The following is a 72089-nucleotide window of genomic DNA, read 5'->3' as shown; positions in this document are numbered from 1 at the left end:
TCCGCGGTACAATGGAAGCCCTATTTGATTCGGGATAATCCAAATCCATAAAGATAAGCGTTGAAATGGTGATCAGAAGGTAGAAGGCATCAGCTGGTTTGTGGGTCAACCGTTTTCAAAGATGTGTAAAGTGTTGATTTGAGATAACGTATACATAATTTTTGCGGATTATTTCAATAATTAAACGCATATGGCTGAATGCTAGCACCTGATGTTCATTCATGCAAACTCTTCCAAGAACAGGTCAGTATGTGAATTGAATTTTGGGGAGCTCTGTTAGTTAAAGGCACACGGCACTATTGGTTATTACTCAAAATGATTGTTGGCATAGACACTTACTTGGTAGAAACAGGAGAGCTTTTGATAGTATAATAACATTATGAGAAGCATCTCCCTCTGAAGTGACGTATATTTGTTTTAGACACAATATTGTGCAACAAGAGTGTTTTTTCTGTTGTCATTCTCTTGCAACATCGACGACCTATACAGTAAAAATATTTGAATGTCAAAATGTTTGTTATTTTATGCACTATTTTAGATACGCAAGGTGAGGATACATGTATTTACAGTAAACAGTGGTGTCAAGTGCCTTTAAAAAAATAAAATAATAATACCTGCGTTTATTAAAACAGAGTTCGAACTTGACTTGGCACTCCAAACATCTCACTTCTGGTGGAAAGTAGAAAGTATTCGTATAAATTCAGTTACTTATGGCCACGTTATGGGTTTGCCATTCTTGGCTGTCTGGACGTTTTGCTGGAACATTCAGACAGGTCGCCTAACTGGAAACGAGTGTCTTAAACATTCAGTCTGGTTTCAAATTTCCTGTGGTTACTAGCATGTTCCCAATGTTCTAAAAAGCTTAGGCCCAGAGGCGAAAAACTGGAAGCTTTATGTATTTCTGTTTGTTTGCTTTTACATGATTCAGTGTACGGGGTGGGGGTGGACGTTAATGTATAACTATTCGTTTAGGTTAAATTGGTTATGACATCACTAAAGTATCAGGTTTATATAATTGTATCACCAAAATCAACAACCTACCATTAAAACGGAAATAATATATAAATCAAATCTCACTAACATATTATTGCAACGCCGTCCCCATCTCAAAAAATAAGCATCGCGTTGCAGCAGTTGCGACGTGCCCCTTACATTTCATTGATTATGCTAAATTACCAGACCCTAATTAAATTTAGGCAATTTAGCCGAGCTTGTATTCAAAGCACAAGTGTAAATAACCCCCGGATAGATATCACGACCCGTGTAAATAATTAGCTGCAAGTCTGGGCTGATTACTGTCGCTGTAATAGGTATCGGCTGCAGCCATGTGCAGTTTGCTGCACAGTGTTTAAGTTGATGTTCCGGCTCGTCACTCTGAAACATCAGCCATCCCATGTGGCCGTAAATGCACCAGGCATCAAGCAACTGTAAGACAATACACATAACATAAGGTAAACAAAACAGACAAACAATATTAACAACCTATGGCAGTTGTCTTCGAGCAGGGCAGCAATGTTTGTTGAACGAACAAATTAGCAAGTCAGACATGGATCAGCGTGCTATAAGAGCCGAAATGCATCTAGCTACCGGGCAATTGGCATACTCTAGCATTGCAAGGGTCGTGGGTTCGAATCCCATTCGAGCAATATGCCTATGAATTTTGTTTCAAAGGACTCGGGAAAGTACTGAGTATAAAGTGCTAACTATTACACATCTGTGTTTTGGTAACAACAAAAATGGCGTTTTGTGTTGAACACAACGACGGGGACGGCGACGGCGACGGAATCGGCATCGGCGACGGCAACGGCAACGGCAACGGCAACGGCATCGGCATCGGCAACGGGAACGGCAATAGTCTCAAAATAATAAGCGAGATTCTGAAACTAGAACCGACTAGATTTCGCTGAAGTTGGACATTGACTTTTTGAAAATGACTTTGAGAAAAAAACATAACGTTCTTGTTTATCTTTAATCGCCATATTTCATAGGTCTAACATGTCATATTGTAAGCCTAACTTTCGCAAGGATGACTTTGTTTCGCGTGAAAAACACAATAAATTCCCCAGACCATGGGTGTTTACTTCGTCTGTACCATGTAATCATGAATAAATAAATAAATAAACGGCTATCACCTTTTATAAAATCAATACAATTTGCTTGCGCACCATAAACACGGTCATGGCTTCACAACTTTGCCTTAAAGGGTTTTGGTACCTTTTTTGTTTAACACGTTTTTTGGCCATGCCATGAATCCCTACTCACTCTAAATAAAGATGTCTGTAACCAAATTTACCCGTTAAAGTTTCAGCTTCATAAGTCGTCAAGTTTTTGAGGGGAAACAAGTGAACATCACGAAGAATTTATGTTCAGGAGAGTCGCTTATAAAATACCCTGTACATGCTTATATAATGATCGTCTCCTAAGACGAAAGTTATTTACGTGACATTGTTTTACTCATATCTAAACAAAACCCTGCAGCATCTCAGCAAGTAATGTCTTAAGAAAAACTTTCTGCTATCATTATCTTCAAACTGTCTAAGATTAATGTAAATCTGTGTTATCGTGTTTAATCGTCGTACACAAAGTGCCCAAACCCTTTAATATTACCATTTTTTGTTCGTGCAAGGTCAACCACACGAATCCAATTAAATCACGGTAACACGCCACATTAACTCTCACCAACTACGATGATACGAAGAGTCTCCAAGCAAATTAGTGTCCTTAAAGATAATGTTGACTTTGAACTATAAAATGACGGTACATCAACAGAGTCCAACCCTCGCAGCGTCTTAGTCTGTTATGGACGTCTCCTTTTGGGAGTGTCGTTGCATGCTGGAGGCTTATAGGTTTGCAAGTGTGAGCATTAATTTCCAAGAAATAAGTATGTGCCTTCTCTCTTAGTGGCGTATTAGTACTCCCATGATTGGCACAGGTGTTTGTTTTAAGTCATGGCCATGATAAGAGGGAGATTATAAACAGGAATGTCTCAACGTCAATAAAACAGTTTGTATTTTTATTTACTTTGTGTATAATACCAGTTTGTTATAAATTGAGCATCGCAATTTGTTTATCCAATACTTATTATTGAGGTGAGCTTGTACAAAACTACGAATAGTGGGGAATGGGAACACTCTTACTGAAACTGACGCCTCAAACATTTGCAAACTAAATGGACTTGGTACTTTTTGATGGACAATGTCAACACACTAAACTTACACGGTTGAAATATAATGATGATAGAACGTTTCCCTGAAAATATAACTTGCTGAGGCACTGCAGTTTTTAAGAGGTGAGTAAAACAATGTCATTACATTAATGTCGTCTTAGTGATCATGAGACGAATATTATTTTAGCACGTAAAAGGTATTTCCGTGACATTGATTTACTATTTTTTTCCAAAACTGTAGCAATTCAGCTAGTACGCTTTCTACTATCATTATCCTCACTCGGTGTGAGTTTAAAGGCAGTGGACACTATTGGTAATTACTCAAAATAATTATAAGCATAAAACCTTTTTTGGTGACTAGTAATGGGGAGAGGTTGATGGTATAAAACATTGTGAGAAACGGCTCCCTCTGAAGTGCCATAGTTTTTGAGAAAAAAATAATTTTCCACGAATTTGATTTCGAGACCTCAGATTTAGAACTTGAGGTCTCGAAATCAATCATTTTAACGCACACAACTTCGTGTGACAAGAATGTTTTCTTCTTTTATTATTATCTCGCAACTTTGATGACCGATTGAGCTCAAATTTTCACAGGTTAGTTATTTTATGCATATGTTGTGATACACCAACTGTGAAGGCTAGTCTTTGACAATTACCACTAGTGTCCACTACCTTTAATGTAAATCTTTGGACATTGCAAATCTCGGATAAATAACATTCCAGGTGTTCGAAGTTCATTTATAATGTGAAGACTCCATGTAACTTGTTGGATTTAAATAAATATACCAAAACAACAAACAAAGACTGAGTGTAGATGTACAAAGCAAAGTACTACTATACATACACGGAACAAAACTAGAAAGGTTCCAGAGAAAATGCAAGTAATTTGATTACCGATACTATCGGCTAGCACCTTGATCAGTACACAAGCGAGTCTAAGCACGATTCATGCCTGACACGTGCATACAAAAAGGAGGGTTATAAACAGATATGCCCCCAAAAAATAAATAAAATAAAAAAAATAAAAAAATGGTCTACGTTTGGTCATGAAATGAATGACATTACAACTTCAGTTGCCTGCAAGTATTATGCACTCAGCTTTTGATATCGCGGACGAATTTTGAGAATAAGTTAATAAAAAAAATATATATATAAATTTGTATCCCCAAAAATTTGAATTTAGGAAATGATTTTGTTGAAATGTTTCTCCGATTGTGTTTTTTTCCTCGTGAGGATCATTAATTCTGTGTGTACAACCGCTCCATGTTGTTGGCGTTTTCTCAAACACTTAACACAATATTTTAAAATAAAACACGTCCATGTCAGTTTTAAAATCTAACGGTTCCAACAATCAAAAGGTTTGTTATATCCTTTAAGGGTAGCTTTTCAGTTGTCTAGCAAATCCTGAACGATTTCCTAGGTGAACAAAACTCATCAAGAGATCACCCGATGAAATGAAACAGAAGCCGAGTTAATTTGTTTTGCAAAAATAACAAGAACCCCTTAGCTACAGAGGAATCCGTGGTCGTAATCAGCCCTCGCGAGTTGCTGCCAGCGCGATGCTGGTAACAGTTTGTACTTTTGTTTGTTTATTTATTTATTTATTATTCGGTTTTCTTTTGGTGGTAGCTTCATTTTGTGAATAAATTGTACCCGTTTGATCTAATGCGACTGAGAGGTCTTGAAAGGTACCGCCTCTTGAGGTCGGACAAAACTCAATTTTCGTTTGGATTAAGTTGGGATGTGAGTGGAGTTTTGTAATCAAACATTAACGTCAGAGATGACGTCAAGGCTTATCCTTGGAATTATATAAAACTAATGAGTACGGTGGGGAATAAATCAAATTGCACCCGAGGGAAGTGTCTGTTCAAAGAATTGAAGTGGTTCATTTAACCAAACAGATCAAATAGGATCAACAGTGTTGGCAACAATCGGTTTGAGGATTAAAGACACCGGACACATTTGGTAATTGTCAAAGACCAGTCTTCTCACTTGGTGTATCTCAACTATGCATAAAATATAACACACCTGTTAAAATTTGAGCTCAATTGGTCGTCAAACTTGCGAGATAGATTAGTAATGAAGACAAAACACCATCGCCATACGAAGTTGTGTGTTTTTAGATGTTTGATTTCGAGACCTAAAATTCTAATTCTCAGATCTCGAAATCAAATTCGTGGAAAATGACTTCTTTCCCGAAAACACCGTAACGTTACTTCAGAGGGAGCCGTTTCTCATAACGTATTATTCTATCAACAGCTCTCCACTACTCGTTATCAAGCAAGGTTTTATGTTAATAATTTTTGAGAAATTAATTTTAAAACCACGTTCTCATAACAATTGGTGAATCAATTGTGTTGATTTAATTTTTTTTATCGTAAAGCGCATTGGTCTATTTTGGAAATGTGCTATATAAATCTTGTTTGTTGTAATATCTGCATGCTAAGATAATGTGTTGTTACCGGGTTCGCTTGCAGTCAATATAATGCCACACCAACTGTTATTGTCTGTTTTATTGCTTTGCACTTGGTCGCACTTCACTCCCAAGTTAGACTCCTAATCAAGTCCAATGCTTCGCGTCTATAATTGATGTATATGTACTCTAATCTGCTCTTCGGAGATGAAGACGTACAACATAAGTCAAACGCGTGATCATAGTCTACTACTTAACGGAAGGAGCGGTCGTGTGTTGAAATCGGTTGGGCAAAATAGCCGATACTTTGGCGTCATCAAATTTAGGGCACTGAGCAGTCATGTGGTAATATAAACTTATCTTATAAAAAGAAACGAATATGGAATACAGTCTGGCGAGATAAATGTGCAGGGTTGCCATCATTCGAGTCCTAAATAATGTATTACGGTGTTTTTTTTTTTTTTTTTTTATTTATGTCATATGACACTCAATGAAAAGATCTGAATTTGACTTTCGAATTACAACAAGGCGCCGGCCTTCTTTACTCTCCTCAGACATGATCTGTCAGTCCTCTCGCTACGGTAACCCCAAGGACAATGTTTGTGTTTTCTAACTGCTGTAAACTCATACAAAGTTAATAATATGGGAACTTCCCATTGGAATCTGCCATGGCTCATACTAATAGCCTACTCGAGCGTGTACCCTGGATATGGGTGGCGGTGGGTTAAGGAACGGGGGGCTAAGCGAGGCCCCGACCCGTCATTCATCCACGGTGGAACATCACGATTCGTCCTGGTTGATTAGTCCGTGAGTCTGCTAATCCGAACACATCACCACGAGGATATCTCTTTTATGAATTAACTAAAGCTGGATGGTCAGGAACAGATGACCGCAACGCCAGTAGGGGCTCTTGCTCTATGACCGGAACAACCTTGGACTTGAATGATTGACGATAGGGGCTAGAGACCCCTCTTTCATCCGGTCATCATTCTTATCATCCTAGCCAAAAAGATGCTTCCCCCATAACCTCCTCCTTGCCCCGCCCCACCCATTCTTGTTTATTATAGTAAGATTGTGAAATCATACATTTATATTTCTGCATGACAAATACAATAATTGTATTCCACTGGCATGCTCGGAAACCTTCCAATCACAGTAATACCAATAAACATTTAATACTATAGAGTCGGGGTGGGGGGAGGGGGTTATGACTAAGGTTGTCGTTGGATCTTGAAATGTGGGGGGGGTATGGTCAAGGTTGTCGTTGGATCTTGAAATGTGCCGATGACTTCTTGCCTGGTTGCTTCGAGTGCTGTGGTTAGAACTTACGGCTTTTAGGGTGACTGACGGAGAGCAGTCTTTCCCCGAGTCAAGGCCGGGTGATAATAGTACGTACATTATGTTGATCACTGGGGGCAGTCGTAGTTTCATGCAGCCCAAACCGAATCTTGAAATCTTACCGAGCAAAGAAGACGTAATAGTATTTTGAGGGATTGAATTTGTATTTCGCGGTAAAAACATTATTTCGAGGGAACGAATTAATTTCAACATTATGTTTAATCTTTACGGTAATTGTTTGCCCTGTCCCTTTAGTTTATTACATAGCACGAGTTAAACAATCATCACATCTCATGTGATACACAGATTACTGAATAAAAGGACAATCCAAAAGCTGCTTGTGTACAAATTCCTAGAAGTAATTTACTGTGCACGTGTTAAAAAGTAATTCATTACACTACACATTGTGTATGGTTTATTGGCATCAAGAGAATTGTAAAGTACATTGGTTGCTATTTATGTGAATTTTCGCGATCGCATGCTTTCTAAAGAACATGAAATATTTCACATCACATGCTCTTAACCAATCACAAGAACGGGTCTATTGTACGGGGTGTTATTTTAAACGTAGAACATCGTACGCAATTGCCACTGTGCAGTGTGTGATTTGACTCCCAAAAGTGCAAAGCATGGACTTCACGTTGTCTCAATCTACGTCAGAGCAAGGCTTAAGATCCAAAGGCCCGATGATCTAAAGTTTAAAGTTGCACGAATCATGATGAAGTAATGACAGATGAATGTTTTACGAAGAGCATGCAGGCGTAAACATTACTTTCCATGTCACTTACTTTTCTCTAAGGATGTAAACAATAAATTGTGAAGCTTTTTGTTTTTTAAATTATGCAAATAATAAATATCTTATATAAAATCCATTATCTACGTGGCATAATTTTATAAACATGGAATCATGCGTACTATTACTTGGTATACCGTTTATAAAAGTTACAATGAAACTGCAGTGTATGCACAAAATGAAGTTGTCGGTAAACCTATTTACCTTGAAAATAAGCTGGGATTAGCTTCGAGTCTTTGATCTTTAGGGGGTTAAGTTATATAAATATGCCGGCGTATTTCCACTGTACCAGGATTCCTCCAACGGCAAGCTGGAGGACTGAACCAGGGCTATAGAGCTGCTAAGCACACGAGTTTGCTTAGCATAAAGTGTCGTGGCCCAGCGGTTAAGAGCACAGAGTTAAAACTCCGGTTTTTCTGATCAGCAGAGTGTGGGTTCGAATCCCAAGTCGTGACACTTGTTTCCTAAAGCAAGCTTAACCATTCCTTTGGATGGGACGTAAATCCATTGGTCCCGTATGTTGTGTAACGAATGTAAAAGAACCCAGTGCACTTATCGAAAAGAGAAGGGATTCACCCCGGTGCTCATGGCTTTGGCTGCTGTATGTGTCGTAGCACCTTATAAGGTGCTACATAATTGGGTCTCAGAATTCATCGCTGCAATAACCTATGTTTATGTAAGTTTGTATATACTTAGCGCCTTGGGTACCTTGTTTGGTAAAAACGTGCGCTATTATAAGACCTCGATATTATTATACCGATGTTTTTATTTCTTCATTGATAAAAACAGGATTTCCAACCAAACTTCCACGTGATTTTCAGGATAAGCAAACAACAGCTGAATACCACTCACAAGCAAAATGCAACAAATGGAGATTTGGTTGGTAGTCCTGTTTTTATCAAAGGAATAACTTTCATGCTAACCAATTTGTTTGTGCTTAGCTGCAGCTCTATGAAATTGGGCCCACAGGTCCTCTAGTCTCTCATGTATCCAACCAACGAATTGTTTCACTTCAGTGTTGTAGCTTGAAGCATTTTTGCTGGCAATTATGTAGTTACAGGCATTCTAAAAAAAAAAAAAAAAAACTTTGAAACATAATTTTTCCTTAAGTTTGTTTGGAACATTGCTGAGCAAACTACATTCTTCTGTATAAGGGTAAACCACAACAACAACATCAATGTCGTCTCAAGCGTCAGGTATGCCTTAAACGATCAGCCATTAAATGCAAAACCGGTCATTGATGGCGGTAAAAAGCACTCCTGGCTGTCACAAAATACTGGCAAACACTCTGTCATCCGGAGGGGGTGGGGGGGGGGGCAAAAACAAACCCGAACATTTAGAGGGTATGATTATTTCTGCATCGGCAAACAACATTCCATAATGGCATCGTTTTGTGTTTTTCTTATCCACACGTTATTAAATCCATTTAAAAACTGTGATTAATAGTTGCCAATTTTATACACAGGGAGAACGGAAACAAATTTAGGGCACACATGTTTTGGAAAGTACGGGGAATTTAACGACATGGTCGACAGAGGGCGGTGTATCTAGTTCTAGATAAAATACAAAAACTTCATTAGGGAAGTCTGACCTTGATATTCTGTCCCCTTGACATGGATAATATAATGGTCTGGATGAGGGTGTTATCTCCGTCTTTAAGTGTGTTTTTTGTATTGTACAATCAATTGCTTGGTATTATCGTAAGGTATTTCTAGTATTGTTCCGCCCGCCTTCCCCTTTATTTCTTTTAATCACTACCTTTCTGGTATTTACTTTGTATTGCTTTGGAATGTCCAGTATGCCCGGGTACCAAGTAGTGCACGTTGGCTGTGTAATATATTCTTGCATCGAACACCTTAGGCTCATTTCTGTTCCTGATTCCGTTGTGTTCGAGTTTATTTTTATAGTTCTACTCAAACATGTTATTTTCCGTAGCCACATCCGTGAGTAACCTGATTTGTTTACAACTGTGTTATTTCTAGTATTTACTTCCCTTATGTATAAATATCTTCATTTAAACCTTCGCAGACAAAACTTCCCTTATGTAAATGTTTCCCTCTTAGGTATATTCGGCGAGTTGTCGTTTTCTTGTTTTCTTTATACTTATCACCATTGCGCCAATTCCCTCGGTCCCCCTTTTATGACTCATAACCTCTGGGGTTAGTTTATCGTTTTATTCATTTTCTGGCTATTTCATTCAGTTTGCTTGGAATTATTTATTAGTGTATAAATCCCCCGTTGTTTCCTGTATATTATTTATTGTTGGTTTATGTAATGTTTATATCAGAATATCTCAGAATGCCCCCCCCCCCCGTTGTTTCCCGTATATTTACTGTTGGTTCATGTAATGTTTATACCAGAATACCAGTGAACGCCCCAGAATACCGCAGAACAATATTACCATGTGCACGGACGTAGTATCTGAGTTTCTCCCGGCAACGATGTAAGTTTATTAAATAGAATATTAGTTATTTCACTGTTGTAATTTAAACGCCGGATTTGTCTTTGTAGTGTCCTATATTCAAGTTTCACTCTATATCAGTCCTCAGTCATTGCTTGTTTTATTGCTGTTTCGTTTGGACTGACACGGTTCACTTTTGTCTCTCTACTTTTAAGCGTTTAATAATGCGCTTTTTCGTGTTATTTAATAAGTTATTTATGTATTTGTTATTTATAGTTTCACCTGTGTAAATTGTACACTGAGTCCAATTAAATGGGAAAGCTCATAAAGGTATCCACCGTCTCCTTAAATTTGTATCGTGCATGTGATAGAGGGCGCTAATAAAAAACAAGAGTGTGTACATCGTTTGCCGTAGCGGGAGGGACGCGATTCCCATAATACACCGGACGTGAGCAATTACTGTGCATTTTTTTTTCTCCGTAAAACTGAGTGTTAAACATTGATTATAGCTGCCAATCACAGGTCATAAGAAGGTTTAAGTACGGATAGGAATTCTGATATCTGGGGGATTTGTCTAGCAAATACAAATGTTGCAGCAATGCAGTTTGCTTTAGATGCCTTCTACAACTGTGGCTAAAATCTGAGATCTCTACCTAATTTTACCGTGCCGGTGTTTTCCTTCAGACGGCAAACTGTGTAGATAGCGCCCTCTTTTGAATAATCTTCCTGTAGCCAAACTTAATTTTCCATAATATGGAGGTTAAAACCTTAAATAAAGGTTTGTTAGCCCTTACCTTATGGATTTGTACAGCGCCCTCTTTATCATAGTTTGCTCGAAAATGAATCTGAAGAGAAATGTACACGCAGTAAACGACCTCTCTTTTTTTTAGAAGGCATTTCATTTAAGAGCAAACAAGACAAGAACAAACAAAAAACAATTTACACTAATTTCTTTTTATTTAACAAGTTTTATCCTCATGAGGGCTCTAGCTACATAGTATAAATTACACAGAACAATATTAAGACCAGCACAAGCTAAAAATCATTATTATCAACATGACTACATAGGATTCAGAGAAAAAAATACAAAACAAAGAAGAAGAAGAAAAAAATCCACCACAAAGGCGCATTCGGAAAAGAGTATTACAAAGAGTGTCAAAGACAAAACTCAAACGAAAATCTGCCTCAAGGACTATTATGTGGGCTCGGACAAAAGCAAATGGACACTAGTATAAGATGCCCAACGTTCATAAAAATTTTACAAAAAAAACAATCTCAAACGGCACACCCAACAACACATTGATTGATATCCAAAATTATTATGAAGAGAACATTTCATGCAATACATCCCAAAACTAACGTTTAAAACTACACGTGTCGTTACCATAATTTACTTGGATTGAGGCTATTCAAAAGATGTTCCAAATAACTGAATGGAACCGTTTATTGTTTTTGTTCCCCCAGTTATCAAATAATGTCAAATAATTTATATCAAAATATCACTTCAAAATCGAGAAGCATACCCACTGTCCAGTGTGGCAGGATATTCTAGCCCAATAGAGAGTATGCCTCCCCCCATACTGCGACATAAGGTAAACTGTATACAACCTACCTGTGATAGCGCCCTCTATTGAAACATCCACCTTCAGGCACACATTATTTCCAGTGTGAGGGACATAATCTCAGGCAGACGGATTTCCCTGGGACACCGGCTCCCATTGGTATCACGGCGTTATTTATGGTATCTTCGTATTTTCTCAGGTTGTTGATGAAAACAAAGTGTTTTTGCCCCCAGGAGTGTTATCCAATGTCTCCTCCCGATGTACCAAATCCAAGCTAAGTTCAAAATATGAGAGCTATTATTTTGATTGATTCCAATGGGACTGGTGGGACTCGTATGACGAAAACAGATGTGCACAGGTACAGGAGACCTTCGTCAACAGACGGGCAGATTTGTCAAAAAATTAAAGTCGATATTAATCATGGAAATGCCGAAGATAATATGAATACCTTCTATTTCGCTTACGGTGAAGCCGTGGACTGTTGCAATGAATTTGGTTTAATATGTCTGTTTGTGTATGATTGGATGTCAAAAAGGTGCAACGCCGTGCCATCTAAACCGGAACTCTTTTGCTAATACTCATGTTGGTGCCTAGGTTTTTTGTTAGGCTCTCTTAATGTTTTACCATTTTCTTGCTCTTTTTTTTTTGGGGGGGGGGTTATCATTTTAAATTGTTCTTTATTTGAAAGAAAACTCAATATTGTGTAGTGTTGTTTCGTGTGTCTAATTCCTCTTTCTTGTCACACTCTTGTTATGGGATTTGTGAGACTACATCTTTTTGGCGACAGTTGTTCCTATGTGCATCACACTGTTGTTTAGCGTATGTTTCTAAAATGTATTCAATTTTGCTACATAATTTGAACCAAAATCCCTCCACCGATAAAAGTCCTTCCAAATGACAAATGAATCATTCCGATAGCGGAGTGCTGTTCCCTTACAGTTTACCTGTCATGATGACTAACGGGTTGGATAACTTTATCACATAATCCCTCTCCCCGATCTCCCTGAGATATATATCAATCGAAAACATCTTATCAAGTTTTCTTTTCCGAGAAGCCATGACTTGAGATGAGTCGACCCACAGCTGACAAATTGTTGCATAGATGGGTAGGCCTTCTCTCAACCCAGGGCTACCGCAGTGATTCACTCAATACAAAAAAAGAGAAGACACAAAAATAGTCTTGCCTGACAAGCGAAGATTATTGAACCCGATCCCCGATAAACTGGTTATTATTTTGGAAGTTTCCTGCGGCCCTCGAATTTGAAACCCAATCCCCGACTTTCAAATTTCAATCAAAGTTTCCGCCACACCTGAGATTACACAGTACAACAACAAGACCGGTGAGAAACAGAGAGGGGGAATGACCGGTTACCTGGTCAGCCCGCACCTGTAACCTCCAGGCACGGCAAAAGGTCTTTCTCTACTCTAGGTCCGGTAGAAAGGATATTAGTATCCCCCAAACCAGCCATGTTTTCCTCGCCTTTTAAGATTCCCAGTAGATAGAGCAGTAATGATATCGCCGGCGGTTCATCGATTCATCTTGTGGGTGATTTTGTCCTCTCTCTCCCGTTGGTTAAACACAGTAGAGCAGTCGACTCAATAATGACAGAGTACTCACCGCAAGGGAAAAAGAGTCAAAACCCGTTTGGCGTTAATCGAAAACCTCGTTTACTGATGGCGACATTCCACCTTTAAGTGTCCGTGAAATGAAGTTCCTTTATCTTGATGTGCTGAGTCGATACAGCTCCTAGTCTTCTTTTTCACAGTTTCTGCTGTTCCCTTCCACAGCTTCCAATTTTTAGCTTTAGGTAGAAACACCATTAATTTGATGATCTTTCTAAAAGGTAAAGGGGGCTTAAAAAGAAGAGGCGGGGGGAGGATTCTACCCTCTCCCAAAAAGCCCATGGGACGTTGGCTAAACCGGTATAAATTGCAATCGTCCAAGCTGTATAGTCTAGGGATTTCTGGGTTGAACTGACTAAAGATACTGCTTTTAAAGGAAAAGTACACGTTTGGTAACTGTCAAAGACCAGTCTTCTCACTTGGTGTCTCCTAACAAAAGCATAAAAATATATGAGAAAATGATGAAAGAAAAAAACACCCTTGTCACACGAATTGTGTGCTTTCAGATGCTTGATTTCGAGACCTCAAATTCTAAACTTGAGGTCTTGAAATTAAATTCGTGGAAAATTACTTCTTTCTCAAAAACTACGTCACTTCAGAGGGAGCCATTTCCCACAACGTTTTTTACTATCAACCTCTCCCCAATACTCATCAGCAAGTAAGGTTTTATGCTTAATAGTAATTATTTTGAGTAATAACCAATAGTGTCCACTGCCATTAAAACAACATGCATTTTTGTTTTTCTGTGGTAGTCGCAATGTCTCGTTAGGAGTCTCCGTTTCTACACGATGGTCCCTTGATAGTTGGCGGATGGCCAGTCTCGTATAACCTACACAATTCGCCAGTTTAGACCCACAAATTGAATAAATATATAAAAGACTAAGGTTACAACTCTTAACAAAACAACGGTTTATCTTCTTTTTAAATATTTATCAATTTATTATTATTTTATCAAACTATTTTCACTCAAACCAAACATTTTACTCTTATGCCGAGTGGCTTGACATTCCACTCACGACAGACGGCACGTAGTCAGTGTCACATCATCCAACAACGCCCTCTGTTGACAAATCCAAACGCATCAAACTTCTCCCCTGTGAAGACTGGGGTAATTAGTTTATGAATGCACAATCATGCACGTCAGATTTAACTGCGAACCTTCAGAGCCATGGTTGAACAATGTAAGGCTAAAGGTGATGGTGTACGTCAGCTCAACAGCAGATCTCTGACGTAATAGACCATTCCTATAAAATAGTATGTAAATTGCACATAGCGTGTGCGCAATAACATTTTGGTTGGCAAAATGGGGGAACATCGCGTTGTTTCGTACCATAGTTTAAAGTTATTATATTCTATATCTATGTTTTGTACACGGCTAATACGCCTCTCTTAATATTTATGCATGAGGTACGTCACAATGCTAACTCAAAACGAGACGATGTGCGCAGCCACTGCATATGATGGGGGAAGTGCGCCCATAGCCTCATTTTGGGTAGGAATTATGACGTCATGCATAAGTATTAAGAGAGGCGTATAGCTTCGTGACGCAGACACTATTGCGCGTCTGCTTAGTGCACATCTTTCCAATTATGGTCTGTCTGCATGCGTGAATGTAACTGGCATATTTCATGGGGAGGTTATTCGCAAGCCTCGAAGTGTGACGTCAGATGTTTGATTATTGTATGCATGCTGGGAAAGACCAATTGAAAATAATGGTCTTTGACAATTACCACAGGTGAACTTTTAATGGTAAACTGTTGAAATCGACTGCATGCTTAAAGACAGTGGACACTATTGGTAATTACTCAAAATAATTATTAGCATAAAACCTTTCTTGGTGACGACTAACGGGGAGAGGTTGATGGTATAACACATTGTGAGAAACGCCCCCCTCTGAAGTGCCATAGTTTTCGAGAAAGAAGTAATTTTCGATGAATTTGATTTCGAGACCTCAAATTTAGAACTTGAGGGTCTTGAAATCAACCATCTAAACGCACACAACTTCGTGTGACAAGTGTGTTTTTTTCTTTCATTATTATCTCGCAACTTCGACGACCGATTGAGCTCAAATTTTCACATGTTAGTTATTTTATGCATATGTTGAGATACATCAGCTGTGAAGGCTATCTTTGACAATTACCAATAGTGTCCACTGCCTTTAATACCACGCCGAGTCATTCAGTTTCAAATAAATGTAGTGAACCGGATGCTAACATATTTTTTTTGACGTAAAGGCTAATCTCTTAAAATTCTAACTTGTGTTAATTGTTCAAACACAAAATACTCGATATTGGTGCCTAAGCACTGCTTATATTCCCATGAGAAATTAAATTAATGTGACGACTGTCAAAAGTTGCCATTATAAGTCACACCAACGACGATGGATCCCAGCATCTCGACATAATTTGTTGTCTCTCAAACACACCGTCATGGCGCTCCAAATCACTGGTGATCCCCTGCGGCGGGCTCCATGGCTAATTTACTGAATTTTGTTTTACTTTGCGTGTGCATGGCGAGCTTTTCCTATACACTTCACTCAGCCAATATCAAAAAAGAAAGACAGATTGGGGATCGTGATTATAAGCATGCTTCCGTGTACATTCACTATAGTAGCGAGTCCAACGTACGGAAGAAGAAATATCGGTCAATCATTCACGATATCGCCTCGAAAAGGCTCTCAAAATTAATATTGACGGGCATGGAGTGAAGCACAGCTTCAAACGAGAAAGTGTGATGAAGATTTCTCCTTTATCATATCTTTTGAGTCTGATGATAGCTTGCATTGCGCCAAAACATTTTCTTTAATTTTTTTTTTCGAAATACGAGTTATTGATTTTAACTGCAAATCAATCGCAGTTGCTTAATGTAAAGTGTGATGTGACAATAGAACTCAACATGGTAATACTGACAATTGATTTTGTGATGAATTTGTATTGCCTTGTGAAATCGGGCCCTGGACCTTAATTGTATAAAAGTCCCGTGATGTCATTGTGAAGAAACAAGTGCAGTATTGATGTTAATGCTAAATAAGAAAATATGAAATAATATGATAGTAAACAACCAAAACATTAAAGCCATAGGACACTTTCGGTAAACAGTATTGTCCAAAGGCCCACACTTCGTGTATCACAACTTATATATAAAATAACAAATCTGTGAAATTTTAGGCTCAATCGGTCATCGTTTAAAACAAATCCGTAATTCTCGATAGCGAGAATTCATTGTTTTAATGTTTTCTCAAAAAGTAAAGCATGTCATGGAATAATAAGAGAAGTCTTTCACCATTACCTTCTGTAAACCCTGTAAATTATTTGTAAATCTGTGAACTTTTTTTTCTTTTTCTGTTCCGAAAGTGTATAATGGCTTTAAGCGTGTTTTATGGAGTTGAAATAAATATGATATTATTTATTAATATTATTTCCATTTCAACTTTCCGCGTAGGGCTAGGTTCAATCAGAATCCTATGGCAGCACCACGTGTACCTGGTATGCAGCATTGGGCCATAGAGTTTGCTTTGAAAATAGTATATAGCGATCCATGACGGACACCTTGGTTGGGACGCAAAAGTTGCATTATAAAATTTTCGGTCCACTGATCGAGGACTTTTTAAGAGACAGTTGATGTCCTCAGTGGACAGAATATAGTAAGACGAGTAGCCAAATAAACTTGTCAGTTTGTAATACCCTGACCCGATGAGTGATTTGACATTTTGAATTGAAATGTAATTCTCCAGAAAACGTGATAACGGGCACGGCTCAATGGCTCCTCAAGTTGGTTACAATTAATGCCTAACGTAATGTTGTCACGTACACCCTTTTTTAGGCTCCATGGACAACGATTTGCGGAAAACTTATAGAGTGTTTTAGACATTGGTCATGGAATGGGTGTGCGTTTGTTTCATATTATTACATCATATAAACATTTGGATGACAACATAACAATTGAAGTCCTCTATGTGCGTGATTGTATGTGTTCAACACAAAATGCACCTGCAGCCATATGCTACACAAGAATGCAATCCTTTTAACTATATGAACAGTTAAAGGCAGTGAACACTATTGGTAATTATTCAAAATAATTATTATCATGAAACCTTTCTTGATAACGAGTAATGGGGAGAGGTTGGTAGTGTAACCACCGGTGGTATAACACATTGTGAGAAACAGCTCCCTCTGAAGTGACGTAGTTTTCGAGAAAGAAGTAATTTTCCACAAATTTGATTTCGAGACCTTAGATTCAGAATTTTGAGATCTCGAAATCAAGCATCTGAAAGCACACAAGTTCGTGTGACCATGGTGCGACAAGTTGTTTTTTCCTTCATTCATATCTCGCAACTTCGACGACCGATTGAGCTCAAATTTTTACAGGTTTGTTACTTTATGCATATGGTGAGATACACCAAGTGAGAAGACTGGTTGTTGACAATTGCGCTGCCTACGGACTTTTTAAAAGTAACTACTATAATGGTACATGCTTTATACAAGATAATGGTCATCACACAAAATGCCACCACTGATAATTAATTGTTCAGTGTTGATCGTCTTAGTCTTGGTGTCGGGTGTACCGGTCTTGACTACAACACTGTCACTTATTCTAAGCAAAAGAAACATTTAGCAAAACTTGCCCTTGGCCAAATTTAATGAGCAGGATACCAGTCGCAATTGTACACGTAACAGGTAGTTTGGCTGGTAACCTTTTTGTTCTGGTGAGCAGAGGTTTGATGTGCTTTTTGTGCTAAGGCAGCTCTTTGATATTGAGCCCCAGATCTTCGGGGATGGGGGGGGGGGGGGTGCCTGTCACATCTAGACGTGGGCGGACATGGGATGCGGCATTATGATACATCGATTTTGCTTCCACATAACTCGTACGTGATCTATTCGATCTGATAAACCCGATCTGATGAGATTATCAGCTTCACATCAAAATCTAGCCGAGGGTAACAGTCACGGACTTTTTTTTAAGGGGGGGGGGGGGCTTGGATTGTCATTCCGGAACTGATTGTTGTCAAGTGCAAGATGGTGTTCGTTTGTATGCGCTCCTCGTTGAATGCATGTCATTTGAAATCTACACCGTTCTTAATTTCTCGACGGCTGGACAGAAAGACATACAGACTTTCGAACCTGTCCGAAAACACATGTTTGAGATCAAATTGCCAGTGATGAACACCCTTCTAACGTAACGCCCCAAATGGAATTTTTTGCGCTTTAAAGTAAAGAGGCTGAATAATTTAACATAATGTTTGGTGCCTCGTCATGTGCTTGACTTGAATGTCAAGTACCGCATAATTCCGTGATGAGGGTATAATATCATCGATGTATCATGCATGACTTATGATTGATTGTACAGTAAAGACTTGGCCCAGCTTCCGATCGAGTTGAAATGTGTACACTTCCTATAAACCATGCAAATAGCAGAGGGCAAGATGCTGACATTTGCCATTCAGTGAGACCATTATTGTTTGTTCGTGTGCCTGTTGAGTTCTAACATTGCACTACACAACCTTTGAGCTGTAATACAGATCCATCTATTGGGTTGTCTCAAGACGATTTGTAGTCTCAAGGTGTAAATTTCCATGTATAACAGTCTCCGAGTTATTATCAGGAAACACATTTGTTTGTTTCAGTCCGAGAGTTCAAGTGATTGTAACGATTCCACAAGTTTAAAATCGGTGCAAATCATTCAGATACAAACATACCGTGAGCCCCCCCCCCTCAAAAACAAAAAACAAAAAAAAAACACTTTTGAAATGGCTGCCAAATAAAACTTATTTGATTCTGGGTGAAAAGGTTCAAAAGTATGGGTAACTTATTGGACACAACTTTCATATGACACCAAAAACGTCCGAAAACAATGCATGATTGGGTGAGCACTGCTTACTGAAGAATTAGTAGCCGATATCTTGGATTGAATTTTGCAAACTCCAAATGACTGACCTGTCACAAATTTGAAGGCTAATTTACTGCGCCACCTAATTTCCATACCCTTTACAAAAGTGAGCATTGTCCACCAATCATGAATTATTTTCGGACTTGTTGGTGTCATATGAAAGTTGAGTCAACAGGCTTTCCATACATGTAAACTTTTTCCCCAAGAATCATGTTCTTTTAAATTCGGCAGCAATTTCAAAAGTTTATTATTTTTTTTTTTTAGTTACACGATATAACATATTCCGGTTGAGCCTTGACACAGATCCAGTGAGGCCGCTGGATCTGTGTTAAATTGACCCAGAAAATCAGTAAACCTGACGCAAAATCACAGTTAAAATTCCATTACTTTAAGCAATCGAAACATTGACAAACATTCCGGAGAGATAATATGTAATTTAATTTTTTTTTATTAAACCACACTTGTACATGAAACTTGACTCACGTTCAAACATATTTACACTAAAAGTTGACTGAAAAGAAAATATTAACTTCCCCAAAAGCTGAAAAAAAAAATGTTCAAGATTCACACATGGATGAAAACGATCACAATATTCACTCTTAATAAGAAAATAACATTGTGTTATGTATTTTTTTTTTATAAATAGTAAATATTATTTTCTACGTATAGTTTTAACACACTTACAATAAAATACATGTTGAAGATGCTGTTACAATCTATTTACAATAATGTTGTCCCTGTATTGGAAAAACGGATTTTTGTTTTAGGCACAATACATTTTTCTATCCATGATGTCTCTTTGTTCGAAATATCATAAATATCATCTTTTTTGACACACATGTACATATCAAAATATTGTAGACATCTAGATGCAAATGTACATATCATTTGTAAAACTCTTTTGTAGTTATTTTTTTTTACATATTATATTTAAATATCATGCACTAAGTAGAGCAGATATAGCAACATACCGAATACTATACTACATGCTATTAAACCAAAGTTATCGCAATACAATGCGATATTGTGTTTTTCTTTTTCACATAATAATATCTACATAGTTTAATTCTTGTTTCTGCTGTTGTTCCTTTGTTTTATTTTGCCGGTTTTCTTTGTTTTTGCCGTAGGTGATATTTTAATTGTGTTTGGCTGTTGTGTTGTTGTTGTTGTTGTTGTTGCTGCTGGTTGTTGCCGATATTGTTGTTTTGACAAAAGCTGCTGCGATATATCAAATCTATTTAGCCTTTAGTAACTTATGATTCCTTTTAGTTGTATAAGTTGAAATTATTTCTCTGCTGTTGCTGCTCTGATTGGTCCTATTGTTTCAGGATAGAGGACAGGTTTATTGCAATGTTATGGTTGTGTTGCAGCCGATGTTGTTGTTTCTACAACGGTGTTTTAACAACAAATTTGTTTTGACACTGAACACTTTTAGAGATAGTCTGATGACGTTAATGAGACCGATATTTCTTCATTAACAAAACCGACATGCTATGTGATTTCAAAAACATCAAAAACGTAGAAAAAACTACGTCAACAACATTTTAAAAGAACGCCGATGAATCTAAAGCCTTAGCCGAGTTGATTAAATAACCGCAGAATCATTTTGAAACAGCGGCGATTCGTTCAACCTTGGGACCTTTAAGGGCATATTGTGTATTTCGAACATAAACACGGGTAAAATTGTAATTTACCTCGAGTACTCACATAGCCGAGGAGAGTTAAACAGCAAAATTCCCAAAATCTAATTAAGTTCAAGTATTTTGATTTCAACCCGAGATGTGGGTACAGGACGCAGTATATACACGGTGATTGTAAATACTAGCTTTGCAGTATTGTAGAGAGTCAGTTTCCTGCATCGGGTAACACGAAGGCCGACAGTTATAGATTCCTTACGGTTAGACTCTAAAACTTGCTAAAAATAAACGAAAACTTATATCGGTTGGTGTCACATTCCAAGCTCTTCCCATCTAAACATTTTTGGTTTCCTTAACTCTGTTCTGATTCTGTGTGCATGTTCTCTAATATCAGAACAAATTAGAAGGTTTACCCTTACAGTGAACGTTACTTGAAACCGCATACGCACCATCCCTTTTTATTAAATTCACACTGATTTTCATATGTATGCCCTGAGGCATCAAAACAGTATTTGTATTCCCTGTAAATTCAACTATTTAAACTCCTCTCCATTGACCAAGTGCCCCTTAGCTCTCACATTCTTTCCTGACATTCTCTGTTTCAGCGACACGTTTCGAATGATACTTATATCAATTGAAATGAGAGATGCCGTGTATAACTCGACTGTATGCGTTCTAACGAAATAAATCGATACTTGGAGAAGAAAAAGGTCTATCACCGAGCATCATATTACCGTTTTGCTAAACTTCATGATATTGTTTGTCTTTAAAATTGAAATTCTCCCTCTCTCAAACCGATTTTTTGTTAAACTTAAGTTAATCACTGAGGGGTTTCCATATGAATCACAAAATGAAACAGTCTTTCCTATTGATGAAATTATCGGTCTGATTTCACCGATTGAATGCGGTAAAGATGTCATTGTGTTGTGCTCTCGCTCTTTCTCGTATGTTCTCACTCTTTCTCGTATGTTCTCACTCTATATCAACCAACTAACCGGGAATCCCCCCTCCCCTCCGAAAAAAACCAAAAACAACAACAAAAACGACACCACATCGCACTATCGCACCACAACCACATTTTAAGAACGCTTTTGATGTGCCACTAAACGCACTACCCAAATACTGCAACAATATGAGGCGAACGTTGACGTCACAATCATCACTCGCTTCGTTAGTGTTTTAAAAAAACATACTAGAGTTTAGGGACGATGTATTTACCCAGAATGTGTTTATTTCAATTACTGCGCCCTACTTAGCGAAGAGTTTTAACCAAGTCTTAACAACAAGAAGTCCCAGCTTGATTTTATAAATTGTGGAAAAGCCTGTGATTTTCAACTTATTCCATCAAAACATGATCAAGCTGATACCAGCTGTATGACATGCTGTGCAGAGGGTTGAGATTTTAGCATCAATGTTAAACTATTATGAACATCACCAGCACTGTCTTCAGGATAAATCAAATCAAACGATCATCAATCGCACACGACCACTCGTTCTCCCCAAACAAATAAACAGGCCCCACTTTCACGTTAATCATACATAACACGGATAGCTTTAAAGGGGAAGTTAAGGAACATGTGTTTGACAGTATAATGTTTTTAAATTTGTTATTACGCAAAACCTTCGATCAAAAAAAAACCAAAAAAAAAAACTCTCGTATTAATGCAGGAGCTTCACGTGAGATTTCTAAGCTAACAAAGTATTTATAGAAAACACAATAATAACTACATCTGGAACTCTCTACCACTTAATCTTCGATCTTGTGTTTGTACCGCAAAATTCAAGTCTCTTCTCAAAACTTATCTTATGTCACAGGTTTTCAATGACTAATTTTGTTGTGTCTGTTTTTCTTTGTGTTGTGTTTTGTTTTTGTTTTGTTTTTGGTTTTACTGCGCCTTGAACACCCAGCAGGGTGGATATGTGCGCATAACAAGTCTTATTATTATTATTATCAAGCAGTCCAAGTTTGTTGGAAAATTACGGTTCTTTTAACAAGACTGTGTGAATACTTTGTTTAGTTGATTTTGTTTTCAGTTGGAAAGACAAACTCAATTGAGAAAGAAATGTTTTCAATTGTAACCAGTACTGGTTTTTTTTTTCAAACTGTTTTAAAAAGAACTCTCACATGCAATATCTTACGCGTGAAATGTGATCGCAAACAAAGTAAAACACAAAGTAATAACTACACAGAAAGCAATCCCAGTTTTGATGGCAAATTACAAGACTGTGGGAAGACTTTGTTTAAAATGATTATACTTTTGTCAGTTGTAATAATTATGACAAATTTAATTTGGAAAAAAACAGATTATAACCTTTACTGAAACACTTGACCATCAGTACTGCCTTTTCAGCCCGAAACTACTCTTTAAAAATATTAGATTAAAAAACCAAATACAAGTTCTTTGAGAGGTGTTGTCAATCAAAATGTCATACCTTCCCCCTTTATCATTACACACACTGACACTCGCAGGGAATCATTCTTGGTAAACGTATCATGCACTTCACGCTGTGACAACTTTGTCTCCAAAACCCGAGTCGACTATCTCGTCTCCTCCGGACATAATTTGACGCAAACATGTTTTCTTGTTTGATCAGACCAGAGTAGTGGCATTTTCCACTCCCCTTCAACTGCATAATCTGGGCTCAAATTCCACTCGAGTTGACAAATGGATTGGGTTTTTGTCAGATCCTATAACGGAAGAGTTGTGTGGTTGTTTTTTTCCCCGTGCTTGTGGGTGCTTCCCTTAATCATCCCCGAAATTGAAAATTCCTAAACTTGGGAAGAAAAAAAACAAGCTGAAGCAATCAGCGACATATCACGTATGTCGCACACGGGCAGAGGTTTTGTATCAACTTTTGTTAAAAGAAAAAAAAAGGTTCCCAATGTAAACCGATATCGATCAATGTCACAATGCAATTCCAACTATGTTTTAGTGTTGATTGTCTGATTTGTAAAAAGGGGAAAAAATACACCGTTCCGACTTACATCTTTAAAACTTTAATTTGCGAGTCCGCTGCGCGGGTGACCCGATTTCCGTTAAACTGTTGGTTGATTGGTGATATACAGTAACCCCCTATCATCATGTTTCTAACAAACCCACGATGACAAATGCCAACTGTGGAAATCACAAACAGAAAACTGAGCGGCTTTCTTTTCCCCGCGATTTCTTCTTTTTCAGACGAGTATGAAACGCAACGTAAGTCTCGATGTCAACACTATACGTGTATGTTTACTCAGATGTACGCATCAATGCTTAGATACTAACGTCATGTGAGGCCTTTATATCAGCTCACGTGTTAATGCAAAACCTTCGGCTAACCGTTTCTTTTCCCGACTTTGTCCAAAGTGTCAATAAACATGTTCTGACTAAAACTTCAAGTGATTTCGGTCACCCGTTTGCGTACGAAATTCATTATAACATTACTTTCACAAAACAACACATCCCCTTATGTTCAAACTTTTTAATGAATTTTTACTTAAAGGCAGTGGACACTATTGGTAATTACTCAAAATAATTATTGTCATGAAACCTTTCTTGATTACGAGTAATGGGGAAAGGTTGAGTGTATAAAACATTGTGAGAAACAGCTCCCTCTGAAGTGACGTAGTTTTCGAGAAAGAAGTAATTTTCCACGAGTTTGATTTCGAGACCTCAGATTTAGAATTTGAGGTCTCGAAATCAAGCATCTGAAAGCACACAAACTTCGTGTGACCATGGTGGGACAAGGTTTTTTTTTTCTTTCATTAATATCTCGCAACTTCGACAACCGATTGAGCTCAACTTTTCACAGGTTTGCTACTTTATGCATATGTTTAGATTCACCAAGTAAGAATACTGGTCTTTGACAATTACCAATAGTGTCCAGGTCTTTAAGTTACCGCACAAGAACTCCCTTACGTAATATTGTATGCAAGGAGGATGCATACATTATAATTATCCAACAGATACCAAGAAGCAGTTCAGAACAGAAGAACATAGCTAAATGAATAAGTATTAATTTCTTCTATACTACAGCTGATAATATATTTGTAACAAAAAGTATGATTGTATGGAATAAATTGTGCCGAGGGATGTTATCAGTGCACACAAAGCACCGATTGTAGTTAGCTTTTAATCAACACATTATTATAACTGGCCAATTTGACGGAGCAGAATTGACCCGCATTCCGCCTATCCATTTTCAGGGTCAGGTTGCAGGTTGACCCGGGAAACGGTTTTCTTTAAAGGCACTGCACATATTTGGTAAATTGTGAAAGACCAGTATTCTCACTTGGTGTATCTCAGAATATACATAACATAACAAACTTGTGAACACTTGGGCTCAAATTGTCATTAAAGTTGCAGGAAAATGATGATGGAAAAAAAACCTTGTTGTACAAAATAATTTGCTTTCATAATAAAAGGCTTCTTGCCAGAAGTATTTAACTATTTTAGTGAGTAATAACCTCTTTCTCAAAACCACAATACTTCAGACGGAGTCGTTTCTCATACTGTGTTACACTATCAGCAGCTCTCCGTTGCTCGTTACCAAGTAAGGTTTGATGCTATAAATATATTTTGAGTAATAATTACCAGACGTTAACAGTGCCTTTAACTAATTGCCTCGTATTTACTCTAATTTATATGCACAATAGCGAATGCCATGCCCGATATCATTGTCTCTGTGTACACTGCAAACGTTAATTTTCTTCCATACTTGCTTAATGTGAAGGCCCACATATTAATATATATATCGTGAAATAAGTGAGGAATTGTAATCTATAATTTGACTGGGATGAAGTATGGACATTGTAAAGCAATATCTTGGCGAGAAAGTTGGCCTTTCAAACACACACTAATTTCCTGTTGCGTGGTAATACATCACCAATACAATTCTGACCGCATACTGACCGGTTTTGACAGTTTAACGCTACAATAGTTCCTGTTAGTAGCCTATATCGCACACATCCTTGTCATTTGATTGGTGGAAGGCCCGTCACGTGTTCCAACACACAATCATTTAATGCAGGAGTTATGTACACAAGTTTATATAGGACACATGTTAAGCTTTGCAGCTAAGCTTCGCGCTTACTATAATAATAATTTACCTTAGCCATGAACGCCACAGGCGCTTCAGCTAACTAGAAAGGCACTGGCCACTATTGGTAATTACTCATAATAATTATTGAAATAAACCTTACTTGGTAACGAGTAATGGAGAACTGGTGATAGTATACAGCATTGTGGGAAACGGCTCCCTCTAAAGTAACGTAGTTTTCGAGAAAGAAGTAACTTCCCACGATTTTGATTTCGAGACCTCAGAATTAGATTTTGAGGTCCCGAAATCAAAAATCTGAAAGCACACTACTTCGAGTGGTGTTTTTCTTTCATTGTTATCTCGCAACTTTGACGACCATTGGGAGACTTTTGGACGCTAGGTGGCAGCAGACTTACCAGGTAAACTCCCATTGTTTACGTAGTTCTGAGCGTGCGCACATGACCGAGAACAATGGATGTTACCTGGTAAGTCTGCTGCCACCAAGCGTCCCATAAGTCTCCCATTGAGTTCAGATTTTCACAGGTTTCTAATTTTGTGCACATGTTGAGATACATCAAGAGAGAAGACTAGTCTTCGACAATTATCAAAGGTAAACGGTGTCTTTAAGGCACTGTTCACCTTTGGTAATTGTCACTAGATCAGTATTCTCACTTGGTGTGTATCGCAACATACTGCATGCGATAACAAAAATATCTGTAAATTATGGTCATCGAAGTTGCAAGAGATTTTTGAGAGAAAACAAAATGCACAAATTAATGTGCTTTCAGATGTCTATACAAAGAAACATTATTATGGGCCTGGAGTCTAATTAAGTCGGACATGTATCCTATCAACCGCTATACATTGCTCGTTACCAGGTACGTTTCTGTTCTTAAAAACACTTTTTAGTAAATACTCAAAAGTGTTCAGTGCCTTAAAACAACTCCTTATACATCGTTCGAAACTTTTTATTTATAGTTGAAATTGTTATGATATAATGTCAAAAAAACATGACACGACAAGGATCTACCTATTCCGTATATAAAACAACTATATTATGCATTTTGGTTTATTGGGTTGGAATTTCCAGCCGTGACACTTGTGTCCCTAAGCAAGACACTTAACCATTGCTTCGTCCTTCGGATGGGACGTAAAGCCGTTGGTCCAATGTGTTGCGTAACGCATGTATAACACAAAAAACACTGCACTTATCGAACAGAGAAGGGGTTTGCCCCGGTGTTCCTGGCTGTTGCTGCTGTATGCGCCGTAGCACCTTGTAAACCCTTACAATATGCTAACTAAATGGGTCTCAAAATTCACCACTGCAATAACCTATCTTTCTGAGAGTTCATAATATTCTCATCGCCTTGAAATAATGAAATAATCGCCCTGTGAAATGGAACAGTCCATGCTGCTATTTTGTGCGCAGACAGGGTCACATCAAAATTGAGTATTTTGTATTTTTCTATTAACTTTTTTTTTTTTTTTTTTTTTTTTTAGCTGTGGTTTACTTCTTTACTTCTTACCCAAAGATATTATCGCTAGAAGCAAAACTACTAAAAACTACAACATTATTATGAGTAACCATACACCATATCATATTTCTAAGTTCAGAAATGAGCTTCCCCGGTAGAGGTAACAATAAATAATTGAATTTAAAATTTATGGGAACTCCAAAATAAACATTTATGTACATCTTGGATTTGAATACATAAGGCAAGTCATCGTAATTGAAAAATACTCTTTCTTGAAGTTCCAACTTTTTTTTTGTATAATTCAAATATTAACCTCGCATGCTTAATTACAATATACAATATATTTACAACTGTTGGTATAGTGAGTTTGCTTTTGTGCACTCTGTTATGAAAAAAAACTCCATCTCATCGTGGAAGGTGCACGGAAACAAAGATCTGAGAAACTGCAGTTCATAAATTATTTACATTTTGTTTTAAATAAAGGAATTCAGCTGCATTTTTAAATGTTGAACAACTGGTCGCATCGTTAGCTTTTGAGAACTCACTGTTTTTTTTTAACTGTGATGTCAACCTAGCCCCTGCATGTTCACGACTGTGAGCAATTGTCTTAGTTGCATTATTTGTGTTTCTTTTTATCTGTAGTCAAAATTTAATGCATTGTCAGTTACATTGAGTATAACTGTAAATAACCTTATTTTTTCGAGTAGTTCATGTCAGAACCGTTTTTTTTTTCTTCAATTCATTGGTTGAATTAGTGAGCATGTGAAAACTAAATACTTAAATAAAAATAGTAAAGAAATACAAACAGAAACCAAATCACACATGAAATACAAATATTTCTTACCAATTCATTTGGTCCTAACAATTAAGATAATGCATGGTTTATTTTAAAAGCAAAACCATCGTTCCAAGAAACTTATTTTCATGCGCTGTTATATAAACTAAAAACTCCCTTGTATTGGGAAAACCACGACCGCCATCGTCTTTGAAAATATTGCATTACTGAGTTGTCTCGAAATGATAGCGGGGCAACTGAAGCTGCAAGGTAGCATTAACCTATTAGGTTAAATTAAAATATGCCATTTTTCTTATCCATCATAGGGCTCTCACTTTTTTACGTTTTCCAAACACTTGAATTGTTGAAAACTGAACCAGCAACTTGTTTTGTTCAGCCATGAATATGATTTGAAGTCACACGGATTCTAAGTTGGAACGTGTAACCAATGCACATTATTTTCAGCATCAAGGGGCGGATACCTCGTTGGAACTTTAAGTAAGACATGGGTCTCTTTTCTCTTGGGGCTTGATGACGGTTAATCGCATTGACGGCGGTTGTTTCCCACCGACGTAATGCGTCGCTCGGTTTCGTTTTGCAGCTCCTTGACAATTCACTCCGTGCAGTTGATAGTTACTCCAGATTCAATGTCCGTAACGCGCGTATGCGGATCACTGAATGACTTGGACTGTTGCCGTGAATTCGACGAGGAGAACTTCACCGAGTAGCGGTTGTACGTGGCCTCGGGACTCTGCTTGGCGAAGCATGGAAACATATCCTTCCAGAATCGCAATGAAACATTAAAGAAAAGGAACACATACGGGTTGACGGCCGAGTTGGACACGGCAAAGATACTGAATAGGGGGTATACGTTACTCGTTACCACATCATAGGTCTTGAGCATCTCGACAATGAAGTACGGGGAGCCGCATAGGACGAAGGCGGCGATGATGACTATTGTCATCTTCAGAGTCTTCTTCTTGGCCTTGGTCAGGGTGCCCGTGGGCACACGACGCAACTCGATCTGCCCTTCGCGTCTCTTGCCCGAACACTCCCGGGCCTTGTCCCAGATTGTCTTGCACAGCCGTACGTAAGCCACGGTGATGACGACAAACGGGATCAGGAACGTTATAAAGGCGACGTACGTCAGGTACGCCGTGCGAGGAAATTGCTCCTGCAAGTTTGTGCCACAGTATTCCCGACCGTCTCTCTTCTTGACGAGCCACACGAGGAATTGCGGTAAGGCCAGCACCGCGGCGATCGTCCAGCCACCGGCGACAAGCTTCCATGCGGGGACGAACGCACTGAGAGGGCTGCGTACAGCCTGGTGTCTGTCGATGGCCATCACGGCAATCATATTCCCACTGCTTATAAGCGCAGCTCCCTGAAAGAACATGACGATTTTACAGAGGACATTCCCGGCGTTCCACACCGCCGTCGTTTCGATGATGGCCGTGGCCAATATAGCAAAGAGACAGACCGACAAATCCGCACTAGCTATACCCAGAACAATAGTATTGACCCTTGATTTACGGTGCCTATTGAACCGCATCCATTGGAACACAAGTAGGTTTCCGAGAACACCTAAGGCGAACAGGAACCAAAGCGCGCCGATCTGGAACTCCATCGGGAGCCAGTTGTTCTTTCCCGGGCCTGACTCGCCCACCGTCTCGTTCTCGTAGAAAGTGAGCATCTCGGTTATCTCGACTGTATATATAGTGGTGAACATCTGCGTTGCTGAATCTATTGACTCCGTATTCATCGTGGTCTGCGCCTGCTCAGGTCGTAACTAGGCACCTGCGAGAGAGAGAGAGAGAGAGAGGGAGAGAAGAGAAGGAAATTAGAAAAGACGTATACACAAAAAAAGGTTAAACATTTTATACACGGTTAAATGATCGGAGGCCTAGCTTAGCATGTTTGTGTTGCATTTCAATCGGTAGATGTTTGTGTTCCGCGTACCTGTCCGTCTAGCTCACGTCACCATGGCAACACATTGTCCGACCTCTTAAAAGCATTTATTTTCTAAATCAACGGTACATTATTACCGGGGCACCCTCGTGGGAAGTCTACATTATTCAAAACACTCACCCCCCCCCCCCCCAAAAAAAAAAAAAAATGCCAGCGAGCGAGAGAAATCGAAGTGGACGGTTTCTGAGAGACTTTTACTCCAGTCGTCACTTTTTTTTCTTGTTAACTTCTGATATCTGACCCGATCTACACTGCTCTTATTATCGACTGATCCCGGTAAGTTAAGCTAGTACTATGGCCCAAGAAACGCCTCATGATCGTAATCAACACTAAGAATCACCAGAGCCGGGGCATCATCGCTCAGCCAAAATTGTCCGCGCCGACTTGGCCCTCGTCAAAATTAATGGCCTGATTTTCCGCGAGCCGGTGAAACGCTCGGCGTTTAAACGGGTCAGGTCATAGTTATAAACCTCTACCCGTTGTGTACTCCTTGGGATTGGGGGGGGGGGGGGGGTTGATATATCCGTATAGCCATTCCCATTCCAGAGTGGCCTATGGGAGCCGGTCGTCATCCACTTCAGCACATTACAAGTGTCCTCCTCGCTGGATATGTATCAGCGATATCCACGGTGGATCAGCTATCCGGCTTGGGCCATTGCTTGAAGTGGATGAGATTGTCCAAGTGGCGTCATTGCGATGTGATGCGAATTTGTGACTGCATGTACATGTACACACGAACAGGGGATGTCTGTACACCTAAAGGGCAAAATTGTGGGTATACATTGCGGGGGAATTGGAGACAGTGCTGTACTCACTGTGTCACTACTGTGAGGTATCGCCTTACTGAGAGGTTTCACGCTGATGAGACGTAAACAAGAGACTTGCGGAATCAGAGTATTTACCTAAATGAAGGCTCAACAGGTTCTTTCCAAATAGATTGGAGGCAACAACTTAGCTGAAGTCAGCTGAAGTCTGGACGCCTAATGCGCCCACTCTCAGGGAAAATAAATTAGTTGGTATCATGCTTTGGAGAAAGAAAAAAAATTATTATAACCATCAATCAATTGCGGAAAAACAATTCCAAAAACAAAGTAAACAAATATAATAATAAAAATTAATATATCGCAATGGAAATTTAAAGTTGTATATAAACGAAGAATCAATTGCGGATAATATGCCAATAAACAAAAATGAAGAAAATGTTAAAATGGATTCACTCTTACATTGAGCAGTTGTTTGCCCTTCCTCAATTAAAGGGAACAACAGCGAAAAACTTGAATATTGTCTGTCAAAAAATATCAAAGACTTAAGCAAATTACAATAAAACAAAAACAGTTAGTGCAATTTAATAAAAAAATTATAAAACAAATTAAATAACAAAGTAAGGACAAGTCATATTGAATTTAAATTTAACTTTACAAATTATACACAAATTTAAAAAACTTACCTCTCTTAAAAACAAAATAAACAATACCATTTTAAACAACACACGGTAGGATAACAGCAAACTCTAACTCATTAAAGTATCAATGAGTTCCATAATTTAACACCCACTTGAACGTTCAAGGTCCAATCTTGCCTTATGCTTCCAAAAAGATCGCGCTACAAGTAAATTAATAAATAGAGTATCCAAATCAGATTAACGTTAAGCGGCTTGAATCGTTAACAAGTTGACTTGTTATATTATATCATTACGTGTATTTAATAAATAGGGATGTAACCGAATGTGCTGACGCTAAGGTTTCTTTTAAAGGCAGTAGGTACTATCGGTAAGTACCTAAATTAATTGTTAGCATATAAACTTACTTGGTAACGAGCAATGGAGAGCTTTCGGTAGTATGTCACATTTTGGAAAAATGGCTCGCTCTGAGGTAACGTAGTTTTTGGGACAGAGGTAATTTCTCACGCATAATTATTCAAATACTTCACCCCTGAAGGCTTCAGTATTATCTTGCAACTTCGATGATCAATTGAGTTCAAATTTTCTTAGATTTGTTGTTTTGTGTACATGTTGGGATACACTAAGTCTCACCACTAGATTTTGACAAATACCCGAAAGTGTCCAAAGCCTTTAAAGTCACCTGGGAGTGGTATTTTTTCAAAATAAAACTTTTGTCACTAGGATATGGGTTTCGATGAGTGGAATGTGAATAAACTTTTACAAATTTAAGAGTAGGCCCGACCCGAGAGGGCGCTGTTCGTGACGTCAATCGAGGCGCGATATTTGAAGAGAAAATGTGTAGCCTGGCCCCGTACACTTCGTCTGGGTACCTGATCGGTATGATGCTTACGTACAGAACTACGGTCACGTAGCAGACTGCACGCACTGTATGGCTGCTGTGCGGACTGTCCACTCGGATTACCCAGCACGGTGGATCGCAAGCTAAAAGCATACCTCAACGTTCAAACTTATCCGAATTGTTCACGTTTGTCATACGCTCCTCTAGGTTCGTCACGTCTTTCAGGTACCTTCTTTGACTTCCCACTCTGGAAAAGTTGTTAAGATGGCGTCAGGTTTTATAAGAACTTTACTCTTCATGTCAAACGTGTGGTGTATCCCGGATTCGCTGCCAGCGCTGAAAAAGAAGTCGAACCTGACCAATATTGCTCTTTTGAGTCTGAATTTCGCGGCCCACTAACGCCCATACTTGGGTTCTGCAGGAAATACATGAAAACTTAACCCATCTTTAGATGTTTTGCTGCATCCAGTAGCAATACACCTGGTCGGCATTGCCGGAAAAATGCAAAAAAAAAAAACTTGGACCGTCTGCCTCGATTGACGTCACAAAAGGGGTAGGCGGAGTCATCCCCAAATCAACTTTATCTATTTTTTAAACATATAAATCGTGACAAACCATTACTAAAAAAATTGTTTTATTGTTCATAAGCATTATACTCTTATGTTTGAAAGAAAAAATATATATATTTCCAGGTGACTTTAAAGACACTGTACACTATTGGTAAAATTGTCAAAGACCAGTCTTCTCACTTGGTATATCTCAACATTTGCACACAAAACAAGACTGTAAACATTTGAGCTCGATTGGTCTTCGGAGTTGCGAAATAACTAGGAAAGAAAAAACACCCTTGTCACACGAAGTTGCGTGCATTCAGATGCTTGATTTCGAGACCTCAAGTTCTAAACTTGAGGTCTCGAAGTCAAATTCGTGAAAAATAACTTCTTTCTCAAAATCTACGTCACTTCGGAGGGAGCCGTTTCTCACAATGTTTTGTACTATCAACCATTCCCCATTACTCGTCACCAAGTGAGGCTTTATGCTGATAATTATTTTGAGTAGTTACCAATAGTGTCTGCTGCCTTTAAATAAGCTCGAAAGAACGAAATGTATTCGTATTTTATATAAGAGTAGGGTACATTGCCTATAAACTTTCGAACCCAAACGGACCTCCTTCAGAGTATTTTATATACTACATTGTCGCAACTTCTGCTCGCCCTTTTCTCTGACAAAGAAAATATATGGAAAAGAAAAACAAAATTGTCGAAAGTCGAACTTTTTGTAGATTCCCACGAATCAAGTCAATCTTGTCTTTGCACCCCAGGCTAACAAAATAAAATTATGTAAATCTCTTCATATTTGTACAGCGGAAATCAAAGACTCTTAATCTGCATATCAATCTAGTTTTTTTTCTTAATATGAATTAATCATAACCAGTGTTTGAAATCGAACAAGGATCTGAGCTCGAGCAGCCGATATTGGCAAAATGTCAAAGGCCAGTGTCCGCAGTCTGTGCGACCCGCCAAACAAAATATCAAAGAAAAACTGATAATAATATCAAACCTATGTTTTTCGTACCATATATTCCATGGTCTTTAATCCCCTTTATGTCAAAATGTTATGCCCATGGTTTGAGATGTTGACTCATTCAGCAGGATTTTTGTATACACAGAAGGATCGCATTAAACTTTCTTCAAATCAACACAATAATGTCGATACAATATTTATTTTTATTTATTTTTATTTATTTATTTATTTATTATTATTATTATTATTATTATTTTTTTTTTTGGGGGGGGGGGACATTGTACCACCGTATAATCAGGGTATAAATTCATCTTATTAATGCCACTTTTTGGAAACTCAGACTTGTTATCTTGAAGTCACTTGATACTATTGGTAATTACTCAAAATAATTATTAGCATACAACCTTACTTCGTAACGAGTAATGGGGAGAGGTTGATAGTGTAAAACATTGTGAGTAACGGCTCCCTCTGAAGCGATGTAGTTTTCGAGAATTAGGTAATTTTCCACGAATTTGATTTCGAGAGCTCAGAATGTTGAGGTCTCAAAATCAAGCATATAAAAGCACACAACTTCGTGTGACAAGTGGTTTTTGTTCTTTCATTGTAATTGTCTCGCAACTTTAACGACCAATTGAGCTCAAATATTCACAGGTGTGTTTTTATATGCAAATGTTGAGATACATCAACTGAGACGACTGGTCTTTGGCAATTACGAACAGTGCCCAGTGTCTTTAACGTACTTTGCAGCAATTTATTTCTTTAAAAACATTATTAAAGTTAAAAATGAAGAAATAACACACCTTTACCTTTAAAGTATGTCAGAAATGGATCATTAGGTCTTAGTCCCATTCTCATATCCCCACCCACATGTTCAACATTAAGACCAGACAAAATATTAACTTCCGAATACATTATTAAAAACATGACCTTATGACAGAAAAGGGAGAAAAATATCGATGTGCGTACTGATGGTAGCCCACATCTCGGATTGTATCCCCATCATCGATCCCCTAGCCTCGTAAAGCCCATTCATAATCCCCTATTCCATTACCATCCGAGCTTGTCCACCCCCGTTGAAAGGATAAACTGATCCCCGGACGGCCCGCTGGGACGAACCCATCAAAGGTCTAGCTCATGTGAGGGAAAGCCGACTAACCAAAAGAGAGACAAGTAGAGACCATGGAGGAATAAGTCTTCATCCGTGGGCATACAGACAAAGACCTCGATAGAAGACATTCGTATGTGTATAACAGTCTCCGCGAAATTCAATCTGATTCTTAGCGCCTTAAATCGTTTGCAACCGGCTGATTAAATTAGTTCGATGGCGAGAAAGAGTAGACCGTTGAAATCAAAACCTTACTTTGGAGGTTTAGAAAATTTGCGGCAATTGAGCGGATAATGCGGTAGTTACCACACTAAGTAGATTGGTGTTTTTCTTAGAAATTTAGGACAATGCTTTGAGCAACATCTTGAACTGACTCAGTGTGTTTCGCACGTTCAAATATTCAGACAAAATCTTATACCGTTCAAAAAAAAAAACATGTACATTCGATTAATTTCCGGAAAGAGCTTCGACGACTTTTAAATAAAGCTCCAAGAAATCTTACACTGTCTGCGAGCTAATAAATAAATTAACCGGCAATTTGAAAACCCTTTAATGATTAAAGTACAGCTTCTACTTGGTAAAGACAGACAAGCCTTCAGAACCCTAAGGGGTGACAGTGAGACCCTTAAGAAGTCATGATTGGTTAACGGTTCCTGCAGAGACAAAAATACTTAAAAAAAAAATAACCTAAATTTTGTAAAATTAAGTTTCACAGGTTAAATTGATTGTATATATACAAATTAAACTTATCAAAACCGTCGACTGTTTCAATAAACCGAAGGTTCACTTTGCCTTGAACCGTTTGTAGAACATACTGATATATTAATATCTAAGTCTCATACAACGCACGTATCTACCAACAAGGTACTCAAGGCCCTTTCACACGAGAGCATTTTAGCAAGGGTCCCTTGCTAAAATGTAGCATTTTACAGATAATGTACATGTACATCGTGTGAAAGGATTTTGTTTCTACTGTCCAAATTATCTTACAAACTTGTCAAACAAGTTGCTACATTTTACAACCATGCTAAAATAATTAAGCAAGGGGCCCCAGTTAATTTGCTGTCGTGTAAAATAATGATAGAGGAGGTTATTGAAAGTTATGAGTGGTGTCTTTAATTGAGATCGATGAGTGAAATTGGGGTAAATATGTATTTTATTGAGCCTGCTGATTTTTTTCAGAGCCAGGTACGTCTAGCGTCCTCAATCAAACATGTAGATCTTTTATTCATGGACTTTCTAGCCTCATCCAAATGAAGCACCGCATGTTACTGGGTCATATCATGCAATATCGATTCTAAACTGTGTGATTGTTAGAGTCGTGAATCAACACCCGGAGTCGACTGCGCATCACATTAAAGACATTGTACACCATTGGTAATTGTCAAACACATTGCCTTCACACTTGCTGTATCTCAACATGTGCATAAAATAACAAACCTGTGGAAATTTGAGCTCAACGGTCGTCGAAGTTGCGAGATAATAATGAAAGAAAAAAAACACCCTTGTTACACGAAGTTGTGTGCTTTCAGACGCTTGATTTCGAAATAAAAATATTGGCGGAAAATTGCTTCTTTCTCAAACACTACGTCACTTCAGAGGGAGCTGTTTGTCACAATGTTTTATATTATAACACCCCTTATAAGTATTCTGCCTGCTCATTGGTTTAGAGCGCGTCACATGACATGTCTTAGTTTTGCTAGACGACGGCCGTTTGATATAGTGCGTCGGTTTGCCGTGCGCAAGTCCGAAGACTAGCGCACGGCGTGCAGTACCCAGACGTCCGTTGCGTGTACGAGGATGATAAATTAATAGTTTGTAAACATTTCGGATTGCACGACACTACATGCAGAACAGTAAAAGTTTGTGCAATCTGTATTCGCGTCGTCCGTGGATTGTAGCATTCAGGTCTGTAACTTAATAATAATACTACAGTATTTATACATGTTTTGGGTGTTATAAAACAAATATCGACTGCTTTTACTCGTGCAATGGTTAAAACTATGACTCCCGAGGTGATCCCCGGAGCGTTCTATTTTCCCGAGGCGAAGCCGAGGGAAAATAGAACGCTCCGGGGATCACCGAGGGAGTCATAGTTTTAACCATATCACTGGAAGCAGTCAATATTTGTATACTATCAACCTCTCCCTATTACTCTTAATCAAGAAAAGTTTTACGATAATACTTATGTTGAGTAATTATCAATAGTGTCAACTGCCTTTAAAGAGGACACGTGTGATATTAACGGCTTGTTGCAATCGTTACTGCTGCGGCAGAATAATATTGTATTTCATTGGATGGTTTTCAATAAAAAAAAAGTAACTTCGCTGTGAAAACAACAATTCTGGCTCTGCAATAATGGAATTTGGAATTTAACTTTAATACCAATTCGAATACTACTACTTTAAAGGTTTTACACGTTACGTCTCCTTACATTTATTTCAAACGCATTCGTAAAGTCGAAGACTTCATAAGGTGTTCCAGCCAACCTCAGTAAAAAAAAAAAAAAATCAATTTCGTCAACATGAATAAAAGGCAGTGGACACCATTGGTAATTGTCAAAGACCAGTCTTCACAGTTGGTGTATCTCAACATATGCATAAAATAACAAACCTGTGAAAAATTGAGCTCAATCGGTCGCCGAAGTTGCGAGATAATAATGAAAGAAAAAACACCCTCCGTCACACGAATTTGTGTGCTTTCTGATGCTTGATTTCGAGACCTCAAGTTCTAAACTTGAGGTCTCGAAATCAAACTTGTGGAAAATTACTGATTTCTCGAAAACTACGTCCCTTCAGAGGGAGCTGTTTCTCGCAATGTTTTATACTATCAACCTCTCCCAATTACTCGCAATCAAGAAAGGTTTTATGATGATAATTATTTTGAGTAATTACCAATAGTGTCCACTGCCTTTAATGCAATTGTAATCCAAGAACTCAATTTCGTTTGCGTGCACACATGATTTCGTCTTCCAATTTAGATTAGTTTCAGTATTCCAATGCATTCAAGAATACACTGTGACCATTCTTAAATTGAATTCCTACTGCTTCTTATTTATACTTGATGAGATTAAATGGTTGACCAGCTCTTGCTGTTGGCTTTTGCGAATTTGAACGAGTCTTGAGGCCCCACGTAATTTAGCGATCTCATTTGCCTAGTGAATGCTAAACTGGTGAAAGAGAATATCACTTCTTGTGACTGTTTATTTCTGATTCAATTTAATAAAAAAAATCGAATGAGCCGAGTCACATGTTAAACTGAATGAATTCTTCTTGGAATTTGCCTGGAAAACCTACATAAATATTTCCTATATACGATTCTGCATTGCATGCACTTATTCGCCTCATAAGTTTCCGTTTTACGTGGTCGATGTTTCGCACTCCTTGATTATTTGCAAACAGTGCAAGACCACGATGACTTGTACAATGTTTGCACAATGCTAAATTGCTCAGTGCTCAAACCCGTTGCTTGATTTAGAAAGGCGCAGTTGGTGTACAATTTGCTATTTTTGAGTATTAATGTTTTTTGTTATTTTTTTTTCTATTTCAAGATCTTTAATAAGTACAATTTTCACCACAACGGCTGTTTGCATTATGGTCCAGCGTTTTAAAAATTAGCATATGGAACAAGATTAATCGCAAATAAACTTACAGTCGCAGTATTTTTTTAAGAAAAAACAATAACAAGAGAGGATTACAATCAACTTCCAATTAAATACACTGGACACTATTAGTATTTGTCAAAGATCAGTCTTCTCACTTGGTGTAACTCAACTTATATATAAAATAACAAACCTGTACAAATTTGAGCTCAATTGGTCAACGAAGTTGCGAGATATGAACGAAATAAAAAACATCCTTGTCATACGAAGTTGTGTGCTTTCAGATGTTTGATTTTGAGACCTCAAATTCTAAACTTGAGGTCTCGAAATAAAATTCGTGAAACATTACTCCTTTCTCGAAAACTACGTCACTTCAGAGGGAGCTGTTTCTATCAACCTCTCCCCATGACTCGTCACCAAGTAAGGTTTTATGCTAATAATTATTTTGAGTCATTACCATTAGTGTTCACTGCCTTTAACTTGTGTAAACGTACTTGTTAAATAAGTCAAAGCATTACCTTAATTGGTTTGTGATGTCATAATCAAGACACATGTACAATAATTTGTATTTTCCTCAGGTGTTCCACATTGCCATTCATAAAATTATATTATTTGACGGTTAGAAATAACTCAACTTCAACAGCACCCAACCCGGTCTTTTGACCCATGGACAAAAAACGTACCATTCCTTTCTCTATAGTTAACCCACCTTTTCCTTTCCCCTTCACTAACTTGATTTGATGTGCTATTTACCGTTCCCCATTATACATATCAACGAATGCAATCAGATTAAATCAACAATTTAGTATATGCCTCCAGACAACAGGCTGTTGAGTGTAATATTGACACTTCAGTATCACTTACTACCCCCTTTTCCCTCATCTATAGCCCCTTCATGACAAACCACTTAATTCCCCTGGTCCGTCAGTTGCGAAGGGCGCAGCACAAACGGTGTGAAATTGGGGTCCTTAATCCAGCAAATAGGGAAAAACATGATTGAGGTTATTATTTTATTGTGTTTGGACAGCTGTCGATGTTTGCTTTTTACGAGACCGAGAGTTGAGTTTGCCTCCCCAACATCCCCAAAGCAACTATACATGACGTCACTGGAAATGTCACTTACTTCACATTCAGCTGGACAACATGGTGTGCACTGTGCATGTTTAACCCATAAATTATGTGAACTTGGGAGATGATTTTCTAGAAAATAAATACGGTAGTCAGACAACATCGACGCTGGAGCGTCACTGGGAATTTAGTAGAGCAAACATTGAAGTTGTGAAATTTATCCAAAATGTTTGCGATATGTTTGTTATTTTTTTTTATGTTTTATGTGGAGACCACACTGATATGTTTGTTATCTAATTATCATGTTACATGTGCCGTGTGTTTTTATAGCTAAGACATAGGCCTTATGTTCGTGTTGACTTAGTTTAACATTTTGCAAATTGTTGTGATAATATTATTAATGTGTGGTGCTGACAAACCGACATAGGTGTATTTTTTTCAAGAGAATGCTATTTCAGGGTTTTACCAATTGATCTCAATTTGAAACCACTTTAACAAAGACAGGATATTTTTTAAGAAATCACAAAAATGTTGTCACAAGATAGGTTATAAATCTTATTTTGTATCAAGAAAGTGACTTTTACTTCTTTGGAGAAATGTAGTATTCATAAACAAAAATTGATTTAAGACACTGGACACTTGGTACGTTAATATGCATCTTAACATATGCATACAATGTGAACATTTTGAGCTCCATTGGTCGTCGAAGTTGCGAGACTATGATGAAAGAAAAAAACACTTGTCACACGAAGTTGTGTACTTTCAAATGCTTGATTTCGAGACCTAAAAATATAATTATGATGTATCGAGATCATATTCATGGAGAATTACTTCTTTCTCGAAGACTACGTCACTTCAGAGGGAGCCATTTCTCACAATGTTTTATACAATCAACCTCTCCCCATCACTAGTTACCAAGTAAGGTTTTATGCCAATTACAACATTAAAGTGAATACACAACTCACGCTACTTCGTTAAGAGGTGCTCCATGCGCAGTACCTAGACACAGCAGCCCAGCTCATAGCAAGAACATCTGACGTCACAATTCTAGGTTATGACAGGGGACCTGTTTACCCACCCCGTTGCCTTTTGTTCAGGCCCTGGGATCGAGGGACTACACCACACAGTGCATTGTATTCAACCTCGGGTCAACTCTTGCTCTAGCGGTCTATTCAAATAACACTGTAACCATGTGCAAGTTAAAGAGGTTGGGTGTGCTGATGTGATCGATCCCCTCCAGATCATACTGTAATACACCTTCAAATTTTTAAAACAAATTTGTCAAACACGAGAAAACATGGCAATGAATGCTCCCTGCTGGAAACCGTGCCATGAACCAAAAACGAAGAAAAAGATTATTATTTTTTCTTCACAGAAAAAAAGGTTCTTAATTCATGTTTTCACTCGGTTTTACCTTTCCTTCTTTCGTTACAACTCCAGGAATTACTGGCTTTCGGGAGAGACGCTCTTCAAACATGTGGAAATGTAGGTTAATGTGAAACTATTCCAGTGAGAATACATACAGGAGAAGAAGCAGTGACTAACAAAATTTAACTGATGGTCTTGACACTTTATATGCACCGCTATATGGCTGCTAATTGTGTTCACGGTATCCAGTTGCAATAATGGCTCCGTTGGGAAACAACAGCTAACCTTCCCCTTCCCCTCTTCTTCTCTACCCCCCCCCCCTTCTCTTATACTTCTTCTTCTTCTTCTTCTTCGTCTTCTTCTTCATTTTCCGTCTATCTATTTATTTGAGTCTTGCATTTCATTTTAATTCTGTATCCGTTTCCAATTGCCTTACGTTTGTTCAGCGGTGGTCCTTTTCATGGGAGTTTGCAGAGTGTATGCACACACTGGCATGAATAGTGATGCTGGAGGTGGGGGGTCAAGCTATGTCAAATTGAAACGACAATCTTAATTTAATAAAAGCTGTTGATCAGAAAAGTACAGCTGATTTTTTGGTTCGTGAAGCTTTTCAAAAAAACTTAAATCTCATTACTATCGGGGCCTATGAATGACTTGTTTTAATAGAGACCCTTTTAAATCATCGTTGTTGTTTTTTGTTTATTAAAATGCGATTGTTTAAACCCTATAAATTATTAAATGTACTCTTATATAATGAAATTAACCTATAACAATATTTACGTTCCATTCAAAGGGTGATCAGGTTTTTGAGATTTCGCCGAAAATCCGGGTCGGACACTTTCCACGCAGAAAGAATAATACAATATTTATAAAATATTGTTTCGAAATGTATCATAAGACCTACATCCAACGATGTTGTACTTAGGTTGTTATTGCATTTATATTTTAGTCACTGAGCATACACAGACCCTTTCAAGTCGTCATGAATGTTCTGTTCTATGTGACATAAAACATGTCCCCACCCCTTAACTTAAGTTACTGTCTAAAAAGTTATTAATTTGGTAAATCGAGCGCCCTCAATGTCAGGTTTCGGGTTCTCCCTAAATTCCATAAGAGGACTACTCTATAACGTGTACTTCGCTTGTCTTCACAATTACAGGTAAGTTTTCCCTTTTTGTCTTATATATTTACCTTTCGTGAGTTGTATAGGTTTAATATCTAAGCTTGTTGTATATTATATTGTATTTCAGAAGTAAATGTCTGGAGAATCTGGCTTTAAAAGCTCTTAGTTTGGTGACCGTTTTGTAAATATTGCCGGTGTAAATAGTATTTCAAGATGGCGCTGCCCACAAAGCCGTGGCGGGAGCCGCACGGGTATTTAAGTCGATTTCTGTTTTGAGGTGTTTTATAAATCATTGGTTATGGTTCAGGCGTTTATTTAAAGTATTTTTGACGTGATTTATTGACCGAAGACAGCTCTAAACCGTGTAATTTGCTTTTGTTTACATTAAACAGATCTGGATCTGGATTTTACTGTATAATCGCTATGAAGGGCTATCACGTACAGGCTTTTAAAATAAAGGAAGCTGAATCCCCAGAAGTGTAACGACCCTTGTGTCACAAAATGGTGGAGAATCCGATGTTGAGGACAACCTACGGCCACATCTCCAGCACCTGGTCACAACACAGCATTCTTCCAAACCCTACACGGGTCCCGAAAATCCAACAGTTTACATGAATACAAACAAATCTACCAATATTCCGGTCTGACAATCATCCAGCCTTGGACAGCTTCTAGTCGTCCATGTTGTTCTTTCTTCTCGGATCACTGGTATGTAACCAACCATTATTGTTTACTGTACTGGTGTACTTTACCATTGTCATCCACATTCTGCAATTTGTGAAAGTATCTAGAACTTAAAGGAAACAGCTGAACATGTGTCAACAGACAATCACCATGCATACTGCGGTCCACATTGGCAAACAAAGATTGCAGCAGTTAACCCCTGCTGCAATCGGCATACTTACCTTTGACAAACTGCCAAGTATGCGCGTAATCGGCGGCACGAGATATTATTAGGTATAATCTACCGATCAGAGCTACTGTGCAGCAGTAGGCCTAACACTGAGGTTCTATTGTATCATTTTCTTAAAGGAACACGTTGCCTTGGATCGGTCGAGTTGGTCTTTGAAAAGCGTTTGTTATAATATATGCATATTGGTAGAAAGATGCTGTAAAAGTAGAATACAATGATCCAGACAAACATGCCTCGAAATTGCACGATTTTCCTTTTACCTCGTCGACTAACACGGTCGGCCATTTATGGGAGTCAAATTTTTGACTCCCATAAATGGCCGACCGTGTTAGTTCGCACAGTAAAAGGAAAACCACGTAATTTCGAGGCAAACTTGTGTGGCTCATTGTATTCTACTTTGAAATTATCTTTCCAACCATATGCATTTTATGACAAACGGTTACAAACGCTTTTTTATAGACCAACTCGTCCGATCCAAGGCAACGTGTTCCTTTAACCTATCAAGAGGAACTGGGGCACTAACCAGTTCTCTCACGCCCTCTACGGTGTACCCTCGTCATGTTCACACCACGCATGCGTATAATAAGAAACAGTATACGCAGTTATAAAAGCACCATATCTTGTTACCCTAATCTAGTATTTTGCTAACGGTGGTATTAGCACTCAATGTATCAAGCCGGTTAATATACAGTATGCACGCAATGTTGTTGTTTCAGGCGTTGGAACAAATACAGCAACAGACGGCGGCGGATAAATTGTTTCTAAAAAATAATAATAATGTGTCAACTGATTGATTGGCCGTATTAGTAGTAGTGAAGATGCCACTAGTAGAATTTGAGGTATTGGTAGCAACGTGCCCCTGGTTATAGCATAGCAACCTCCCTCGTTAGAGTGTAGTGTTACAAAGATCGTCTTGAAACACTTCATTACACGGTAATAATGGTATTTCTTATTATAGCGCGCATGTATCCGTCACTCGGTAACGCTCCTGGCGCTGTAACGTGCAGTGTTTCCTGCGAGGTATGCGGGAGTATGTTTGAATTTTGAGACCTTGTCAACTTTTACTTAACACCATGTAATGGTTTAAAATGTGGCATGGCGCAGTTTAACCAGTTACACTGGGGCGAACACTCTTTCTGTTCGTCGTGCACTGGGTTATTTTACGTGTTAAACACAACACACGGGACAAACTTTTTTACGGCCCATCCGAAGGACGAAGCATCATGGTAAAGTGTAATGCTTAAGGGCACATTTTGTAACGACTGGGACTCGAACCCACACTCCGCTGATTAGAAACACAGGAGTTTGAATCCGGTGCTCCTACAACCGCTATGCCCTGACACGCCATGTCAAAACATGTATAAACACTAATCACATTGTTTATTGCAGCTACAGCATTTTATCTTCTCCATTTTTTTAGGTTTTGAGGAAATACATAAATAAATAAATAAATTTACGGTCTAGTAATCCGCCCATTCACATCGCCCGACCGTCTGTTGTCCTCGCTACTTGATTCGTATTGGTTCTTAGCCACCCTTCCTTTTGTTTGTTAATTAATTATATTCATGGCTATAATTTTCCGTTTTTCTTTGTATGGGGGGGGGGGGGGGGCTACCGAACTTCCTTAATCATCGCCCCTCTTGTTGCTAGGAAGGAATATTGTTTTGTTTGTGTTTGTTCATGCCCCTGATGAAGGTCCGGTTTGGATCGAAAGCTACGGCCAAATCATTCGTTTAAACATACCCAGATTTCCCGAATGATTTCAGACATGTTTTGTTGTGTCATTACCTATGACCGTTTAGTTGCAATTGTGTTTACGGGGGCAAAATAAACGAAAACAAAAAACGAGAGGCCACGGCGACCTTTATCGAGCCTGTAACTAAATCCCACCTAACTCCCGAATCAAAAGGGATTTCCGAAATCCAAGTAACTTATTAAAATCATCTAAATAAGAGGATATCGAATTTACAAGGTTTGTCAATTAGTTTAACCCCAAACTTAACCCTGTTAAAATACTTCATTGAATTTCAGTACAACCGTGTAGCCGGCTCGACGGCGACTCTGGTCAGTTGATACCAAATTTAAGGCATACAGTTGTTGAAATTTGATATATTAAACCTAAACGAATTCATAGAAATGAGACTTTGTTATCGATATTGTGGACGAAATCGAAGAAGTTGACCTTTGGGGTTTCAGGGTTTGGGTTTTATCTTCACTTTTATGTACGACCTCCATAACAAGGGTAAACTAGTTTACCTTGGTAGCTTTACAACAAATGAAGTAACGGATAACCATATTATACACACCAGAGTTCTGGTCAGTTTATACAAAATTTACGGTAATACCGTAAAGTGTGTATAGTTGTTGAAATGTAATAGAGTCCAACGAATCCGTATAAAATAATGTTATCGATACTTTGTACGAACTCGAAAGATGTTGACCATTCGGGTTTCATGGTTCCGTTTACCTTCCAGACTTACAGACAGAAGGGCAAACTGGTTTACTTTGATCGGTTTACATTACAATCATACAAAGTTCTGAGTTGTTGGTCAGTTGATACCAAGTTTAAAGCCATTATACACTTTCGGTAAACAGTATTGTCCAAGTCCAACACTTCGTGTATTATAACTTAATACATATAAAATAACAAACACGTTGTGCCGTGTCATGACATGTGTTAACATAATTCCGTAATTCTCGCTGCCGAGAATTGATATTGTTTTAATGTTTTCTCAACAAGTAAAGCACTTCATGGAATAACATTTCAAGGGAAGTCTTTCACCATTACCTTCTGTAAACCCTGTAAGTTATTTGTAAATCTGTGAACTTTTGTTTTCTTTTCTGTACCGAAAGTGTATAACGGCTTTAAAGTAAAGTTACAGAATTGGTAAGTAAAACAGATCGTGAAGATCACAGACTTACATAAAGCTTACACGGTATAATGATGATGCTAATAGAAAACATCCTTTAAATTGTTTCTGTCTGAAATGTCATATTTGATGAAAAATAAATAATCTTATTTCGCGTTTGGAGTTCATCGCTCAGTGAGCATTTTTTGTCATGTTGTGTTGGCATCGATGCAATGCAAAATTTGTAATTGGTTTTTCACTATTCTCCCATGACCCAGATGGTCTATCAATCTAAAACTTCTACAGGTTTGTCAGTTAATGCATATGATGGATTACATAAAGTGCTTACACTGCCAGCAACTTTTTTGTTGGCAAAAACAAATTATGTAATGTAACCTTTAATGTATACAGTTGTTGAAATTTAATAGAGTCTAACAAATCCTTAAAATCGCATTGATACTTTGGACGAAATCGAACCTGTTAGTTTGTGTATTCAAGTTGACCCTTTTCGCTCTCTTGGTTGTCAGTTACCCTTCACCTTTATGCACGATTTCCAGACATTTGATAGCTTTACAAAAGAAAATCATCAAGGGGCGGAAACATCATTCAAAGACAAGAGTTTTTGGTCAGTTGATACCAAATTGAAGGTACAGACAGTTGTTGACATGAATCCCTCAGAAAATAGCTTCGATACCATCGATCGATACATCGATACTAAGGACGTAATCGAACCCGATTTGTACCTCTTGACCTATGTGGTTTCAGGGTTGCAATTAACGCATCTTTCAGACAGAAGCGCAGACTAGTTTACTTTCGTATTTGTTCAATAAACATATCAAGGGACGGAAAATCATATAAAAACCAGAGTTGTTGGTCAGTCGATACCAAATTTAAGGTAAACAGTTGTTGAAATTTAATAGAGTCTCTCACTTTTGACGAAAAAGAACATGTTGTGAACTGACCTTTCATTATGTTTTAGGGTTTGGATTTACATTCACCCGTTAGCACGACTTCCACAAAGAAAGACAAACTAGTTGTTAGGATAGCTTTAAACTATAATAAACACGGTCAATCAAATCATGACCATTTGTCGGATCCATTCACATGAAGCGCAACATCTTTATAGGGATAATGTAATGTAAGTTGGTTAAGGGGTACTAAAAGATCACCAATTGCACCACTTATACAATAGTTAATACCTGCTGTTACAGTCGGTTGAACAAGTTATGAGACATTGCTGACATTTTGCGAACCTCACATTTCCCGCCGCCGCTACCTGGCAAACTCACGTATTGAATGACTGCGGTTTTGTTTAAATGTTGAAACTCCCATTAAGTGATTGCACTATCCCATTGCGAGTTCACTTTCTCTTTTGAATAACAGCTGATTGTGTATTTGTGTATTTGTGTATTTTTGTTTTACTTTTTCTTTAGGAAGACTGCCTTTTATTTATATTACACTCCCCTCAACTCGGCCATATAGTCGTTTGCTTCAATTTGGTACTCAGTATTGCTCGTATATAATATTTTTCACAAAATAAAAGCAAAATAGAAGTCGGCCAAACAACAATTAAAAAAATACAATTTGTCTGCATTTTGTTGTGCGTGTTCTAAATTCAACCAAAATACTTCGTGCAACATTAATAAACACGGTTTAGCTTACCAAAGAAAGACAACAGAGACGAGCCGAGCTTTTCAAAACTTCTCCAGAGACACAAATGTATCCTTCCAAGACCGTCGACGGGGTACACAGCAGACTTTTTACAAAAAAAACTTCACTTCAAGCCGGGGGGGGGGGGGTATCCAAGAAAACTAGCCTTTAAGTAGAACAAGTAGAAAACTCAGCAAAACTTGAAGTAAGGTGTTTCTCGTACACGAAACAATGGCAGGTTTATTGATGCGTCGTATAGCCCTGCGAAGCCGTTTTTGTTTGAGGTATGAGGAATTATAATGTTCGTCTCCGTTGTTAACAGGGTATAGATAATTCACTTCAAGTTAAGAAGGGAAATGGTACTAAAGAAAACTCTAGTCCCCAAGTAGAACAATTTACCGAGTAAATCTGACCAAAGCTCAAAATGAGATGTTCATGTGCTCGAAACACTGGCAGGCACATCGACGCGCCGTACAGTCCAGTAAAGTCGTAAGATTAAGGGTAGAGAAACTTATGTTTTGTCTCCGTTGTGCTTTCCAATAAGTTTTTAACGGGGTACAGATAAATCACTTCAAGTAGAGACGGGAAATGTTATCACAGAAAACTGTAGTCTTCAAGTAGAACAATTTGCAAAGCTCAGACGAGATTTCATGTGCACTAAACACAGGCAGGTTTTGACGCACCGTAGTCATGTAGAGCCGGTTTGGGGTATAGAAAGTTATGTTTGTCTCCGGTGTGCTTCCAACTGAGTTTACAGTACATTGAAAACAAAATGAGACTGTAGACCGCGAATGAACTCTTTCTATTTCTGAGAGGCGATGATGAAATCAGCGTGGGGTCCTGTCACCATGATTTTCTTCTGACGTACCTCAGATTTCTATTTTTTTGTTTCACCTGGAGTTAACAAAAACGACACGCAGAATGGAAAGCACGGCCAGAAGGTGTGATTATAAGAAACTGTGCCACTTCTAGAAAGCTGAGCACCTTCTTGAAAAGGGACTTTAAGACTATCAACGCCCGGAGAGAAGCCAGAAACAGAGGGAATAAAATGTTGCTTAGGCCTAAATTGAACCGTTTATCAAAGTCGCATTCCTTGTGTGGAATGATCAGCACAATTATTTACCGGCACTCGACGGAGTGGAACAAGTAATGTGGTTTACAATTTATCGAAGCATTTAGGCTAACCTGTTTGTAACTAAATCACCTGACTCTCCTTTTTTTTTTTCTTTTTCTTTTTTTTTTTCTTTACTTTATCCCCCCTCCCCCGCCAACCGTACGTGTTACATTGTGAACTTAATCGCAAAAAGGGTCTGTGTATGTTTTGCGATGACCTTCAAAATGAATTGCAGTGCAAATGTACGTGTTAAGAAGACAACAGCTGTGCACAGGGTAATGCATTTTGAGAAACGTTTCTCTCCGAAGAACTATGGTTGTAGAAACATGTTTTACAAATTTAATATTAATATTCTTATATAGGATTTGAGGCATTGCATGGTGAGGTATCAATGTATATTTGGTTTGCGGTAACACCATGTGTGTATCTACTTGCCAGGTAGAGTTGTTCTTAGGGAACTGTCTTGCTTAATTCTACTACCGCGGAGTAGATGTCTCCTGACGATGACTAGAGCAAGCTAGTCGAAACGTTGAGACCAATTCAGAACTGACTCCGCGGCAGTACAGTTAATTACGATCCTATAAGCTAAAGTAGTAGTCCAGTCTAATTTCTATACCATCCGCCCTAGTAATAGTTAAAAAGCAGGACAGTTCTTTTCAGAACTGAGAAGTCTCCCGAACCTCCGATTATCTACTCCACGGCAGTAGAATAAAGCAACACAGTTCCCTAAGAACAACTCTACCTGGCAAGAAGATACACACATGGTGTTACCGCAAACCAAATAAACATTGATATTCTTAACATTCAAAATTAAGTTTTCAGATGTTTGTTTTATCACGTACACCTATCTTCATGATTACGGTACTAAACAAGGTGTAAACAGGAATAAAATAATGACTTAAAAAAAAAGATTAATAATTATGAGAAACGGGAACCAGATGATAACGTTTCGAGTGCCGTAAATATTTCCGAATTTAATTCTGACATGAAACGGCCTGTTAAAATAACCCCTTGGACAATTCGACACCGCCGCCAATTTCAACTAAGTATCTGGTTTCTGTATACATAACCATAATGGGGGTTCCGTGGGGTTTAAAGGCAATGAGACACTACCAGTAGTTACTCAAAATAATTTGTAGCATAACAAACTTACTTGGTAACGAGTAATGGTAATTAGTGTAAACATTGTGAGAAACAGCTTCCTCCGAACGTAGTTTTTGAGTTAGAGGTAATTTTGTCCCTCAGATATTAAAATGCTTCAGGCCTGAAGCCTTTTATTGGCCATCAGAAAGAACACACATTGAGAAACAATCTTTGTTTTCATTATTCTCTTACAATTTCAAAGGCCACTTTAGTCTGAATGTTTACAGATTTGTTATTGTATGAAATGGTATGTTGGGATACACCAAGTGAGAATACTGGTCTTTGACAGTTACCAAAAGGTTGCCGGTGCCTGCATAGTTCAGATGTGGCTTGTTTGTTCTGGGAATTTTATTTATAAACTTCGATTAGAAGAAAATTATTTTTAAGGCCTACACAATTACGCATAGTCTATCTTTGTATATACATCTGGTATTTATAGCCCCGTGTTATATCAGGTTTCACGGTCAATGGTGCCTTAAAGGCAGTGGACACTATTGGTAATTGTCAAAGACTAGCCTTCACAGTTGGTATATCTCAACATATGCATAAAATAATGAACCTGTGAACATTTGAGCTCAATCGGTCATCGAACTTGCGAGATATGAAAGAGAGAAAAAACACCCTTGTCACACTAAGGTGTGCGTTTAGATGGTTGATTTCGAGAGCTCAAGTTCTAAATCTGAGATCTCGAAATCAAATTCGTGGAAAATTACTTCTTTCACGAAAACTATGGCACTTCAGAGGGTGCCGTTTCTCACAATGTTTCATACCATCAACCTCTCCCTATTACTCGTCACCAAGAAAGGTTTTATGCTAATAATTACTTTGAGTAATTACCAATAGTGTCCACTGCCTTAAACTGTGAGACAATAAGGTGGCTTTGAGCAATTGTATCTGTACGGTCTTTCCTGACATGTTCGTGTGAAAGAGGCAGCATGAAGAGTACAGACATTGATGAGTTGCACAACAGGCCAAAGTTGTATCACCAAACGACTCAAATGAACATTGGGACAAATCAGTTATAATAATATTATTAGTTTTTAAAAAAAATCGCATGCTCATGGGCCGCCACTTGTTTAAAAACTTGTTTTCAGTTGTCTTATTTGTTACATTAATTCCTTTCTTTTGACGGTCTTTGTTTTGGCGGATTATTTTGTTTTGCAACGAAAAACAAACACAATTTGTTTATGCCATGACATTTGTACATGTCCGATGGATGTGACACATCAAAGACATACGGACAATGTTACTTGATGAGTTGTGTGTTAACGACCACTAGCGTTAGCGGATTTGCTTTTTTTTTTCGATGAAAACTTTTACTTTCTCGTATAAAAAAAAAAAAAAGGACTGGAAAGAAGAAAACCAATTATGTTTTACATTTAAATGAAATTGTGGGGTCAAATCAGACACCATTATTACACAGAAGGCACTGGACGTGCATGAATCTAATATCAATGTACCTAGGTTGCTTAATTATACTCAAATTGGTCTGCTTGTGAATGTCCAAATTATGCGTGATATTTGACTTTTTTTGCAAGTACTTCAATTTGCTAAATTTAAACCTCGGTATGATCGGAGTCTTTCGAATCATGATCTCAACAATACTCACCTGCATCCCTTAACTAACGCTATTTATATAAAATGCCCATGTTTGCTTAGTGTGTCTCATTTCAACCTGGTTTCACTTACTAAACTTACATCGACTAATGGTATGTTAAACACTGTTGGGTATCTCAGCGCACCGCATGCGGTAAAGTTTGGTCTATACCTTCATATTGCAAGCCTATGTCCTTTCAAAATAACAGTCTTCCCAAAATTACACGAGTCACATACCGGCTTCTTCTGGCTGGAGCATTGACACCACATGAAAAGAAACCGAACGCCACATTCAAATCATGCAATTTTAATGTTTTGGAAATACCTTCAAGTCATGTCTAGAATATTCCATTGTGCAATTTAAAAGCACGGTATCTCATAAAAGACCTATACCCTTTTCGTTTGAAAATGTATTTTCGTAAAATATTCAATTCCTGTCGAGAATTATCTAAGTTTAATGCAATGTAATGACATAGTATCCAAAATTATTTTATCACAAATTATCGGTTTAAAAAATGTATTTCAAAAATATTGTTAGAGAACAAATTCGAAACACCAGTCATCAATACATTTTTGTTGTATCTACCATCAAGACACTTACTAAAGACGTGGACACTATCAGTCTTCTCACTTAGTGTATCTCAAAATATGCATAAAATAACAAACCTGTGAAAATTTGAGCTCGATTGGTCGTCGGAGTTGCGAGATAACTATGAAAGAAAAAACACCTTTGTCACACGAAGTTGTGTGCTTTCATATGCCTGATTACGAAACCTCAAATTCTAAACTTGAGGTCTCGAAGTCAAATTCGTAAAAATTACTTCTTTCTCGAAAACTACGTCACTTCAGAGGGAGCCGTTTCTCACAATGTTTATACTATCAACCTCTCCCCATTATTTGTTACCAAATGAGGTTTTATGCTGATAATTACTTTGAGTAATTATCAATAGTGTCCACTGTCTTTAAAAGAAGTATATTTGTGTAAACAAATGACCATAATGATAAAAAGTAATAACAATGATAAAGTAAGAAAATCAGTTTGACAAACGTAATGTATAGGATATGTCCATCCAGTATCTAATTAAAAAGTCCAACCAGTAAATGTATCCAATTACCTCATGTGTGTGTATATTGTTTGTATGGACTCTGAACCCTTAGTTCATCAGTCATTAATTTAAACTCATGCCTAGATAACAAACTTTCTAAGAGCAGTTCAATTACATAAGAGTGCGTGACACAAGGCAAACGCAATGTCTTGTTAAATCGTTTTTGTAATAAATTATGTGTGTGTTATGTTAAGATGTGATATGGCCTTTTGATAAATTCCCTACTTCTACTTCTAGTTGTACTTAACTACTCGGCAAAGTCCCATGATGGGATATCACGCCAAGATTACGCACGCGTTTGACCGATGAAGCAACTAGGGTAGATTAAGAGTGGATTTGAACTGGGAGAGCGGGGCATTGACAACAGGCAGTGGCAGATTGGTCTATGCAAGGGTAATTCTTGGGGGGGGGGGGGAGAGTTTTTGTAGATGTTGGTGCGGGGAAGAAAAGAGATTATAATTTCAGTGGATGGTAACTGCGTGTTCTACTTCTACTTCTACTATTAGAATAACGGCACTTATAGGAAGATAAGACTTGGGGAAGCTATGTTTGATGGGAGTACTTAGTAACTATTGTTTGCCCTGGACACCGTGTAATAAAATCTCCTGATGACGGTCAGGGTAAACTGACCGAAATGTCGAGTAAAACAAAAAACAACTGGCTCTCCTCAAATCATCACTACTTTATACATTAAAAACTTGTTTAAAAAATTGTATAGGACACAAGAAGAAAATATAGTACGTATGCTGATGACAGTCGGTCGAAACGTCGAGTAAAAACTGACTCTCCTCTAAACATGACTATTTACGTTTTACTCATTACTTTAAAAAAGTATTTATTGGACACAAACATAATGTAATAAATCCCCTGCTGACGGTCGGAGTATACTAATCGAAACGTCGAGTAAGAACTGGTTCTCAGATCATCACTGCTTACATTACTACTTAAAACAAATTAAAAATAGATGTATGTATTCAAAACAACAGGACAATATTACGTAACACAGACAGCTAGCTAAACATACACTTTAATTGTGAAGGTCTTTTTCAGAGCATCGTATTGAAAGTGATTATGTTTTCCACATTGTTGCCGTTTCTTAACATGAACCGAAATGTATCAAATAAAGGTCGAAGCAAGAAAAGGATAGTAAAAGTGAAAACTCAATCAATAGGTCAAACAACACTACCTCTTTTTGGAACGTGACAAGACAAAGGTCTAAAACACCGCGGAGATGTGTTCTCATCAAATACCGCATTGGCCACAATTTAATCAATTGTGGGTCGAACGTGTCACCTGGTAAAAACTTGGGGGTAAAATTGTGAGTTTAGGTCAACTATTCAATTTGATATTGGTTTGACGTATATTGAAACTGACATGCGTCGCGTGTCTGGGCTACTGTTTCATGCTTTAGAGAATGATTTCTTTGGTTAAATCATTACTTTATTTATTTGTATTTGTTTGATTGTTTGGTTAATTTATTTATTTGTTATATACGTTTGTACGAAAATTAATAACTGACCGGGGGCATCGAGTTGGAACGTTTGTTCGTTTGGCTTTGAAATCAGCTGAAGTATTGTAGTAAACTGTTTCTGATTAGTCATGGTCACTCTATACACTGTGAACATATTCGGGTCAGAATTGACCCGGATTTGGATGGCCTGACCCGTTTTCAGGTCAACAGGCTGACCTGTAAACTGGCTACGTTACAAATGCGATTTTAACTCGGATTCTGCCTCCGTTTTACCCGTTTCGGGGTAATTTCGGGTATATTTAGGGCCACAGTGACCCGGAAATTGATCAGGGTGGATTTTAAAAGAATAAACACTGTTCTTTTGTCGATTTCGGTAACTTATATTGGACAAGCCTTAAAGGCAGTGGACATTATTGGTAATTACTCAAAATAATTATTGGCATAAATCCTCACTTGGTCACGAGTAATGGGGGAGATCGATAGTATACAACTTTGTGAGAAACGGCTCCCTCTGAAGTAACGCAGTTTTCGAGAAAGAAGTAATTTTCCTCGAGTTTGATTTCGAGACCTCAGATTTAGAAATCAAGTATCTAGAAACACACAACTTCGTGTGGTAAGGGTGTTTTTTTTTCCATTATTATCTCGCAACTTCCACAACCGATTGAACTCAATTTTTCACAGGTTTATTATTGTATGCATATGTTGAGATACACCAAGTGAGAAGACTGATCTTTGACAGTTACCAATAGTTTCAAGTGTCTTTAAGTTTGTTGAAACCGTGAAATCGACCCAGGCCCCCGTGACCAGAACCCAGGTCAATTCCTGAACCGGAAATTGTTCACAGAGTACTGCAGTGGCGCGCAATTTGAATCCAACGAGTTTGCAGCCACAACCATTACTTTAAAAGCTTCAAACACAAAATCTAGACAAATAAAGCTATAGACGCTTTGCTTCATTTATAACTACACTTGTCGGATGGCCCGCTTGGCGTCTCTGCCGTTACAGATGACTTCGCAGCGTACAGATTTCTATACACCCGTGTGTGTTCTCCGTATAGATATCAATCCCCACCCCCCCCCCCCCCCCCCACATACGCTCTGGTTGCTCTGTCAATGTTCTGTGAATTAATGAGTTTGCTTTACTAGTGGCTCTGTTATTTATACACTCAAATACTTCCGGACTAACCATCATGTATAGGGGAAAAGAAAAGAGAAAACAAGTGGAAAGATAATGCTCTAAAGGGTATACGTACTTTTCCTTACAAAAAAACACGATGTCCACAGATTTACATTAAACTTACACAGTTTAAAGATTATGATAGCAGAAAGCTTCCCTTGAAATTATACTAACTGAGGTGCTGTAGTTTTTGAGAAATGAGTACAAGTAATAACTATCGTCTCAGTTTTAGCATGTAAAAACGTATTTTAAAACCAGTTATGCTATGGTTTTGGTATAATATCATAACTGGTTGAGGGGATTTTACATGCTAAAATCATTTTGGTCACATGAGACCAAAATGATTTTGGGACTTGTTTTACTCATTTCTCAAAAACTACACAACCTTAGTTAGTAATATTTGAAGGGAAGCTTTCCACTATCATTATCTTCAAACCCTGTAAGTTTAATGTAAATCTGTGGACATTTTGAAAAAGTACCCGAATCCTTTAAGGGAGGTTATCCTGATCATTATTATGCATGATACAAAACTGCACAAACTGTATAAAAACAAAAATTACCATTCCAATCGTACTTGTCAATGAGCACTGTATGGGGAGCATTAATATTTCAAAAGATCGTTAGAAACAACACCCTTTGAAGAATAACGTTTTCAAAGAAAGAAGTTATTTTTTCACCAACAAGTTTGAACCTGAAAAAGACTACATGCAAGCATGCAGCCTTTATTTTCCATCTGAACGCACACAACTGTATGCAACAAGGCTGTGATTTTCTTTCACGTTTGTCTTGCAACTTCGATGACCAATTGAGCCAAGCTGTCGACAGGGTTCTTAAATTATGATTGTGTTGGGGCTGTATGCAACAAGAATGTGATTTTCGTTCATGTTTGTTTTGCAACTTCGATGACCAATTGAGCCAAATTGTCGACAGGGTTCTTAAATTATGATTGTGTTGGGGCTGTATGCAACAAGGCTGTGGTTTTATTTCATGTTTGTCTTTCAACTTCGATGACCAATTGAGCCAAATTGTCGACATGGTTCTTAAATTATGATTGTGTTGGGGCTGGGATACACCGACTGAGGATACTGGTCTCTGACTATATCACAAAAATTATAAACAGCAACTTTAAAGGTATCATTCAGTATTTCTTTAGATGCCACGCGAATCCATTGCTTGCCCGTGACATACAAACGTTTGTCCACGCAGAGGACTTCTCTTTGTTCTCCCATTGGATTTGTTTTCCAGCGCCGTCGCCATTAGTGGTTTTGTGCAAACCGAGAAAGTTTTTTTTCTTTTTAAACACTCACACCTTCAGTCTTACAACAACATCCCAGAAGCAGACGTCTGATCAAGATGCAGCTATTATAAGCCCGATATTTTAGGTGTCACCTATATAGATGACACTGTCACAGGAGGACCAACTGTGAGACATTCCACTGTGTGATATTTTAAGCCAAATTGTTGACGCAGAAAATGGCCGACCATGTTTGTTCGCAAACTGAAAAGAAAACCATGCAATTCCGAGGCATACTTGTTTGGATGATTGTATTGCACCTTTTAAAGGAACACGTTGCCTCGCATCGGTCGAGTTGGTCTTTGAAAAGCGTTTGTAACCGTTTTTTATAAAATGCATATGGTTGGAAAGATGTTGTAAAAGTAGAATACAATGATCCACACAAACATGCCTCGAAATTGCGTGGTTTTCCTTTTACCTCGTCGACTAACACGTCGGCCATTTATGGGGGTCAAAATTTTGACTCCCATAAATGGCCGACCATGTTAGTTCGCACAGTAGAAGGAAAATCACGCAATTTCGAGGCAAACTTGTGTGGATCATTGTATTCTACTTTTAAAACATCTTTTCAACCATATGCATTTTATAAAAAACGGTTACAAACGCTTTTGTTTTGACCAACTCGTCCGATCCAAGGCAACGTGTTCCTTTAAGAGTCAGTTCAGGTAAATAGTTGACATACTTGCTCACGGTCAAAAAATGATATTTTTTTTTTATACTTTGTTGGTGGAAGGGCCTTGGGGTACAAGTAAACAAAATTGCATTTTCAATTCTATATATAGCCCGTTGCCATGGTTACGGCTCATTTAGTTTTTTGGCCATTTTAGGCCGATTTTGGGGTCTGAAAAAACTGGTTTTTAGCTCATATTTACAACTCCACCCAACCAAAATGCAACATTATTTCAAAAAACGGTTTGTTTTAAAATGCATGGTTAGAAAGATGTTTTTGAGTGATACTTGTGAGGATCATTATATTCTACTTTTAAAATATCTTTCTAATCATATGCATTTTTTAATAAACGTTTACAAACGCTTTTCAAATACCAACTCAACCGAACCCAGGCAACGTGTTCCTTTAATGAAACAACATTGAAAGAAGCTGTAGAAACTTGCACCTGCTGAACATAAATAAGTAAGATGCATTTGCAGTGACAAAAGTCTATTCAGGCTAGTTTGATATTTTTTCCATTCACTATCTTACTAATTCATCACTATTATACATGTCTCTGAGAACGATCAACAAAAAACATTGAATTGTTTATCACGTTAAATAAACCAACTCTTTTATTGTTTGCAACAGTACAATTGAAAGGAACCCCACCATAGATGGGGGAACTGTTTACAGAAGGCCAAAGCAGGTGAATGGCCATTTAGCCCTTTAGTCCCTGCACCACCCGAGTTTGCTGAAATCCAATTTCTCAAGAGTCTTGCAGTAAATTACTGGAATCATAGTGCAAATTTTAAAAGATGCACAATTTTTTACCCTTTCGGTTATATTTGTATAAAAGTTCTCATGGGAACAATAAATGCCTCTCGTTAAACGGCTACGGTAATTTTTATGGCGAATATTTTTGTGCACGGATAAAATGAACACAATAGCTTTTCAAGGCTTTTTTCTGGCTCAATGCTCATACTGATTAAATGCGAAGGCGTTAATTTTTGACAATATCATAAATGATGAACAGTTTCCTGTTTACTAATGAGCGTTTTATTTTTCGTAAGAGCTAAATTATTTCATCATCATTAGCTTAACGATCTATAACGACTAGATATATTAACAAATGCGTAGACCTACTAATGACTATCGAGTTTTCTTTTGATGTTCCTTTTTTTCTACAAACACAAGCTAGCGAGGTTTCCTCGTACCGCATACAGTGTATCGCTATAATGCGGCTGGGCGGTACAGCGGCTAAATGGTTAGATACTTTGGATACAGTACTTGCTCACTTTTAGAGCCTCTTTGTTCTGATTGGGATGAAAATGTTTAGTTTGGTAGCGGGCAGGGGACCAAGAAGACTGTTATAAGGCCATGTAAAGACAAGAACAGTAAAGCTTGCTCATCGCACTACTTCTCTTCTTGCAATGTGAATCATACCTGTACAACTAGGTAAAGTAGTTATGACAAAACAAGAACTCAGTGGCTTAAAGAGCATGGAAACAGTGCCATATTCTTTTAACAAGCATGCTCGTTTTTGTTTTTTATCAATTCAAACTAAGGAATAACTTCATTTTTGAGGCAGAAGTGTCACAACAGGATACAATAAACCAAAGTGTTTCTCCCCAGTAGACATGCAAACCATAATGATAGCCCAATCAAAACAAAAAGGGAAATATTCCGAGAACCAATAAAACATTACAAGACAGTACAAACTTTCTTGATGTGCAAGGGGAATTAAAAAATGTGACTTTCAAAAAAGAGGCGCTGTTCACAAAACTGTTATTTTATTTTATGCAATGTCAAGAAATATGATTGGGCCAGGGCCGGGGTGGGGAAAATTATAAGATTTAGGTCATCAACAAGTCCTGATCAATGTTTGGTAATGCACTAAACCTACAAAGTGCTTATAAAAAGCTGCCAGGTTGATGGAATTATAGCTAACTTCTTCATGTTATAAATTCAAAATGAAGCAAATATTTCAAAATGAATTTTCTCTATGTTTTCGGGGGAAAGGGTCTATTTTTGAGACAGTTCTGTTACATCAGGATACAATTGCCCGAGTTTTTCTTACCAGAAATAAAAAGACAAATTATGGCCCTGTTCAAAACCGAAAGGAAAATATTCTGAGACCCCTGAAAAAATGGAATTTTGAGGGCAAAAAATATGGTAAAAATGTTGATTTTGCAAGCTCTAAAAACATGTAATGCACGTTCTTAAAATAGCACAAGGGTGAAATTTATAGCAATATTTTTTTGTCTCAAGTAAAGCCAAGGATGATACTTTGTAGTGATGTAAAAGGTTTTATGAATTTTTTTTGTGTTTTTTGGTGGGGTGGAGTTAACTTAAAAAAACAGTTTTTCATTCCCCAATACCGGCCCAAAGTGGCCTAAACACAAATGAAATGTTACCATGGCAACGTGTTATATTATGATTTGAAATGTTTATGTTGTTTATTTGCACCCCAAGTCCCTACCATTCACAAAGTATAAAAAAAAAATATTCCTATTCTTTTACCATGGACACGTATGTCGATATTATGTGAAAAGACCCTTAAAAAGGCATTTTTCATGTTTTGGGGACAAAAGTCTAGTCTTGAGGCAGTACTGGGCCAACAGGATACAATTGCCCAAGTTTTTGACACCAGATATGGAAAAACCAATGTTGGTCCTAATCACAGACGAAAGGAAAATTTTCTGAGACCCCTGGCAAGTTGACATTTTGGGGTCCAAAAATAGGGTACAAATGTCGATTTTGCAAGTTCTAAAAACATACTGTAATGCATGATGCAAAAATAGCACAAGGGTGATATTTAAAGCAATAATTTTTTTTCTCAAGGAAGGCCAAGGATGATACTTTGTAGTGATATAAAAGGTTGTTTTAATTAATATTGCATTTTGGTGGGGTGGAGTTGTAAATATGAGCTAAAAACCAGTTTTTCAGACCCCAAAATCGACCTAAAATGGCAAAAAAATTAAAATGAGCCGTAACTATGGCAACGGGCTATATATAGAATTGAAAATGCAATTTTGTTTACTTGCACCCCAAGGCCCTTCCACCCACAAAGTATAAAAAAAAAATCATTTTTTGACCGTGAGCAACTATGTCAACTATTTACCTGAACTGACTCTTAAACATCTTTCTAGCCACATTATGCGTTTCATAACAAATGGTTTCAAACACTTGTCATGGATCAACCCGTCCGATCCAAGGCAACGTGTCCCTTGAAGTGTTCGATCCCATGTTCAATTAAATGCAGTTGGAACTTGTGTGAACTCTCTATTGGCACTGTGTACACAGAACAGTCATAACTGTCCCACCAATCTGCAAGTCCAACCTGCGTGCCCACTGTTGGTAATTACTCAAATCACTTATTAGCTTAAAACCTTTACTTGGTAACGAGTAATGGTGAGAGGTTGATGGTGTAAAACATTGTGAGAAACGGCTCCCTCTAAAGTAACGTAGTTTTCGAGAAAGAAGTAATTGTCCACGAATTTGATTCCGAGACCTCGTAATTATAATTTGAGGCCTCGAAATCAAGCATATTATGAAAGCACACAACTTCGTGTGACAAGGGCGTTTCTTCTTCCATTATTATATCGCAACTTCAACGACCAATTGAGCTCAAATTTCCACAGGTTTGCTATTTTATGCATATGTTGAGATACACCAAGTGAGAAGACTGGTCTTTGACGATTACCAATAGTGTCCAGTATCTTTAATACAGCTCACCGAATCCATCAATGGCAAGCTTCTATTTTTTGATTTCGTATTTGATACGGTATTGTAATATCATTTGAAGGCGGGAAATAATTTAAGTATAGCTTTTAATTGGATCGTGAGGCTATGGGGCACCGTCCCTCCTCCAACCCTCTGACAAAATAGATTAAGCTTAAACCAACAATGTAAAAGGGCATTGGCCTACAGTAACCACAAGTCATACTGAAGGTGGCCTTGGTTGGGTTTTCTAGAGAGGAGAGTTTCCCTCCGTCGCGTGGCTAGAAGGGAAATCTATAAAACTACCCCAGTAGGCGTGCACTTTATCGCATTGGAAATGAGCCGGCACTTTCCGTTATTTGTTTTCCTACTCTCTTTTTTTCTGGCGAGGGAAGGAGGCCGAACTGAGAGTCGACCTGAGGCCGACCACGAAATCAAGATTGGTTCGATCGGAGTGGCCTGTGAAGTGGTTTGATGCCCTACTTTCCCTGTTGACCACACCAGCTTTGCACTTGTGGCAAGGACGAATTTATTTATCAGTATTGATTACCGGAATTACTACAATTTTGAAGGTCTACAAAGTCGGGAACAGTGTGCAGTTTTGAAACGTTCAAGCTCATTATCATGAACATCTATCTGTTTTGGGGGTATTTTGAGACTTGCTGCTTTTTCTCAACCATGCACTTTTGATCTTTTAAAATGTAGAACAAGTAGCCTTTCCAACAGCCTTATTTAACGTATAATGCGCATATCTTTGGAACTCCCTGCCTGCTGCAGCTGCATGTTCACCGCCATCCTACAATCTAGACTAATTTAAGAGGAAACACAGCTCCATTTATGTTTTTTTCCACTCTAAATAAGTTGTATTCTTGTTTCCAGCCATCCTACATTCTAGAATTTTCAGCTCCCCTTAGTTCTTTCCACAATAAATTGTCTTCTTGGCTTCGCCTTGTTTAGGGCGAAATTGCATTAAAAAAACATTATACAAAAACAACTATGTTGATAATCTATATAATTTTTGTTTAAAATTACAATATGCTCTTGTAAGATTTGTAAAGCAATGCGATCTATGTGGGGAGCTATATATAGGCCTGCTGCATGATGTGTGTTATGTTTATGGAATAATTATTGGAGTAGCTCGTCTTATGAAATGCGTATTTTCATATTCCACCCCTGGTTTTTGAAAATACTTTGTTATCAGTTTGTTTGATAGGTTCAGTGGACTGTTGACACTGTTCGACATTCCAGCTCTTAGAACTCTGTTTATTTATAACCGCTACATTCATACCTATGACTAGTTTCCACCTTTACCTAAAGCTCCTTGACAATTTGACATTTCCTTTCATAGATTTTTCCTGAAATCAAGCCTTTCTTATCCTCCCGCGTGGGTTTTCGTCTAGGTAGGGAACACCTATGGAATAACTAAAGGAAGAGCTAACCATTCTTTACACAAGCAGCCATATTGATCCAGCCGTAGGTGTTTTACACAGCAAAATGTCTGAGGAGGCAAATGCTCCGTCCCTCGAGAGAGAAATCCCTTCTTCAGTCAGCCCACAGAGGTCCTTTTCCAAAGGGGGGTTATAGGTAACAGCTCAGAACGGAAAACAAAACTTTGATGGGAATCCTCACACTATATCGATCGAGGTATATGTTTACCTGGGACAGAACACCCCTCTGGGAAAAGAACGGCTCCAACTTATTGAATTTATAGATCGGCAGATTCGGTTTGTCTAATAAATATAAATATGTTATTTGATTAGTGAAGAAATGAGACACGCGTGTTATTAGATTAAAGATTAATCAAATGACTGGCCCCAATGTGATATGTAACCGAAATATCAATTTTATGCTTTAAAATCAAGCGTTTGGTTTGTGTCAACAAGTTTTACAAGGAAGGGTTCTCTGAAACGGTGTAGTTTAAAGCCGTTGGACCCTTTTGGTAAACAGTATTTGCTGTCCAAGGCCCACACTTCGTGTATCACAACTTATATATCAAATAACAAACCTGTGAAAATTTAGGCTCAATCGGTCATCGGAGTCGGGAGAAAATAACGGGAAAACCCACCCCTCGTATCCGCGCGTTTCGCCGTGTCATAATCGACATGTGTTTAAAATAAATCCGTAATTCTCGACAGCGAGAATTGATATTGTTTTACTGTTTTTCTCAAAAAGTAAAGCATTTCATGGAATAATATTTCAAAAGAAGTCTTTCACCACTACCTTCTGTAAACCCTGTAAGTTATTTGTAGATCTGTGAACTTTTATTTTTTTGTCTGTACCGAAAGGGTTCAATGGCTTTAAAGCAAGGACTATTAATTTGCAGTTTTCATCAACAAGTCAACAGTTTATGGCCTCTTTGATTGCGGTTGAAACTTCGGCAAAAGTTTTTTAGTTAATTGGAAATGTGTTGGCATACCAGGCCCAGACCACTTACAAGGCAATTAGGTTGGTGAGAAACAATCGATTCGGAAGTTTTCTGTTAAAAAAAATAAAATATAATAATACAAATGCAGCTCATCTTTAGAAATCGACTATGAGACAAAAACAAATGTGATTATGTTTCTGTGTGCAGGGCATTTTCTTGATGACTTTTTGCTTGTTTGAGTGTGTGTGTGTTTTTTTCTTATTCTATTTTTTTTTATATATAATGATAGATAATAGAACTGTCCATATGGAACAACATTTTGGATTCAGGTGAACGTTTGGAGCAACAATTTACAAATGTTGTTGTTTATACGTTGTTTCTCTGTTGACGTAAAAACAACGCTACCAGTGTGTAAAGCCCAACCTAAGTCTGGGCGTTTTGCTCTTTTGCACTTTTGTTTAAATCAGATTGAATTATTTAAGTGGTGAAAAGGGTTTCACGTTACGTTTTCTTCATCTGAGTGATCATAAAACAAGCTGACAACCCTGTGTTTCAGGACGAGTGACTCAATACATTAATGTGAACAATTGACACATTAATTAACGGATTCTGACGGATCACAGACAAAACGGACTTCTGATCAAGTATTTTTTTTTCTTCTTTTTCGGAATTACTTCCTCATAAAAAGGAAAGTCTGCCCTCCGGCTCAAACATATAAATGCCATGGTTGCGGGGATCTGTACTTATCGCCCTGCGCACACCGTGTGTCCATTTATTAGCGAGTGCCCCCCTTCATCATGTCTTGGCCACGTTGATTACTACACCCAATTGAAACCCCCGAAGCTATCTCCGTCTAAACCGATCTCTTTACGTGCTGCTCGTCTCCTTAATTCATGAAAAACTGAGCGACCTGGTTTTCCCCTGGGGCCCTCTCCATTTTGATTCGGGATTGCAACTTCTTCTTTTCACGTTGAAAAGAGAGAAAAATTAAGACAGAATGAAAAAAAAAAAAAAAAAAAAAAAAACTTTGAGTGGAAGAGAGTCGATACAATGGCGGAAATCAGTCACTCTACCTCGGGTTATACGGTACTTCTTATATCCGTTATCTGAGAGACCTTTCCAAATAGATCCAAAACGTCTCTCTTGTCCATCTTGCTCACAGAACACTGAGCTTGGATTTAGGTGACCGGTTTTCAAATTAGACTATTATCAGCGGTGACGGTCGCACTATTATCAGCGGTGACGGTCGCATTTTTTGTCTGCACGGGTTCTCGCATCCGGCCTATGACTATTAGTGACCCATCCCTAAATGCTTTTCATCAGCGGAACAACAATAATGACTAATATCACCCGCAGCGGTACTGACGCCAAGAATAATACTTCAAGATTCGCCGAGATAAAACTGACCGTTGTCTTCAAAACAGTAGAGGGCGCCCTTCATTTACCATGGTGGTATGAAACAATTTTTCTTAAAGCTGCGTTTAGCGATCCGTGCAAAAGAGACGGATTTAACTGTATCACTTCCAAAACAAATGAAACAGACAATGTAAATTCGATGGAGTGAAGTGACACGTCGTCTAAACGTTTCATTCAACATTTTTTTTTTTTTCATCCTGAACCATCCGTCGATTTCACCAAACTCTTCATAACTTAGGATTAATCTTAGAACATAGGACGAGCTAAGTTCCGTATCCAAATACGTAGGACGCATTGAACCCATCCTAAGTTAGGACGGGTTACTCGTCTAAACTCGAGTTAGGATTAATCGGCTGCATACGATCTAATAACTACTTTTTTGTTTTATGTTATTTGTTTTGTAATAAAAAAGCCAACCTTTTCTTATTGGACCTTAGCCGTTTATAAGTCTGGCTGATCTTAAAACTGGCTTTAAATAAATTTGATTTTAAAAATGATTCTGTGTCAGTTTGACCCATTAACTATAGACTATTTTGACACACATTCATGGACCCATACACGGGTCAGGCCTTTCGGAACTAGGGGTCCAGGAATCTGGGTCAAGTCTGACCTGGGAGTTTTTCGAGTGACTAGCTTTTTGCCCCTGTCTTCAAAATGTATGCGGGTACAGGAAGGGTAAATACACACCTGTTCTTAAAACAGAGAGTTTATTCACTGTTTCTTTACTTATTCAAATGTCCACTGATGCACAACAAAGTAACATAGTCTGGTGCCTGGTTGGTTGTTCGTGGACAAATCGTTTCGGAGGTCGAACTATAGAGCACCCATCGACCCACCCGTGTAATTTGACAAACAGCAGGGCCCAATTTGTCAGCGTGCCACAAGTCCACATTATTTCATCAACTCAACACAGATACAGCTCGATACTTCAACAAACTTTACATTGACACTGTGATCCAGCTCGTACTTTTTCACTGAGAGTGCTGTACACCGTAATAACCCAAATTCTGCCGAATTAATTGGGGTAGGGATACAGACGGGATGGGCAATCGATGCTTTGGCTTTTTAAGCCAACGGGTTCCACGTGAGTGTGAAATGTCAGGCACTCAAGCACCCAATCTGTATTAAATGAATAAAAGCGGGACGGGATGATGTCATATCAAATACGGATAGAGTGGGGACGTTTATTGCTTAAACGTCAACTTCAAACTCCTTCACCTGGAAGGAAATGGCTGACTGTCATCATTCACTTTTAATAATCCCAGAGTAAGTGGATATCGTGATGATTATTTTCACTCCGAATGGTGCGGTATATAAATGTGCAATCTTCTCGAGTAAACAAGTACGACCACTGGACAATTTTTGGCAACCTAATTTCTAACAAGCAAAATACATAGCCATTGCAAGGGGAAGTCCCATAAACTTAAAGATTGCAGCCAATCATTCGAACTTGTAAACAATGTAACAAATTATCATTGTTTTTCACATAAACTCAGAGCACAAGCCTAATTGTTCCCCAAAGTTCGGGTCATTTCGATAACTCAGAGGCAATTAGAATACCTTTACCAATTTCGAAAAACAAAAACATATTATAGAGGGTCCCTGTTTTCGATGCTGTAGTATTGAGTGATTTATCTGAAACCCAATCTTTGGATTTTATGTTTCTAATTATAAGGCCAAGCTCAGGCCAAGACTTAAGTACATTTGTAAACAGTACATTTTGTAGTTCTGCAAAATGGCATCAACATCACTTCAATGGGAATCGTTGCAGCTTTCCAATGAAACTTGCCCTGTCCGTTTAACATAATTCTGCTATAACCTTGGACTGCTTTTGACTTAACGAACTCTGTCTGGATTAACACAGTTTTAAAAGCATGCCTCTGCTGACCGCGCAACTTACTTATTCCGGACTCTGAATTGCACTATTGGTAATTGTCAAAGACCAGTCTTCTCACTTGCTGTATCTCAACATATGCATGTGGAAATTTGAGCTCAATCGGTCATCGAAGTTGCGAGATAAAAATGAAAGAAAAAACACCCTTGTCACACGAAGTTGTGTAGTTTCTGATGCTTGATTTCGAGACCTCAAGTTCTAATTCTGAGGACTCGAAACCAAATTCGTGGAAAATTACTTATTTATTTTCTCGAAAACTACGTTACTTCAGAGGGAGCCGTTCCTCACAATGTTTTATAATATCAACCTCTCCCCATTACTACCAAGTAAGTTTTTATGCTGAACATTATTTTGAGTAATAACCAATAGTATCCACTGCCTTTAATTAAAGGCACGGGGTAGAATTTTACAAGGAGTTAAGACTAATCTTATCTCGAGTTAGGACTAGCCTTATGAAGTGTTAAATAAATCTTATAGGACTAGTCCTTAGTTGGGACTATCTTTGTGAAATAGGCCCTTGGACACGTTTTTTTGGTAATATTGTCAAAGACCAGTGTTCCCATTTCGGTGTTTTCCAACATTTTACATAAAACAACTTGTGTAAATTTTGGCTTAATCTTTTGGTCATCAATTTTGCAAGAAACTAATAAAGGGGAAAAAAAATTGTATGCTTTCTGATGCCTGAGAAATGTTTCAGGGCTGAAGACTTTCTCAGATTCAAATATTTTACTGGGAAATATATAATAATACAAAATAAAAAAAATTACTTCAGAGAGAGAGAGTCGTTTATCACACTGTTAATACTAACAACAGCCCTCCGTTGATCGTTACCAAGTAAGCTTCTATGTTACATGTATTTTGAGTGATAACCAAAATAGTGTCCAGTGTCTTTAAAGGGGATGAAACATTGGGTACTTTTAAAACTAATAGAAATGAAAGTGTGTCCTATGCCTTTAAAAGATTGAAGTGCACTTTGTAAAACATATCTGTAAATCGTAGCTCAGCTGGTCCGACTGCCAGACGCTTCGATTCGGTGCTGGAGATCGCTCGAAAGCTCATCCATGAAATTTGCAAACATGAATTTACTGCCGCGTGTTGAGCAGTTCAATGGCAAACTTTAGTTATTTCGTTAGCTATTTTTATATCCCACATTTTGATGGTTGTCTAGACGGACCACTTTAGAGGTGTTGGCTCATATGGCGTGTCGTGGCCTACCAGTTTAAAGTTTTCACTTTAAAGGAAGAGGACACTATATTTGGTAATTACTAAAAGTAGATGTTATAATAAAACCTTTCTTGATTACGAGTAATGGGGAGAGGTTGATGGTAGGAAACATTGTGAGAAACTGAAGTAATGTAGTTTTCGAGAAAAGAGTAATTTCCCACGAATTTAATTTCGAGGCCTCAGATTTCGAATTTGAGGTCTCGAAATCAAGCATCTGAAAGCGAACAACTTCTTGTGACAAGTGTTTTTTTTTCTGTCATTATAATTGTCTCGCAACTTCGACGACCAACTGATTGAGCTCAAATTTTCAGAGGTTTGTCATTTTATGCATTTATATTGAGATACACTGAGTGAGAAGACAGGTCTTTGACAATTACCAATAGTGTTTGTCTTTAAGAGCACCGGATTCAAGCTCTGGTGCTTCTGATCACCAGAGTGTGAGTTCGAGTCCCGGGGTCCTGACACCTATTCATTTGTCGTGGCCGAGAGGTTAAGAGCACCGGATTCAAGCTATGGTGTTTCTGATCAGCAGAGTGTGGATTCAAGTCCCATTCGTGACACCAGTGTCCTTAAAGGAACACGTTGCCTTGGATCGGACGAGTTGGTCTATGAAAAGCGTTTGAAACAGTTTGTTATAAAATGCATATGGTTAGAAAGATGTTTTAAAAGTAGAATATAATGATCCACACAAGATTCACTCAAAATTGCACGGTTTTCATTTTACGTCGCGAACTAACACAGTCGGCCATTTATGGGGGTCAAAGTTTTGACTCCCATAAATGGCCGACCGTGTTTGTCGACGAGATAAAACGAAAAGCACGCAATTTCGAGGAATATTTGTGTAGATCATTGTATTCTACTTTTACAACATCTTTCTAACCATATCGATTTATAACAAACGGTTACAGGACGCTTTTTAAAGACCAACTCGACCGATTCAAGGCAACGTGTTCCTTTAAGCAAGACACTTAAACATGATGATTCGTCCTTCGGATGGGACGTTAAGCCGTTGGTGCTGCTGTTGTTGTTGCTGTGTGTTGTGTAACGCAGTAAACTAATCCAGAGTGAATTTCTTCCTTGAGAGAAGGGGCAGCATACTTCGCCACCACAGCACCTTGTAAAGCATTTATTGTAACCGTTTGTATGAAATCATATGACATATAATTTAAAAGTAGATAATTTAAAAGTAGAATGTAATGATCCACACAAACATGCCTCGAAATTGCAAGGTTTTCCTTTTACGTTGCGAAGAAACACGGTCGGCCATTTTGTGGAGTCAACATGTTGCGTAACTGTCTGTGACACAGTTGCAATACACACCGTATGTTTAAATCAGCAGCTCGTTATTTACACTTTAGTCTAGAGAGAGAGAAGTTTGAACTCTTCGCAAAATTTCGTATTAGAATGCAGACGGCCGGATACAAACAGTCCCAATGTGCATTATAGCAGTGCGTTAAATATGCATCAATCTGGACAATTTCATGGTTACCAAAGTTCGATCACGCGGACCATTTTTGGCCATTAACTCGCCAAGGACCAGTGCCCAACTTCATGAAGCTGCTTTAGCACAAAATGCTATTTAAAAAAAACCTGCTTAGCAATAATGAGCAGCATACCAGTCACAAAATGTACATATGACGTGGCATTTTGGCTGGTATTCTTATTCTTGTCAGTGTAAATTTGTTTTTCTCAATTTATTTTAGTGCTTAGCATGACAGCTCTGTAAAATTGGGCCCAGTATTCGCACTTTGTGTGATAAATACCAACATACATGAAGTAACAGACCTGTCAACGTTTTAGCTCGATCGGTCACACACATGTGTGCGTTCAGTTAGATGCCTAAGGCCCGAGGTAAATTAATATTTGAGTGAGAAATTACCTCCCTTTCACAAAAACTACGTGACTTCACAAGAAGCCGTTTCTCACATCGTGTTATCAACGTCTCCCAATTGCTCGTTACCAAGTAAGTTTGTATGCTAGCAGTTAATCTGAGTAATTGCCAATAGTGTACACTGCCTTTAGCAGTTGAATTATCTCTAAAGCGGTTCACTAATAAATTGAATACTCGAACTGGATATTGCACTTTCACAAAGTACTATACGAATTGCTGTACTTTGTCTGAAATGCGGCGTAGGGAGCACACGGATGAAATGACAAATAATAACAAACAAAATTCAAATTCAGGAAAAGTATTGCCCAGTGACATTTCACCGAAATAACAACCAGTTAAATGGCATTGAGTTTTTTTGTTTTAATATTACACCGAGGTACGTTGGGTTACGTGCAGATAGTTAAAGGCAAGCAATGCCGCACTTGAGCAATACCACGTTTAATTTGATAGACCTTTTGACAGATTTGAGGCACACTACAGTGACACGTAAAAGCGATATGTACAATTTCCTGTTGCTTGTTAGTTTACGTGTTAGTGCACGTGCTAACTGTTGTGGTTTTTTTTTCAGTTTAAACTTATTTCTGGATTAACAAAAATCAGAACAGAAAACACTTTCGGCCAATTGAGGAACGGGTGTTGGTGTTGACACTGTGTTGTCATTCAACATTTGCAAATACTGACTTCCCAAAACATTTAAGCTCGTCTAGTTGTAATTAATATCTGGCCATGCAATTTACCATAAGTTGGTCAACATTGCAAGCAGCAACTCAAACCTTGCTCGTATGGCCTCTATATCCAGGGGCCGTTTTCACCAAGAACTAAACATCGATTTTCAAATTGCTCAAGCAAAGTGTGGTGTTATAACACAAATCACTTTGATGATTATTGGAACCTCAAAATTTAAGATGGATTTTATAATGTAAAATCCAGCCCAGGTGCGTATACTCCATTGTTCCCGATATTGCAAGTACATAAGCATGAAAACAAAAACTATTTGTGTTTGTTTATTATAAAAGGGGCACGTAGAGCTCGGCCCAGCTTTACTTTAACCGAAAGTTCTGAGGCCCATTAGTGTGGCAAATAGACATACCCTAACATTTACTTTGCGATGGAAGTGGGCGAGCTTGACGCGTGTTTACCGGCGAAAGTTGTACCATTGGCTTTAAAAGAAAGCAAGTAGTAAAAAACATTCAACTTACAGCAACCTTGAGTTCGAAAGAACCGACAAATAGTAAAAGAAAACAAAAAAGGAAGAAACCGTTGCCGATTCACGACCGAGTAGTCAACTCAAAGTTAGGGAAGCCCTTTTAACTAACCTCTCATTTGAAGCAAATATTAATGTTGAACATTTTGATACATCTTTCGGGAGAATCAGTTGCGAGACATGTCAAAAGAGACACTTGCTTTGCTTTTCTACATCTCGTTAATTTTTATGCGATGATTTACGTCTACCAAATAAAGTTGTCTTGACATTTTTGTTTTGACAAAAGCATTACAGTCTGTCGTGAACTACAAAACCAAGTACTTTGAAGTACGATCGAAAGTGAATGTCAAGTGTGCGCTTTCGATTACGAATGTTACGAATCACACAAAAAAAAAACAGTTAGGTCTAGTTTTGTTGAAATTGTTCTTTAAAACAAGCAATTGCAATACTCCAAAGTTAACTTGTACGAATAACTTTTTCAATACCTTAAATAAATTACAGAAAAACTCAAAAACCAAAACCTACCCTTCTCCTCCAAGGTTGCCAAAGAGGTCAGGAACGGATATCACAAGAATCCCTCCATCCCCAAAACAAGGTTCATGATCCAAACAAAAAATCAGACAGTTATTGTTGTTTTTACTTTTGTCTCGATCACATCATCAGCATCACCATCATTCCATCCTGTGAGTCCAGAAAAGCATTTTGTCAAAAAACGGCTCGAGCGGAAGACCACAGATCCGTTTGGTCCGGACAACTTGGCAAAGTTTTCCCGATGATGAGCCGGAAGAGAGCGGAACACAACAACAACCAGGTCTCGTTTTACTGACGTCCTGACAGTGAGTGAAATCCTCCGGCCAGCATCAGAGCATTTTAAGGAGAGCTTTTTTTCCTCTCTATATACCACTTCGCCTGCAGGACGTATACGTGAGTGAAACTTGAACCGTACACGCAGGTTTTCCCCGTCGGTTTACATAAGCTGCCTCCTGCACGAGGAGGGTACCAACAAGTCCGCGGCTGTTTGATGCTTATTATAACAAAAACTACCGCAGTTTCTGATCATCGCGGCTGTTTGATGATTTTACAAACACTGCTTATGTTTGATGCTTATTAAAAACAACTACCAATTTCCGACTATAACAACTGTTTGGTGCTCTTTAGAAAATTATAAACTGCAGTTTCCGATCATCACATTGATTATGTTTGATGCTTAAAAATGCTAACAAAACTATCCCAGTGTTCGATCATCGGTTGTATCAAAACTCTATTGCAACCGTAAAAGTCAAACAGTGAGCATGTAAATATCATTTCCGTTTCGGTTTCATCAGT

The 72089-nt window shown here is 38.1% G+C and overlaps 1 protein-coding gene across 1 annotated transcript; it reads right to left on the bottom strand.

Annotated features, from left to right (window-relative positions):
- Nucleotides 1-28227: 28227 nt before the first annotated feature.
- LOC139942255 (cardioacceleratory peptide receptor-like) lies at nucleotides 28228-71425 on the bottom strand. Its single transcript, XM_071939045.1, has 2 exons — nucleotides 71289-71425; nucleotides 28228-29885 (listed from the first exon to the last, which is right to left on the bottom strand). Exon 2 carries the CDS (start codon nucleotides 29848-29850, stop codon nucleotides 28702-28704), a length of 1149 nt encoding a protein of 382 aa, XP_071795146.1. The 5' UTR covers nucleotides 29851-29885; nucleotides 71289-71425; the 3' UTR covers nucleotides 28228-28701.
- Between the last annotated feature and the right edge of the window lie 664 nt (nucleotides 71426-72089).

The sequence above is a fragment of the Asterias amurensis genome, chromosome 9, assembly GCF_032118995.1.
Source record: "Asterias amurensis chromosome 9, ASM3211899v1".
NCBI classification, from domain to species: Eukaryota; Metazoa; Echinodermata; class Asteroidea; order Forcipulatida; family Asteriidae; genus Asterias; species Asterias amurensis.
The sequence above is the reverse complement of the archived record's forward strand: the minus strand, read 5'-3'. Positions and strand labels throughout refer to the sequence as shown.

Coding starts and splice junctions, on each gene's coding strand:
- LOC139942255 (XM_071939045.1), bottom strand. CDS start 29,850: ATGAATACGGAGTCAATAGATTCAGCAACGCAGATGTTCACCACTATA.